The sequence below is a fragment of the Triticum urartu genome, chromosome 2 (assembly GCF_003073215.2).
Source record: "Triticum urartu cultivar G1812 chromosome 2, Tu2.1, whole genome shotgun sequence".
NCBI lineage: Eukaryota > Viridiplantae > Streptophyta > Magnoliopsida > Poales > Poaceae > Triticum > Triticum urartu.
In genome coordinates, this window is record NC_053023.1 from 413,358,762 (window position 1) to 413,430,850 (window position 72,089).

The following is a 72,089-nucleotide window of genomic DNA, read 5'->3' on the forward strand; positions in this document are numbered from 1 at the left end:
GGACCCGATGTGGAACTCATCATCGAAGCTTCTTGAAAATGATAATAATCCCCTTGTTATAAGTTCGTCCTGTATCTATGTTTGGTCCTTTGCAATCAAGGTTCCGACCATATTCTCCCCTTAATACCATTTCTCGGACAAGTTGGAGTACTTGTATTGTGCAGATCATTGCACCTGTCCAACCTTTACTTTGATCTAATGTCGAGTATTACACTATGATATCTTGATAATGTTATGGGACTGCATAACTTATTATGGGTTCTTCATTAACTGTTATTTCTCACCGATTCCAATTTTTTTGGGTTCTGGGTTGTCATCAACCGAGAACACCGATATGTGAACCGATTCCGCATTTCGGTTCGATAACCCTAATTAATTTTTGTTGCTTATGAGTTTAATAATCCTTCAAATCATTCCTAGTCTGATCGGCTATACCATTATTGGGCTAATTTTTAACTGTGCTACCTGGTCCTTCTTCATGGAGCACAAATTTCGACAGTGAGCTAATCTTACGTCGATCTTCCTGGTCGTATCATTTCTCCTTGAATAGCAAACTTGATTTCGAGTTTGTTTCATACCCATGGTTCTGATAACTTTCGCTTCACCCTTCCTTTTGCTTGATGTCATCGATGATTGATTATATCCTTGTGAAACCCCCTCGACAAGTGTATCGTGATCATCATCAACATTTTGACCCTTTCCGGGATATCTATCGAATTCTTGATGAGAAATACCATCCTTGCCCCTCAATGATTTGTGTTATCATCGGCATCTTTATTGCCCTCCCTCCAACACAAACTTGTTCATTTTTCGTGTAGTACCTTGAGTTCCTTGCTATCCAGCTTATGTTATGTTCTACCTTGGAGTATTGCCAACTTTTACGTCAAGGAGATTATGAGAATTGCTCCACCCCTTAAAAATTCTTGAAATAGTGATACTTCTCACCATCACCATTCTTTCTTGGTTCCCGTGTTGATTCTAACCGGGATACCAACAAGTGAACGGTGCTGTTTGGATTCCCTCCTTCTAGCAACCCTATTGCTTTGAAGTTAATGGTTGACATTTCATTCTTAGACCATTGGTTATCGAATCACCATTATAACATCGGTCATGCTACCTACGCCCATGTTTCGGGGGCACCTTTCAAACAATGTTTAATTGTGAATGTTTTCCTCGAGCATAACTCATTATATCATTTGATCTGACAAATGTTATCTCCTTGTTCACATAATTGTGGGAATCCATCTTTTTGGAAATCTTGAGGATTGTCGCTGAAACCCTCAGCCACCCCTCGTTCTCTCCTTGGTTTAATGATGAACTCCTGTTTCGGAACTCTCTTCCATAGTTCGTTCCCCGAGAGTCTTACGATGTCACCTTGTTAATTTGTGTCGCACCTTTTCTTCTCAGGCATCCTGAGCCTGAGGTATCCCAACACCAATCAGATCTGAATCTCAGTCAGAGATAATGGCTGGAACATATTTGCAAGAGTTTTAACATTGGTCTTTAAATGTCCCAGTAAGGTGATGTCATGCCTAGCACCCCTGGCCGGAGGACCTATTGTTATAGTTCTCTCTTTTTAGCAAAGTTAACCATTCTTCTGTGAGGAAATTTTAAGACTTATTCTATAAGTTGTTCCTGATGAATCATTTGTATATCCAAGGTCCGACCTTGCTTGAAGACCATGTTAATGCTATCTCAAAGCATGTCAGTGGTACTCTGATTTTCAATAAAAACATTGGGAGCACAAATGCTAAATTTTCCTTATCAATTATCCAAACACCGTTGTATGGGTAATGTCATGAAATTTCTCTCCCATTCCTAAATGGTTTTCTACTTTATATCCTGACATGGATATCATGCTCTGCATGTCCTTGGGAAGGATATACCCCTGAAATATGTGTTTAAACACATTTTCCTTTCCATTGTTCTGTTTAATCTGATAATCACATTTTCCTTTTCATTGTTTGGTTTAACCTTTCTTGTGATCAATATGATCTAAGCAGTTATAGTCTACTACCTATGTAAACACCTCAGTGTACATTCATGTCGGTAAGACCCTGTTACTATTGTTGATGACATTCCGATAACCACCGATGGACGAGAACTCTACCTATTGGTCCGCCTCGTTCAAACGAGCAGGAGAATAGTTCTCTTCATCCCTCGCCCTTGGTATCGATGTTGCTGCCGACATAACTGACAGGCTACCCTCTGACATGCCTTTCTATCGTGATCGTGCAAGATGTCGGCCCCCTTTCTACTTTAAACCACATGGTGGACCCATAACCCACAGTTCCACAGGATTGAAACCTGACTCTCCTGTTCAACCCTGTTTCTAATGGTTATTCCTCACGCTTGGCTTCGTATTTAATTCACGTGCCACCTTCCTAGTGCTCTTTTCTGGTATCAGACGCCATACATATTCCATTGTTCTGAACCCCTCTCTCACTCCGTTTCAGGCATCAAACGTTTGCCTACCCGCTTGAAAATTCTCATGCCTATTATTATTTCTCACGATGCATTTTCTGAGTTCCAACTCGAGAGATACTAATATGTTCATTCATGGGTTAAGCCCGAATGAATACCCTCTTAGCATTCTATCGTTGCCGAGCTGCCCTTACCTATTCATAAGTACGATGAAGACCCCGAAGAAAGGACGACAACTTCATCATGTTGCATTGATGCATAGGAATGAAGACATTGACGCTATGGGTCGACCTCTTCGAGAAGGGAAACCAAGACCGAGAAGATTCGTTAGAATTTCATAACCAGATCTTTCTCCCTTACTCCACCTCCTAAATCTCGGGACGAGATTTCTTGAAGTGGAGGAGATTTGTAACACCCCGAGAATCATGCTATAGTAATCTCCCCCTAATGGTGGCCATGTCATCGTGATTACTATGCAAATTTCCACTGGTTCAAAAATCAAAGTCAAATTCAAATTTAAATTGCAAGTGAAATTATTATTTCTGGTAACGGTAAAACAAAAATGTTCGATGGGTCGCAAATATTAACCAAGGAATTATCATGTAGAAACGAACATCATTTGACTCACAGATAAATCCCTAGTAATATTTAAGTGGTCCAACATCACTAAAACAAACCTTTTAAATTCAAACACAAACTTAGATAGTTGTTTTTGAGCCCAAACTTTTTGTGTAGTCCAAGAATAACATCTAGTATTTATGTGCCAAGTTTCAACCCTGGCAAAATTTATTTAAGTACACAACTTATATGCAAAACATCTGAGAAAATACAAATCAGAAAAGAAAAGACTCTCTTTCACTTTAGCCCAACCGCTACTATGCACTGGCCCAGCCCAATGGGGGTCATCCATTTTCCCTGTACGAGACAGAGATCGTGGCACACATCCAACTACCATGGCCGCCGCTGGGCATGCGTGTCGGCCATCTTGCGATTCACCTGATGGATAAGACGCCATGGACCCCCTTGCGAACCCTAGCTGCCTCATCCCCCCATGCGTCACCCTCTTCCTCCCCCGCGTGAGACCGCCGCCACCGTCACCATGGTCGTCGTCTACGTGCTCACTGTCGCCCCCGCCGCCTAGGACCGCGTCAGGACCCTCGCCGTCGTCCGCCTCGTCCTCTCCGACCACCACATCGAGCTCGGCGGCACCTCACCGACGGGATCGACGCGTCTTCCTCGCCTACGGCCATCGCTGCCCGGCACCCGATCTACCTCATCGGAGCTCCATCGCCACGCCGGCCACGTCCTCCGCCTCCCCTCGTGAGCACCACTCCCATTCCCCTCGTTCGCCCTCCAATCTGTCGTTGTTTTGCCGTAGCCAAAGGTCGCCGTGGCCGCGCGCGCCCGTGGATGTGCTCCCGTGCACCCTGCTAGTCAGCCGCGTCCCCCCCCCTCCGTGTGCGCCTGCCCCATCCCGTGGCTGCCTTCTGTTGCTGACTGCTGCTTGCTGCGCGCGCCTGGCCGGCTGCTGCCTTGCCGCTACTGCCAGCACTGCTTCTGATGCTAACGCCATCGTCGCTCCTAGCGTTGCTGCTTCTTAGCTTACTGCCACTGCTAGCTTTGGCCGCCGTGGCCTCTGTGCCCGTGCGTGTGTCACAGCCATGGCCTTTGGCTAATGCACGTTGGGGCCGGCCCCTTTGTTTAGATTAGGTGCTAATCCCCTACTAAAACAAGCTCCTGTTAGACTATTTTAGTTTTGTTTTAGTTGTACCCTATGACCTGTGGACCCTGCTGATAATTAGAAGGTTAAATCTAATTGAAAATGGCCAAGCCTATGACATGCGGGACCCACTGTTACTATTCACCTGTTGACCAGTCAATTGTTGACTGGGTCAACTAGGCCCACTGCCCCCACCTGTAAGCCACTGGGACTAGTCCATAACGGGTACCCATAGCAACTTACTGTTGTAATTCAGATTAATAATAAATTCAGAAAATTATTAAAACTTTGAAAATTAATATAAAATAAACCGTAGCTCGGATGGAAAAACTTCATACATGAAAGTTACTCAGAACGACGAGACGAATCCGGATACGCAACCCGTTCGTCCGCCACGCATCCCTAGCATAGCGAACACGCAACTTTCCCTCTCCGGTTCATCTGTCCGATAACGCGAAACACCGGGAATACTTTCCCGGATGTTTTCCCCCTTCACCGGTACCACCTCATACCGCGTTTGGGCACACCTAGCATCACGCTTTGTCTTGTCATGCATCTGTTTTCTTGATATTTATTGTTTCTTCCCCCCTCCTCTCTCGCTAGACACCGAGACCGACGCTGCTGCTACCCAGTACGACTACAGAGTTGACGACCCCTCTCTCTTGCCAGAGCAATCAGGCAAGCCCCCCCTTTGATCACGAGATATCGCCTATTCTTCTCTCTACTACTTGCATTAGAGTAGTGTAGCATGTTACTGCTTTTCGTTAATCCTATTCTGCTGCATAGCCTGTCATTGTTGCTACAGTTGTTAATACCTTACCTGCAATCCTAAATGCTTAGTATAGGATGTTTGTTTATCATCAGTGGCCTTACACACTTGTCCGTCTGCCATGCTATACTACTGGGCCGTGATCACTTCGGGAGGTAATCGCGGGTACAAATACTATATACTTTCACATACTTAGGTTACAGTTCGGAGATGGGGGCTGAAGGGGCAGGTGGTTCCATCCAGGTAGTGGTGGGCCTGAGTTCTCGAAGGCCCCCGACGGTTACTTTGTGGTAGAGCGACAGGGCAGGTTGAGACCACCTAGGAGAGAGGTGGGCCTGGCCTTGGTTGGCATCCGTGGTTATTTCACAATAACACGCTTAACGAGATCTTGGTATTTGATCTGACTCTGGCTACTGTCCTATAAGCACTAACCATCTACGCCGGGACAGTTATGGGGACTCAACGTCGTGGTATCAGCCGAAGCCTTCGTGGCGTCAGCTACTGAGCGGCGCGCGCCGGGTTGGACCGCGTAACGCAACTTCCTTTGTAATGGAGGTTGCTAGGTCTGCTCTCCGGCCGCGTACGCAACGTGCAGGTGTGCAATGGACGATGGGCCCAGACCCCTGCGCCATAGGATTTAGACCGGCGTGCTGACCTCTCTGTTGTGCCTAGGTAGGGCTGCGACGTGTTGATCTTCCGAGGCCGGGCATGACCCAGGAAAGTGTGTCCGGCCAAATGGGATCGAGCGTGTTGGGTTATGTGGTGCACCCCTGCAGGGAAGTTAATCTATTCGAATAGCCATGATCTTCGGTAACAGGACGACTTGGAGTTGTACCTTGACCTTATGACAACTAGAACCGGATACTTAATAAAACACACCCTTCCAAGTGCCAGATACAACCGGTGATCGCTCTCTCACAGGGCGACGAGGGGAGGATCATCGGTTAGGATTATGCTACACGATGCTACTTGGTGAACTTACCATCTACTCTCTTCTACATTCTGCAAGATGGAGGTGGCCAGAAGCGTAGTCTTCGATATGACTAACTATCCCCCTCTTATTTCGGCATTCTGAAGTTCAGTCCACATATGATACCCTTATTCCATTTGATACCAATGCATACATATGTAGTGTAGCTCCATGCTTGCGAGTACTTTGGATGAGTACTCATAGTTGCTTTGCTCCCTCTTTTCCCCCTTTCTATACTCAATTGCTGCGACCAGACGTTGGAGCCCAGGAGCCAGACGCCACTGTCGATGATGACTACTACTACTCGGGAGGTGCCTACTACTACGTGCAGCCCACCGCCGACGACCAGGAGTAGTTTAGGAGGATCCCAGGCAGGAGGCATGCGCCTCTTTCGATCTGTATCCCAGTTGGTGCTAGCCTTCTTAAGGCAAACTTGTTTACTTATGTCTGTACTCAGATATTGTTGCTTCCGTTGACTCGTCTATGATCGAGCTCTTGTATTCGAGCCCTCGAGGCCCCTGGCTTGTAATATGATGCTTGTATGACTTATTTTAATTGTAGAGTTGTGTTGTGATATCTTCCCGTGAGTCCCTGATCTTGATCGTACACGTTTGCATGTATGATTAGTGTACGATTGAATCGGGGGCGCCACAGGTGCAAAGAAGGGGAAGGAGTGGATCTATCACTTGGACGGACAACTTCTCTCAATTGCTCTCAAATCCCTTAGGAATCTAAGATTTGGTGTGGAAGAGTGAGAGAGAGAGAGAGTGAGATGTGTTCTACGGTTTGCTCAAAGTGACTGGTCAACCCTCTCCTGCGGGGGAAGAGTGCTATATATAGCATGGGTGCAAATATGGCCATTGTAGTGTAAGTGACAGGGTAGGCCGGACATCGGGGACAGGGGCCGGACATCCAACCTAGCTTAGTATATGTGAAGTGAAATAGAAAAGAGAGTACAGGACAGAGGGCCGGACATCCGGCGTGATTGTAAGACCCGGACATCTGGCAAGTGACCGGACATCCGGCTAGTTTACAGAATTGAAAACGCTTACTGGATAGCTTGAGCTGGACATCCGGCATGGATGCCCGGAAATCCGGCGAGACTAGAGAGCCCTGACATCTGACATGGAGGGTCGGACATCCGGAAGAAGACACCAGCACATAGTGATCTCTGGATAGCAGGGTCCAGATATCCGGCGTGCGGGCCAGATATCCGTCAGGTGGCCCGGACATCCGGCATGCAGCACGGACATCCGGCAAGGCCAGAGACAGAACAAGCATAAGAATATAGTGATAGATCCAAAGACTTGAGGATGGAGTTTTGTGTCATGAGCAAGTCTTTTACTAACCCTACCGATCCCCTCTTAATAGTGCGGGATCCTATACCCAAGAAAACAAATATGCAATCTTTTGTATACTTCTTCCTTGAGTAAAATCAACTTAGTATGTTCATGATCCGCACACTTTCGATGAACCGGGGACTAACACCTGAGATTCACTTGACAAACATAGTTAGTCCCCTACATGTATATTGTCATCAACATCAAAACTTGATGTAAAGGCATGATTGCACTTTCATCCTCAAACTACGGTCATCACCAGGAAGTGTCCTGACTATTGTCCCTCCGGGCTTGCCGGATCATAACATGTAGTAGGTGACTACAACTTACAATATCAGATCAAGAACACAAATATATTGGGAAAGAACACCGCACGATCAAACCCATCACAAAGCAGCTCTTCCCATGGAAAGTAAATTCGATCTAGTTGGTCTAACTAAACCAAAGATTCGAAGAATAAATACGAGGCTATAAATAATCATGCATATAAGAGATCAAATAAGACTCAAATAATATTCATGGATATAGATCTGATCATAAACTCAAAGTTCATTGGATACCAACAAACACACTACAAAAAGGGTTACATCAAATAGATCTCCAAGATACCATTGTATTGAGAATCAGAAGAGAGAGAGGAAGCCATCTAGCTACTGCCTACAGACCCTTAGGTCTATGATGAACTACTCACACATCATTGGAGACGCGCCAATGAGGATGATGTACCCCTTCGTGATGGTGTCTAGATTGGATCTCGTGGTTCTTGAACTTGCGGCGGCTGGAATTGTGTTTCATCGACTCCCTTAGGGTTTCTAGAATATTTGGGTATTTATAGGGCGAAGAGGCAGTGCGGGAGGCCACCAAGGTGGGCACAACCCACCTGGGCTCGCCCTGGTGGGTTGTGCTCCCCTTGGAGCCCCCCTCTGGTACTTCTTTGGCCCACTAGATGTCTTCTGGTCCAAAAAAATGTCTAAAAAGTTTCGCTGCATTTGGACTCTGTTTGGTGTTGATATTTTGAGAAGTAAAAAACAAGCAAAAAACAACAATTGGCACTGGGCACTATGTCAATAGGTTAGTCCCAAAAATGATATAAAGTTGCTATAAAATGATTGTAAAACATCCACGAATGATAATATAACAGCATGGAACAAGCAAAAATTATAGATACGTTGGAGACGTACGTAACAGCATGGAACAAGCAAAAATTATAGATACGTTGGAGACGTACGTATCAGCATCCCCAAGCTTAATTCCTACTCGTCCTCGAGTAGGTAAATGATAAAAATAGATTTTTTGATGTGGAATGCTGCCTAACACGTTCATCACATATTCTTTTCTTTTGTAGCATGGACATTTGGACTTTTATATGGTTCAAAGCAATTGTCTAGTTTTGATATGAAGATTTCAATACTCAAGCATATCAACAAGCAACCATGTCTTTCAAAATATCAACACTAAAGAAAGTTATACCTAGCCCAACATGCTCAATCATTGATCCATTCATGAATCACACTCGCATATTAGCTACATCCAATGCTCAAGTACGATCATAGTGCCCCTTAGTTGGTGCTTTATAAGAGAAGATGGAGACTCAAATAAAAGAAAAATTGCATAAAGTAAATAGATAGGCCCTTCGCAGAGGGGTGTAGGGATTTGTAGAGGTGCCAGAGCTCAAAGCTTATATTGAGAAATTAAGTTTTTTGAGAGGCATACTTTTCCCGTCAACGAAAATGACCGAATAATACCCAACACTTTCCATGGTAGATATATCTTAGGTGGTTCCCGAAAAGAAAATAAATTTATTCCTTTTCCACCAGTCTTTCACAATCCATGGCTAGCCGTATCCACGGGTGCCTTCCATACCAACACTTTCTAAGAAATTTATTATTTGACAACATAAAGTAAATTTCTTTTTCATTTCGGGACTGGGCATCCCTATTACAGCCGTACTCTCGTGCAATGACAAGTTAATAAACACTCATCTTGAGAATAACACATCTAGGATGGAAAATATTGGCCATCCCCTATCGCTTCATGAGCGGTACGAGCACACAAAAAGAAAATTTATTTTGAAAATTAGAGACGGCACATACAAATTTGCTTAGAACGGCACGGGAAACCGCAAATAGGTAGGTATGGTGGACTCATATGGCAAAACTGGGTTTAAAGATTTTGGATGCACAAGTAGTGTTTCTACTTAGTACAAGTGGAGGCTAGCAAATAGATTGAGAAGCAACCAACCAAGAAACGAAAAATCACATAAGCGAGCATTAAGCATAACTAACACCAAATAATGCACCACAAGTAGGATGTGATTTCATTGCATAACTATTGATTTTTGTGCTTGCATAGGGAATCACAAACCTGAACACCAATATTCTTACTAAAGCATAATTACTCACCAACATGACTCACATATTACTATCATCATATCTCTAAACTATTTCAAAGAATCAAGTTTATTTTGTCCAATGATCTTCATGAAAGCTCTTATTATATCCTTACTGAATATTCATCACTTTGGGACTACTTTCATATACTGCAATTGCTTTTGACAAGCTCAAACAAATCTAAGTGAAGAACATGAGCATAAAATTTTTCGTCTCTCAAAATAATATAAGTGAAGCATGAGAGAATTTATTTAAAAATCTAATAACTCTCAAATAAATATAAGTGAAGAATGAGAGTACTTCTTCAAAATATTAAAGCACACCATGCTAAAAAATATATAAGTGAAGCACTAGTGCAATTCCATAGCTCAAAAAATTTAAGTGAAGCATAAAGAGCAATTCTAACAAATCATAGCATAATTTTGGCTCTCTCAAATAGGTGTGTCCAGAAAAGATACTTGTGACAAACTAAAAAGCAAAACAAGCAAAGAATAGTATAATACAAGATGCTCCAAGAAAAACTCATAATATGTGACGAATAAAAATATGGTTCCAAGTAAAATACCAATGGTCATTAGAAGAAAGAGGGGATGCCACTCAGGGCATCCCCAAGCTTAGTTGCTTGTTTCTCCTTCAATATTATCTTGGGGTGCCATGGGGCATCCCCAAGCTTAGGCTCTTCTTACACCTTATTCCTTCATCCATCATGATCTCACCCAAAACTTGAAAACTTCAATCACACAAAACTTAACAAAACCTTCGTGGGATCCCTTAGTTTAACAAAGCAAATCACCACTCTAAGTACTGTTGCAAACCCATTCATATTTTATTTTTGCATTATATCTACTGTATTCCAACTTTACAATGGCTTATACCCTCCAATACAAACCATAGATTCATCAAAATAAGCACACAACGCAAAGAAAACAGAATCTGTCAAAAACAGAACGGTCTATAGTAATCTAGAAACTTCGTATAGTTATGCAACTCCATAAAATTCTGAAAATTAGGAAAATGTAGCCAATTTTTATATAAATCTTGTTACAAAAATCAGGATTTTATCGTGCTTCTGTGATTTTACAAAATTCTTCTACTGACGCACAAATTTTCTGTTTTTCAACAAGATCAAATCAACTATCACCCAACATGATCCCAAAGGCTTTACTTGGCACAAACACTAACTAAAAAAATAAAAAACACAATCATAACAATAGCATAATTATGAAAACACTCAAGAACAGAAAGAAAAAGGCAAAAATAAAAGTTATTCATTGGGTTGCCTCCCAACACGTGCTATTGTTTTATGCCACTAGCTTGGCATTGGGATTTTATTGATGCTCACATGAAACATAATAACTGAAACATGAAGAGAGCATCATGTAGCATGTTAAAAACACATTTAAGTCTAACATACTTCCCATGAATAGGAATTTTATACGGAAACAAATTATCAAGACAAGAAATATCTAGCATATGCAAGGAAGAAGAAAGAAACAATAACAATCTCAACATAACGAGAGGTAATTTAGTAACATGAAAATTTCTAGAACCATATTTTCCTCTCTCATAGTAATTACACGTAGGATCATAATCAAATTCAACAATATAACTATCGCAGAACATATTCTCTTCATGATCCACATGCATAAAAGTTCTTTAATCTTCCAAGATAGTGGGATTAGCATCAACTAAAGTCATGACCTCTCCAAACCCACTTCTATTAAAAATTTCATAAGATTGAACACTCTCCAAATATGTGGAATTATGTTTACCTAAAGTTGACGCTCTTCCAAACCCGCTTTCAATATTATTGAAAACATTATTATCAATATCATATTCATCATGAGGCTTGAATAAATTTCAAGATCATAAGAAACATTATCACCTCAATCATGATCATTGCAATAAGTAGTAGAAATATCAAAATTAGCATCCCCAAGCATGGGGTTTTGCATATTATTAGCACAATTGACATTGATAGAATTTATAATAACACCACTACAATCATCCTTTTCTTTCAAGGAGTTATCATGAATCACTTTATAAAAAAATCGTTTAACACTTCATCACAAGTTTTAGATTCATGAATCTCAAGCAAAACTTCATAAAGACAATCTAGTGCACTCAAATCACTAGCAATTGGTTCATCATAATTGGATCTTTTAAAAAGATTAGCAAGTGGAGGAGGATCCATAACAATAGATTTTTAGCAAGCGAAGATGCAAGCAAATAGAAGGCACATGGCAACATAAGAAAACATAGCAAACAAGAAAACATGCAAAAAGGCAAACGGAAAAGAAGGCAAATTTTTGTGAAGTGGGGGAGATGAAAACGAGAGGCAAATGGCAAATAATGTAAATTGCAAGGAGATGATATTTGTGATTATGAACCTAATAGATGTTGATGATGTCTCCCTGGCAATGGCGTGAGAAATTCCATTTGATGTCGCTTGAACTACGTGGGTACTTCCCAAAAGAGGAAGGGATGATGCAACACAGCTACGATAGGTATTTCCCTTAGTTATGAAACCAAGGTATCAATCCAGTAGGAAAATCAAGCACCACTATGTAAACGGTACCTGCACATAAAGAACAAATACTTGCAACCCAACGCTTATAAGGGGTTGTCAATCCCTTTTTCGGGTAATGGCACCAGATATTGTCAAGTTGACGGGATAAAATTGTGATAGATTGGATAAATAGATCTCGATAAAACACGAAATAAAATAAATAGCAAAAAAGTGCAGCAAGGTATTTTTGGGTTTTTGGAATAATAGATCTGAAAACAAAATCAAATCAAATAAAAATTGATCTCAAAGCAAATATGATAAAGAATAGACCTGGGGGCTGTAGATTTCACTAGTGGCTTCTCTCGAGAAAATAGCATATGGTGGGTAAACAAATTACTGTTGGGCAATTGATAGAAGATCGAATAATTATGACGATATCCATGGCAATGATCAATATGTATGCATCACATCCAAGATTAGTAGACCGACTCTTACCTGCATCTACTGGTATTACTCCACACATCAAACGCTATCTAGAATGCATCTAGTGTATTAAGTTCATGGAAAAATGGAGTAATGCAATAAGAACGATGACATGGTGTAGACGAGATCTAATCATGTAGGAATAGCCCCCATCTTGTTATCCTTAATAGCAATGAAACATGCGTGTCTTGCTGCCCTTCTGTCACTGGGAAAGAACACCGCGCGATCGAACCCATCAAAAAGCACCTCTTCCCATGGCAAGAAAAATCAATCTAGTTGGCCTAACTAAACCAAAGATTCGAAGAAGAAATACGAGGTTATAAATAAGCATGCATATAAGAGATCAAAGAAGACTCAAATAAAATTCATGGATATAGATCTGATCATAAACTCAAAGTTTATCAGATCCCAACAAACACATTGAAAAAAGAGTTACATCAAATAGATCTCCAAGAGACCATTGTATTGAGAATCAAAAGAGAGAGAGAGGAAGCCATCTAGCTACTGCCTACGCACCCGTAGGTCTATCATGAACTACCCACGCATCATCGGAGAGGCGCCAATGAGGATGAGGAACCCCTCTGTGATGATGTCTAGATTGGATCTCGTGGTTCTGGAACTTGCGGCGGCTGGAATTGTGTTTCGTCGACTCCCCTAGGGTTTCTGGAATATTTGGGTATTTATTGGGCGAAGAGGCGGTGTGGGAGGCCACCGAGGTGGGCACAGCCTACCTGGGCACGCCCTGGTGGGTTGTGCTCCCTCGGAGCCCCCCTTTGGTACTTCTTTGGCCCACTAGATGTCTTCTGGTCCAAAAAAATCTCCAAAAAGTTTCGCTGTGTTTGGACTCCGTTTGCTACTGATATTCCGCGAAGTAAAAAACAAGCAAAAAATAACAACTAGCACTGGGCACTATGTCAATAGGTTAGTCCCAAAAAATGATATAAAGTTGCTATAAAATGATTGTAAAACATCCAAGAATGATAATATAACAGCATGGAACAAGCAAAAATTATAGATATGTTGGAGACGTATCAACTAGCATCTTGAAGTAGTAGAACAGGTAAGAGTAACATATCATAAGTAATAATTATGTTGTAGTATCCACACCCAGAGATCCTTTCTCGACTCCTTGCGAGAAAGTAATCCTGGAGCCATCATATCCATTTCACATCTCCAGTATCCAATTCTAGTTGCATCGATCGGGATACAACTCCGAGCGCCCATTAGCATGGACACGACTATTCGAATAGATTAACTTTCCTGCAGGGGTGCACAAACTTACCCAACACGCTCGATTAACTCTGGCCGAGAACACCATCAGATCATACCTAGCCTCGGCCGATCGACACACTGTAGTCCTACCTAGGCTCAATAGAGAGTCCAGCACGCTGGTCTACATCCTAAATGCGAAGGGGTCATTAGCCAATCATCCTTTGCAATCCTGCGCATTGCGAGGACGACCGGGATCAGTCCTGGCTACCTCTTTATAAAAAGCAGGTGCTTAAGCGGACCACCCATGCACCTGCTACTAAACCGCTCACGTTACTGAGCTTTCGGAAGAAATGTACGACATAGAGTGCCCATACTTATTCCCGCGTGGTGGTTAGTGGGACAAGGCCAGAGGCTTACTCGGATCACATGTCCAAACCATTAGTGTCTTGGGAGTGCGCGGTAATGATAAATGATCCACGATGTGTGGTCTCGTTGCCTCGTCTCACGGACTTACGGCAAGGGCTAAGAGTGCCCGGCCGTGCCGTGTAGTTATCTCGTGGGTACCCTCCAGGTCAACCCGACTTCACATTAATCTCGCGGGTACCCCTCGGGGCCGACCCAATGTCATCATGGTTGTGTGGTATAGTCAAAGTAATCGGGTGTCCAAAACACCAAAGGGAGTCCGAGGAATCACCCTCGATGGGTTCCACTTGATGTAACTATCAAGGTGAACTTGGAGGAATCACCCTCGATGGTTCACTCTTGATGGTTGTACGATAGAGTCATTATTGGATAGTGGCGAAGGTGGAATCACCCTCCGCAGACCACGACCAATTAACTACACTACAGAGGTCTCATCAAAAGTGCTATACGAGGTATCAACCTTGACACTTAATAGTAACCTTCCATTGTCATACAACTAAGGGGGTGTGATGTGCCGTGTCGGGCCCTGGACGTCGATCACGTTGATTGAGTTATCGATCACAATGCGGGGGAAACAGGGACAAGGTGAGCGTTCACTGGTGGATCACTAACCAACCTATACTAAGCATTTAGGATAAGCGGGTAAGGTACAAAAGCAAGCTATACATCAGAATCAGATCATACAACAGCAGTAACAATTCTAATGCAAGCATAAGACATAAGGAATTGGGCGATATCGGAATGATCAAGGGTGTTTGCTTGCCTGGAAGCTCCGTGGAAAGGGGCTGGTCATCAGGAGTGTAGTCGATCCCGGCAGCAACGTCGGTCTCAGAGTCTACCAGAGAGAAGAGGTGGGAGGAACAATAAATATAAAGCAGACAAGTGCATCACGATGCATGACATGGCAATATGTAGTGCTAGGGGTGAACTAACGCAGTGCTAGCAGATACAAACGAAGAGGGAAAACATCTGGGAATATTTTCCTAGCGTTTGGCATTTTCGGAGAGATGAATTGGAGGGGAAGGATCCATGTTCATCATGCCAGAGGCATGTGACAGACGAACAAATAGCATATTCAGATTCGCTATATTTTTGTGAGTAACTTTTATATATAAATTATTTTCATCTGACTTTATAGATTATTTTATATGATTTTTTTAAATATTTAAATATTTTTTGAAATAATTATTATTTAAACTAATTCAAAAATAGAACTATTGCGTTAGCATGATGTCAGCAGTCAACCCAACTGATTCAGGTCAAACCTAACAGGTGGGTCCCACATGTCATTGACAGTGGGACTAACAGCGGGTTAATTTTAACTAAACTAGTTAATTAACTAATATGGCCCACTAGTGAGTGACTATTTAGGTTAATTAAATTGAATTAAGTAACTTAATTAGATAATTTATGGGGGCCATTGGCAGTGACTAGGCACTGCCCAGTCAGCCTGTTGACCGGGGTCAATGGTCGGCTGGGCCCCCTGGGACCCACTAGTCAGTGGCCCATGGGTGGGCCCTAGGTGGTGCCACGTCAGCGCGGCCGGCGTCCTGCCGCCGATGCGAGAAAACATGGTGAAGGTGTTGGTAATCGTTGCACAGAAAACAAAAAAATTCTACGCACACGCAATGATCTATCCATGGAGATGCATAGCAGCGAGGGGGAGAGTGTGTCTACGTTCCCTCGTAGACTGTAAGCGGAAGCGTTTAACAACGCGGTTGATGTAGTTGAACTTCTTCGCGCTCCAACCGATCAAGTACGGTACGCACGGCACCTCCACGTTCTGCACACCTTTAGCTTGGTGACGTCCTCCGCCTTCTTGATCCAACAAGACGGCGAGGTAGTAGATGAGTTCCAGCAGGACAACGACATGGTGACGGTGATGGTGATGCGATCTCTGCAGGGCTTCACCTAAGCAGTACGAAAATATGACTGAGGGAGTAAACGGTGGACGGGGGCGTCACACATGGACAATGTTCTGTTGTGTGCTAGGCGCCCCCCTCCCACATATATATAGGTGGGAGGGAGGGAGGAGCAGCCAAAGGAGGCGCCCAAGTAGGAGGAATCCTACTTGGGGTCCTTCCCAAGCCGCGCCCCCCTTTCCTTATTAGGATTGCGGGGAAAGGCAGGGGAGGGTGGCGCCCCCCCTTTCCTTTCTCCCATGAGAGGGAACGACAGGAGGTGCTAGCCCTCCCCCTTTTCCGTCCCTAGGGCTGGCCAAACAAGGGAGGGGCCACACCAGCCCCCTTGTGGGCTGGCCTGTCCCCTCCTTTGGCCTATAAGGCCCATAACTTGCTGGGGGGCTGCCCGGAACCCCTTCCGGTGACCTGATTCCTTCCCGGTACGTCCCGAAACACTTCCGGTGTCCAAATACCATCGTCCTATATATCAATCTTTACCTCTAGACCATTTCGAGACTCCTCGTCATCTCCATGATCTCATCCGGGACTCCGAATAACATTCGGTCACCAAAACATATAACTCATATAACATTACATCGTCAACGAGCGTTAAGCGTGCAGACCCTACGGGTTCGAGAACTATGTCGACATGACCGAGACACCTCTCTAGTCAATAACCAATAGCGGAACCTGGATGCCCATATCGGCTCCTACATATTGTACGAAGATCTTTATCGGTCGAACTATTATGACAACATACGTAATTCCATTTGTCCATCGGTATGTTACTTGCCCGAGATTCGATCGTCGGTATCTTCGTACCTAGTTCAATCTTGTTACCGGCAAGTCTCTTTACTCGTTCCGTAGTACATCACCTTGTGACTAACTCCTTAGTCATTTTCTTGCAAGCTTATGATGTATATTACCGAGAGGGCCCGGAGATACCTCTCTGATACTTAGAGTGACCAATCCTAATCCCGATCTATGCCAACTCAACAAAGACCTTTGGAGATACTTGTAGAGAATCTTTATGATCACCTAGTTATGTTGTGACGTTTGATAGCACACAAGGTATTCCTCCGGTATCCAGGAGTTGCATAATCTCATAGTCGAAGGAATAAGTATTTGACATGAAGAAAGCAGTAGCAATAAACTGAACGATCATTATGCTAAGCTAACGGATGGGTCTTGTCCATAACATCATTCTCCTAATTATGTCATCCCGTTAGAAAATGACTACACATGTCTATGGTTAGGAAACCTTAACCATCTTTCATCAACGAGCTAGTCTAGTAGAGACTTACTAGGGACACAGTATTTGTTTATGTATTTTCACATGTATTTAAGTTTCTGATCAATACAATTCTAGCATGAATAATAAACCTTTATCATGAATAAGGAAATATAATATTAAATAACAACTTTATTATTGCCTCTAGGGCATATTTCCTTCAGAAGGGCCACGGGAGGCCACGGGTTTTGGCTAGGGGGCGCGGTACCGAGTGTTATTGGGTCTGCTCAAACGACCGCGATGAGGCGCATCGCGTGGTAGTGGTGGCTCACTGGGGGATGGCTGGAAAGGCCGCCAGCGACAAGTGGAGACGGGGTCGTAGTTCAGACAATGGTGGATTCAGTGATGCGGGGCACGACACGGCAAGCGGACGATGACGCTGGGCTGCTAGGACCGTGTTGAGCATGATGCCATGCTCGGATGAGCCCGGCAGCGAGTGTGCCACGACAACGAGCTCATCGGCAGCAACATGTTTGGCCATGGCATCGGGGGCAAGCTACGGGCGCTAATTCGAGCTAGCGAGCGAGGGAAGATCCGCATGCTCACCACGGTCCTAAAGATGTGCATGAGTGGGCTCTGGGGGTGGGAGGGGCTTTGTGGAGCGAGATGACGGCGGCGAGCTCGGCGTCTAGAGGTGGAAGAAGACGATGTCGAGGGCGATGTGGGGACTCCAAGCTCAGACCGGCGGTCGGGGACGATGGGGAAGCTCGTGGACACCTCCTCATGGCGCGGGGCGACGGCGGGCACGCAGGCAAGGGCGGCCATGGCGACGGGCACGTTGGCTGCAGTGGATCTGTAGGAGGGGAGTGCCTGGGGGAAGGAGAGGAGAGATGGGTGAGTGGGAGTGAGGCCCGAGGAGAGGGGCGTGGCACCCTTATCCTCGTCGGAGCGTCGCCGACGAGGCGGGTCCGGCGGGGACGAGCGCCTATAGCGCTTCTGTTCGGTGGAACACGGGGGAGGAGACGACCGGGGGTGTGGGCCACTGGGTTGGGCCGGCTGGTGGGCTAAGGCCCAGGGCAGAGTGGGGGGTTTTCTTTCCTTTTTCTATTTTCTATTTTTTAAATTGTTTTCTGATTTTCTTTTTAAAAGAAAGTATTTTAGTTTTATAAAATATCAAACTTGCACCTTACAGCATAATAAATTAGGCCACTGCCACATTAAGTTTAGCATTTAAATAAATTAGTTTAGTATTTTTATAATTTAGAAAGGAATTAAATTATTGTTTTAGCCCCTGTTTTTTATTTTAGGGCATGTAAACACTTTATAAAAATGTTGGTTCACCACCATAATTAATTATGGATTATTTGCCACATGATGAAAATTTTAGTTTTCATGTTTGTGAATTTATATATTTCACTTATTATTTGAATTTGAATTCAAAGTGGAATGATGAACAGACATATGGAATCAAAGGTGATTAAGCATTGTTTAGCCAAATGATTAGCTTAATCACAGAGGATTACCGTAGCTCATTAACCAGGGGTGTTACAACTCTCCTCATCTAAAATAAATTCTCATCCCGAGAATTAAGAGGTAGAAGGGAAAAGATCGAGGTATTCCGCATGAAGATTATCCTCACGTTCCCAAGTGGCTTCATCTTCATTATGATTTGACCATTGCACCTTGAGGAACTTGGTAACCTTCTGACGGGTTCGACGTTCAGCTTCTTCAAGAATGCGGACCCGATGCTCTTTGTAAGTGAGATCATCTTGCACTTCTATCAATTCTGGATCCACTTCACGGTGTAGGTACTTGAAGTAACGACACAGTTGCGACACATGAAAGACGTCATGGACGTGAGAGAATTGAGGTGGCAATTCCAATTGATATGGCACAAGTCCACGATGGGCAAGAATACGGAAGGGACCGATGTAGCGAGGAGCTAACTTGCCCTTGACACCAAACCGATGAGTGCCTCTTAAAGGGGTGACACGCAGATAAGCTTGTTCACCAGGTTGATAAGTTGAACCCTAGTGTTTACAGTCATAATTGCTCTTCTCGCGGGGCTGGGCCGCCTTGAGATTATCCCGGACAATTTAGACTTTCTCTTTAGCTTGTTGGATAATGTCTGGACCAATGAGCATTTGTTCCCCTGTTTCTGGCCAATTCAAAGGTGTTCTTCACTTACGTCCATATAGCACTTCGAAGGGTGCCATCTTCAAGCTAGCCTGATAGTTGTTGTTATAGGAGAGTTCAACATAAGGGAGAGATTCTTCCCACTTCTTGCCAATGGAGATAACACAAGCCCGAAGCATGTCTTCATGAATTTGATTGACTCACTCGACTTGGCCTTGGGATTGGGGATGATAAGCAGTGCTCCAGGTTATATGAGTTCCCATTGCCTCTTGGAAACTATCCCAGAACTTCGAAGTGAAAATACTAGCCCAGTCTGAACTTATCCTTCGAAATGTCGTGGAGAGTCACAATTCTGGAGATATATAAGTTTGCTAATTGACTAGAAGTGATTATCTCCTTGACTGGCAGAAAGTGTGGAACTTTCAAGAATTGGTCGATGGCGACAAAGATAGCATCGTTACCCTTTTGTGACTTGGGAAGGCCAGTGACGAAGTCCATCTAAATCTTATCCCGTTTCCATTTAGGAATAGGGAGTGGTTGCAGAAGTCCAGCCGGTTTCTAATGCTCTGCTTTGACGTGACGGCAAATGTCACATTCTTCAATATATCAAGCAATGTCTTGCTTCGTCTTAGACCACCAATACTTCTGACGGATGTCTAGATACATCTTGGTACTTCCCAGATGAATAGAGAGAGGGGTGTCATGTGCTTCTTTTGTCACCTTCTCTATCATAAGCTCGACCGAGGAACCACAATGTGATTCCTAAAGTACAAGGTTCCATCTTCATCAAGCGAGAAATCTCTAGATTTCTCTAAGGCAAGATCCCTTTTCATCTGATCAACGTGAGCATCTTTGGCTTGTGCGGACTTAATAGCTTTCAGAAGAGTTGGTTCTAGAACAAGGTTATTTAGAGAACCCTGTGGAACTTTTGAAGGTTCAATTTGCAAAGTTCTTCACGAAGGCATGGTTGATCTTTATGAACCATGTGCTTATTACAATAAGACTTGCGGCGCAGGGCATCGGCCATGACATTACCCTTGCCAGGGGTAAACGATATATGGCATTTGTAGTTAGCAATAGCTTCCATCTATCACTGCTGACGGAGGTTCGGATCTAGCTGAGTAAACAGATATTTCAGACTCTGATGATCCGTGAAGATCTCGCAACGATTACCGAGAAGGTAATGTCGCCATAGCTTCAGTGCATAGATAACCGCAGCAAGCTCGAGGTCATGAACTGGGTAGTTCTCTTCGTGAGGGCACACTTGACGAGAATCATGAGCAATCACCCTACGCTCTTGCATTAGGACGCAACCTAATCCTTGATGAGATGTGTCACAATAGATGATGAAATCCTTTTGGGAATCTAGAGAGTAAGCATCGGGGCAGAAGTCAGCTTGTCCTTGAGTGCCTCGAAACTTTGCTGACACTTCCAGTCCAATCAAACTTAACACCTTTGTGAAACAGATTAGTCAGCGGCTTGGTGATCTTGGAGAAGTACTCGACAAAACGTCCACAATAGCTACCGAGTCCGAGAAAGCTTCTGACTTGCTTGACATTCTTCAGGGGAGTCCAGTCAAGCATGGCCTAAACTCGTTTGGGGTTGATGGCAATACCATCCTTGGAGATTAAATGGCCTAGGTAAGTTACATCGGGTAACCAGAATGCACACTTGGAATACTTGACATAAAGTTGATGCTCTCGAAGCTTTTCCAGAACAAGACAAAGATGTTCAGCATGTTCTTCTTTATTCTTGGAATATACAAGGATATCATCCAGAAAAACCACGATGAACTTGTCGAGGCAATCCATGAATATATAGTTCATCAGACGAGAGAATGTCACTAGAGCACTGGTTAAGACGGAAGACATAACAGTGCACTTAGGGATGGCACCCACAGAGTTTCAGTATGGGTGGAGCTACCCCATACCCTTACCCGTCCCATTTGAGCTTACGCGTCACCCATACCCATACCCGTTAGTGGGTACAATTTTTTTCCATACCCGTCACCCGACAGAGTAAATGGGTACCCACGAATAAAAATACCCACGTTTGAATAACATTAATTTAAGCATCACTTAATTATAAACAACATATAATCATAATTTATAAACAACAACACGTACTTATAAACAACAACACATCCTAAAAAGCAACACATTCCATAAAAATCAAACATTTTCTTTTAAACAAAACATCAACACATAGTCATAAATAGTAGGACATAGTCATACATTTTAAGTTGACAAACTCACGAGAAAGTTTAGAGGTAATTTATCCATGTTTGTTAGATTTTATAAGCGTACATGCGTACGCGGGTATGGGTTATGTGATCCCATACCCGTACCCGCTCTACCTGATGGGTTTGAGATTTACCTATTTATATACCCATGGGTAACATTCTGTCCCATACCCTTACCCTAATAGGTTTTTACCCGCAGGGTACGTGGGTAATGGGTACTCTTTGCCATCCCTAAGTGCACTCATATGAACCATAGCGAGTAAGAAAGGCGGTCTTGGGAGTATCATCTTCACGCATCGGATCTGGTGGTAACCCAACCTCAAGTCGAGTTTAGAGAAGACCAAGGATCCAACAATTTGATCGTAAAGATCATTGATCCAAGGAAGGGGATACTTGTTCTGAATTGTTGCTTGGTTGATAGGACGGTAGTCTTGGACCAAACGGTTCATTCCATCCTTCTTCTTGACAAAGAGAGAAGGTGCTCCCCAAGTAGAGAATTAGGACGAACGAATCCACTGCAAAGAGATTTGTCGATTTCCTCTTTAATCTCAAGTAGTTCATGATGCAGCATCTTGTAGGGTCGTTTAGCAATAGGGATGGTGCATGGTTTCTAGTCGATGATGAACTCGATAGCTCAGACAGGATGTATCCCTGTGAGTTCTTCTAGAAAGACACCTTGGAAGTCGCGAACGACTGGAATGTGTTCAATTCCCTCAAGAGGTGTTGCATTCAATGGATTCAATAGATAAATCCGGGCTTCGACATTTCGAACAAGATGAGCATGGTAGCTTACTATCTCATTAGAAGGATGTAGGAGGTGAAAGGTTTTAGTTGCACAAAGTATTGAAGAAGTATGCGCTTTCAACCAATCCATTCCTAGAATGAGGTCAATATTGGAAGACTTTGGAATAATGGGAGAGGCATGGAATTCTAACCCTTCAATTTCAATGGCAACGTTGTGGATAACCATGGTGGTTCGACATTGGCCTGCGGGGGTGTTTACCACTAATGGAATATGCATCCTTTTGTATTTAATGCCATGCATGAATGCAAAATCTTCTGATATATAGGAAAGAATGTGATGCTCCTGTATCGAATAAAATAGAAGCTGGTATTGAACTAACAAGGAGAGTACCCATCACGGTAGCAGGCTAGTCTTGAGCTTCATTCAGATCAATGTTGTTAGCCTGACCACGACCATAAGGTCTAGCATTGTTATTGCAGGGCTAATTGTTACCATGGCCAGTTGGAGGAAGTGCAAGCTGGTTCTGGTTCTGATAGCATTCCCTGGCACGGTGACCTGGACGGTCACACTTGAAGCACATACCATCATTGGGATTGGGAACAGGAGCTTGGGGTGGTGCAGCTCGAAGAGGCTGCCTCGATGGTGGAGGAGGCAGACGAGGTGTAACATAGGACTGTCTTGGTGCAAGGGCAGCTGGGCGGTACATGCTGTGGGGAATCCATATCCTACACTTCTGTGATGATGGGACCGAAGATGAGCCAGCGTCATGTTTGCGCTTGAGAGATCCTTGGTGTTCCTGCAGACCAGTCTCAACCTGAATGGCCTTGTTCACACTACAAAAAAGACACATCTGTGACATTTTGGGCCGAACGGAATTTTTTTCTGTCATGCTTATGACACTTCTATGACGATAATTGTGACAAAACCCGGTATCATCATAGATGTGGTGGGCTCCTACTTCTATGATAGAAAATGGGCTTTTCGTCCTGGGCGAGCCGGAGATGCAGCTGCATGACATTCTGTGGGCCATCCATGGCAGACAAAACCATGGTAGAAGCGAGGGCGAGGAAAATATCGGGGAGTTTCCAGTTACGGTGGGTGGTCGGGGGCCGAGCGATGCGCGTTTCTCTCGGACACATATGCATGTGTGTGCGAGGCATTGCGCTCTAACTGAACCCGAGCGAGGCGTTGGGCTCTAACTGAACCCGAGCGATTGCACTAGCTACGTTACTGAACCCGAGCAATCGATCCCTTGCTGTTAACTGAACCCGAGTGATTCCTTCGCTACTACTGCTAACTGAAGCCGATCGATGCTGCCTCTGGATGAACACTGAGCGTTGTTGGGGGGGTTGGATGAACAGTTCCCGGTGGGGGGTTGGATGAACAGGACCCTATGGTAGTAGAGGTCGTTGTTGCTGGATGAACAGGACCCCGTGGAGGGCTGGATGAACAGGACCCCAGGGAGGGCTGGTTGAATAGTAGCCGGTGGAGGGCTGGATGAACAGTAGCCTGTGGAGGGGTGGTTGGATAGGACCCCGTGGAGAGGGCTGGTTGAACAGTAGCCGGTTGAGGAGCGGTGGAGGCTGGATGAACAAGAGCCCGTGGATGAACAGTCGCAGGTGGAGGCTGGAGGAGGTCGACGGTGGATGAACAGTAGCCCGTGGAGGCTGGAGGAGGTCGACGGTGGAGATGAACAGTATCCCGTGGAGTCCCGTTTTGCGGTACGCCACACCCCTCCTGATGAACAGGACCCCCATTTCGACCGTAGCACTCCAACACAAGTCTGTTTCCTTCGTTTTGCGATACGCCACACCCCTCCCGATCAACAAGACCCCGTTTCGACCGTAGGAGGTCCAAGAGAAGTCTGTTTCCTCTGTTTTGTGGTACGACAGACCCTTCTCGATGAATAGGATCTCGTTTCGACCATGGCCGGTCGAACACAAGGCCGTTTCCTCCGTTCTGCGGTATGCCAGGCCTCGTTTCGATCGGCTGTTCCGTCCAAGTCGGTTGGCTCCCGATGAACACGACGTATTCCGTTGCCTCCCGATGAACACGATGCATTCCGTTGCCTCCCCATGAACACGAGACGACACAGTTTCTCCGTTCCGACCCAGCCATGTACACGAGCCATGGTCGTACGTATGCGCGAGTAGGCATTCGAGACCCCGCCCATATGTACGTATGTGGCCGTATTTACTTTCTTGCACCCTGGCTATACATTCGTGTACATGATACGTGCGCGCCTCTACTACGACACGTGTGTGCCTATAGTACGACACGTGTGTGCCTATAGTACGACACGTGCCCTTCCTTACACGGCCACGGTTCATCGCTGCAGCCTGCAAACAGACCGATCGTATGTACGTACACGTTCGCGACCAGAATGACAACGCTCCGTACGCTTCGACCAGGTGGGTCCCGACTGTTAGGCACTTCCTTGTGTGTGAAGATATAGCTGGTGGGTCCCAGCAGTCAGGGGCGAATCATTTTTTTGCCCGTAATATGGACGCACTTCCTTGTGTGCGAAGATGTAGCTGGTGGGTCCCAACAGTCAGGGGGAAACATATTTTTTGCGAAATACGATGGCCCGTCTAGTGGGTCCCTGCTGTCAGGTGGAGGAATAATTATTTTCCACGTAATAAGGAGGCACTTCCTTGCTGTTGCCGTGGACCCAGCTGTCAGCCTCTCCACGTATAGTACTCTTCCGATGGAAGTTGTTCCTTGACCACGTTGACCACACTTTGCCGAGAGCACCAGGGTGGTGGACGACGGCGAGGCCTAGGAAGGGGACGACGCGGAGCCGGGGAAGACGCGACAGTGGAAGCCCACGCGGAGAGGAGTACGAGGGTTCACTGGTTCGGCTACTGACGGTGTCCTGGACTAGGGGGTACTCACCACGTTGTCTCCCGGTCAGTTAGATTGGGTTGAGGACCCCCATGGTCGTATACTCATGGGCTAGTTCGAACAGCTACCGCATACATGGAAGATTCCACAAGACTTGGTGATCAAGACAAGGACTCCTCCCCACCGGCGTATTCGGCTAGGACTCTTGTTATCCTAGGTCTCTGGTGCATTATATAAACCGAGGCCAGGCTAGTCGATATATCATATACAACAATCATACCATAGGCTAGCTTCTAGGGTTTAGCCTCTCTGATCTCGTGGTAGATCAACTCTTGTACCACTCATATTATCAAGATTAATCAAGCACGACGTAGGGTTTTACCTCCATCAAGAGGGCCCGAACCTGGGTAAAACATCGTGTCCCTTGCCTCCTGTTACCATACGCCTTAGACGCACAGTTCGGGACCCCCTACCCGAGATCCGCCGGTTTTGACACCGACATTGGTGCTTTCATTGAGAGTTCCGTTGTGTGGTCGGAAAAAGGATCGATGGCTCGTCTGCAGATCAACTGCGACGTCGACATCTTCGTCACCGACTCGACTGGTCACCTTGACTTGACCAAGGACTGTGCCCTGCCTCCGATCATTATGTTCGGATGAGTGCCTTCATCAACATCAACTCCAATCTCTATCAAGATCATGGAGGAATCATCCATGGAGCTTGGGGGCTCAATGTCAACATTGCCCTCGGGCGACCGTGCTGTTATTCCGAACAGCGAACTTGTATCTGCTGCCACCACCTCTTAGAGCGTCACTTTGACGATCCCTTTTGTGGAATTGTGTGGAATTGAGTCTACAACAACCATGCAAAATTTCGTCGAGTTCCAATGGAGGAATCTCCGGCCATCTACGATATACCGGAGCCCTGTCAAATCTGGATGGGAATCTGGACAAGTTTAGGGCGTGGTCTCCAGCACGTAGCTCGGACGTCCTTTGGAAAATCCAACCGTTGATCGGCTGCGGAATTCCTATATCTAACACCCCTCACAATTTCAGCTCGATCCGACCGTCCAAACTCTGGGAACCTTCCGATTAGTGCATCACTTTTCGGGTCTGTTTTCTGCGCGAATTCATGTTTCTTTATGAACATGATATGGGACAATCTTCTTAAAGGAATTTTCTCCTAGGGTATTGTGCGTTGTTTTTAAACACGTGCCCTTAAAACTTTAAGCCTCATCTGAGGTAATCTTCACTATCATTCTGGTATCAAACCAGTCCGGCAATGCTGCTCCACGGCTACTGACCTGCGCTAGACACGTCGTCTCTTTGTTGAGCCAAGCTCAACTTCTTCGGATCATCATCTCGGCAAGCCAAACAAGAGTCCGGCATCGCGAAGGATAAATCATCACCAACATCATCGCCCCATAGATTACACGGAGCGGGCACACCGGCATAGCCGCACGGTCACTTCATCAAGCCGGCATCGACCACGTCACGACCGGCATCGGCAGGGCCACACTATTGCTTCTTCAAGCCGATGTCCATCATGCCGATCTACTTCGACTCATCGGCTGACATCGAGGCTTCGACATCTTGACTAGACCGGGGGCTTCGCCATCTCTTCATCAACCTACTCCGGAGATTTCAGCGTCACTAGCCGACCAGCTTCGTCACGTTAGCTGGACCGAGGGCTTTGCCTCCGCAAGCCAACCTTTGCCTACATCGCCATGCCGTCGCTTTATCGCCCATCAGGCAATGGGTGTGCGGATCGAGTCCCAATTTTGGGAGTCACCTTTCTTCGGATTGCTACAACAAATAAACCAGGTGCTATTAATCCTAGTAATTTTTGCTTGTTGGAGTTTATTTTTCCCAAGAAATTATTACTCTGGTTTGTTCCTGTACATAGGTCTATCGAATGATGTCCGCATTAACGACGGTCGCGTGGTGGTTCGGTCAGTTTCCGTACATAGTCCGGCAAACGCCGCATCCGGAACTCGGACCGACCTGTGAATTCAGGCTTTGCCACACCTTTACCGCATCACGCCGACGCCCTGCATCGACATGGACTTCGGTGCCAGGCCATATTTCTTTTATTACTCACTTCGCATAAATTATTTATTATGCAACATTTTTTATTATTATTATCATTGCTATTATCTCCGCTTTGCACTATTTTTTGTGCACAGGAAAATGATCCAGGTTGGGCAGTATCGTCAACTCAGCGTACTGACATACCACGTCACCTCGGCTGGACGGGGGGCTTCGTCAACACTTCATTACCCCATGCCGGGGACTTCGGCATCACTCTGTCGGCCTGCATTGACCGTGCTATGTCACCACTTCGGAGTGCCGAGCTCTTTGCTCCGCCACCTTGGGGCCGGCTTGGGGGATGGAACCTTGTCCCGCATCAAGCTCGGGCTGCGTCATCAATACCGAACACATTAACCAGCTAAGTTTCCTTCATGCTCCAAGTTTTAAATTTTTAACTTGTGTTCGGTTCGACCAAGAATTATACTTTTTTGGAAAAAAGTTGCTTGTAAAAAATTTCCTTGTCCAAACTTTGTTTGTGATGCACAAATTCAAATACCCCGTTTATTTGGGAGCTTCCTTTATGAAGCTTTTCCTCTTGCATATGATTATACTTGTACGGCTTCGTTCCTTGTTCATGTATTACGCCACAATATGCACCATATTGACTTAAGAGATTTGCAAGCTGGGTTGCCTGGCCCCTGTGCTTACCCCTATGTTCCCGATTGTTCGGCTAGGGAGTAAAGGGTGCACCTCTGCGATTGTCACGACCGGATCCTCCGAGCTCTGACCTCAGACTAGGTGAAGGCGAAAGCTAGCGCTCTTATTTTTTTCAATCATGGTCGGCACACAACAGAACTCATGAGTACAAAAAATCTATTGCACAAGTCTCATAGTAATAATGAGCACCGAAGAAAGGTATCGGTGGGGGTACTATTTTCTTCGAAGATCCTTCTTACACTTCGTCTGTAATATAGCATAAGTTCCCTAAGCGCGCTTTATCTGTTACAACCTTATGGCCCGGTTGCCTGGTTATCGGAAACACTGTCGATATTTCGACAGGTGGAGCACATAACACTTTTCGGTCCTTGACCGAAGGGGGAGAAGCCGACGGTCGGTTAAGACGCGTTTAAAGTTCGGGTGAACAAAGATATGATATTAGTACTTCGGTACATACAATCATTATACATAAAATTCTTTTACCCAAGTCACTTGGGGGCTCTAAAATTTATATGAGCCGTTTTATAATAAGTGTTCTTCTTCTTAATCATTGCAAAGTTTTTATTACTATTATTATTTATCACTCCTTTTTTCGACACGAGCGTGTGGTCACTAGCCGGGGAGCCTAATTTCTCTCTCAAAGCCGCTAGAGTTTAGTTTGCTAAACTGACCTAATGAGAAGTACTCCGCCCTCGGGATAGGAGGTTGAAGCCGTAGGCTGGCCCGCTTGAAGTCTTGAGATAGGATGTGTCATGTTAAAGCATGACAGAAGCATTTTTTTCTAAGGCCAATTTTCGGATTGGCACCGAACACTTGATCTTGTTCGGACGTCATGTTTTTACTGACGTTTTTTTTGTTTTCCAAGCTTATGGCACTTTTAAACTATTTGTGTGTTTTCAGCACAAGTCTCGCAGTGCAACGTCGGACACCTTTAGAGATTCGGCAAAACATTCTCGGATATTGCTATATATGCATCAGTCTCGAATTGTGTCTTCGGTCAATAGTTGGGTCGCCCGGCTCCTGCACTTGCTTCCTACGTTCCGCTTTGTTCGGCTAGGTGTGCAAAGGGAGAACCACTGCGATTGTGCTTCTAGCTCACATGGTTAAGCACCTCCGTGGAGAAAGCCAAAAACTGACTGTCACAATAAGCGTCAACTGGTCAGCGATCCGATGACTGTGTTAAATGATGGGTCATTCATAACAATGGCCGAAGTGTTTACGGCTTGACCTCGACTGTCGCCGAACACTACCGGGGGCTATTAACTGCCTCCCAAACTAAATCCTCGATATTTTGCTCTTACATTAGAGCTGAGGTTTTATGATCATGCTTAGCATGACAACCCAAAAAAGGAACCAATAGCGGGACTATTTTCTTTGGAAGACATTTCTTATGTTAAACTGTAATATAACATATCTCTCTGCGTACCATTGTTTATAAAACCGTATGGCCAGATTGCCTTGTTTGTCTCAAATCTTTGCCCTCATAAAGGCTTTATAAAGTAGGACAAACATTCCTCGGCTACTAGCTGAGGAGGTGGAAGCCGATGGTCGGTCAACAAAGTTTTGTACAATGCGGATCCGAGCATTAATGATGTAAAGTACTTGGATACACAGAGTCATTACACATAAATTGTGATTTTACTATGGATATGAATCCTTAATTCGGCCACGGGGCTACTGGGCTTCGGGCTTATTATTTAAAAATATTAAAGGGACACATCGATCCCCTGATCTGGTGTTGCCACCCGACCAGTGTCTCGGAGGGTATTGCATTGCCTGTTCAATGCAAAAAAAATTAAGTGCAATATAGTTGCCGAGGAGATTTTGATCCTCAGGTTGGTCGGCCGCACCCAACCTAAGTCTCGAGGACTGAGCACGCCGCTTTTTGTGTCCCGAAGTATTCTGCCGAGCTAGGACTTGATCCTTAGGCCGATTTTGCAAATCAACCTAAGTCTCAGTGGCTACTGGGATCAGCGGTCTTGCGTCATCCTTCAGGTGCATCTCGGGTTTTAGACCAATACACACCTTGAGGGCTACTTGTCAGGGTTGGGTGCGACATATGCCAAATGATGGCTTATCATGGTGGGGGCGAGTAGAACGTCGCCGGTGCCTGGAAACGGGATGAGGCGTAGACATGCACGCCGGCGAATCTTACCCAGCTTCAGGGCTCTCCGGGGAGATAATACCCCTACTGCTGCTCTACGGGGTCTCCGCATGATCACTATGGCAAAGGGTTTACACGATTGCTCCTTGAGCTGTTTCCTGGAGGTAGGAGAGGGCAAGGCTAGCTCTGTCCCTGCTATATGATCTGGTCTAGAGATAATGGTTTCCAACCCTTTGCATGGGTGCCCTGGGGGTTTATATAGGCCTACCCCCAGGGGTACAATGGTAATCCGGCTGGACGCGGGCCCAGCCGTCAGTGCCTTCGGCCTCCGTCTTCTCCGCCGACTGCTGGGGCCCGCCGACTGGTGGGCCCCGCCGATTGGCTAGGTACGGAGTCGACAGGCGCTTCCGCTGCGGGCGGGTCTTGCCGGCTGCTGATTACTGTAGCCGTGCTTCTGATGATGCGGCCTTGGTCATGGAGTCGTGGCAACAGCCCCGCCGCCTGGCGGGCGATCACTATTGCCACTCTCCGTCACATCTGATTAATGGCGCGTGGGCCCCGGGGGAGGGTCTGGCCAACTCTCGGGGGCCGACTGGTGGCGCACTTGCCGTCTCCTGGGGTCCCACTAGCTGGTGGGACCCGCCGCCCCAGGGTCGTACATACAAGCTATCGTGGGCGCAGGATTCGGTCCTTCGGCGCTGATGTCGGGGCCGGCACGGCAACAGTGCCACGCCGCACGGAGATCTCCCCGGGTACGACGTGTTGTGGCCATGCCTGCCCCTGGTAAGGGGCGGGAGCAGGCTTTACTGTAGCCACTCCCCGGTCCTGTCCCTCCCGATGAGGATATGGGGTTTGTTGGAATCGCGGTCCGACTCCCCAAGGTCGGCTTCTTGGGAAGTCGGCAGTCAGGAGTCGGCTTATCCTGAAGTCGTTCCTGGGACTCGGCCGCGAGTGGCTAGTCGGTTGCCTTGCCACCGACTTCTCTAAAGGCGGCTCGGTGTCCTGGGATCTTGAGGGGCGCAGCCTGCCCTGATGTCTTGAAAGGTTCTGGGGCTCGGGTTAGCCTACTCGTGGCCCATTACTCCGATAGTAGTCCCCGAAGCTGATGAGGCGCCGCGGATGATCGGCCGAGAAGCCTCAGCAGTTTCTCTTTCCGGGTGCTTGACACATGGTTCTTGCTTGATTTCCACCGGGCCGACTAGAAGGAGTCGGACCCGCCCAACTCTGACTTGCACAGTATTTCGAACGTCATGGCGGGATCCAAGTAGCGTACCGGCTAAGCTTCCAGGCCGCCGCCTGTTGCAGGCCCGTCACATGGCAACGCGCGGCCAGGCCAGTCTGCCAGCCTATGTGCGTGACGGGACAGGCCCGTAGGAGGGGCCCGCCATTACCGCACCTCGGCGCTTGAGCGGATCCGCTGTGGCCCGTTCGGACGGTTGGGATTCTTGTGAAGTTACTGCGCGCAGTAACTTTGTCGCGGAAACGTGGGGGTCGTGGGGTCATGGGCGTAGTAAATCCCACGACCGCCCCCTCGGCTTCGCAGCCCATGAGGCTATAAGTAGGGGGAGGAGGGGGCGCGGCAGAGCACGCGCGCCCCTCCTTCCCACTACTCCTTGCTCTTCTCCTTCTTCTTCTTCCTCGCCCCGCCGTGCGCCCGGTGAGTTCTTCTTCTGCCGCCGCACCTCCCTCGGTGCGTTCCGTCACCTGGGACGGCTCCGAAGTTCACGACGACCACATCGAGTTCCTCCGCAAGACTCCTCGGCTCCCCAGCGAAGATTACGTGCGGGTGCATCTTGCGCCGAGGGTGGAGATTTCCCTAGAGCCGGAGGAGGGCGAGCGGGGCATCTTCCGCTCGCACTGCCTGCACGGATTGGGGCTGCCGGCGAGCAGCTTCTTCCGCTCTTTTCTGGAGTTCTATGGCCTCCAGCCACACCACCTCACGCCCAGCATGGTGGTGCTGCTGTCCGCCTTCGTGGCCTTGTGCGAAGGCTTCCTCGGAGTCCTCCCCACCCTCGAGCTCTGGGGGGAGTTCTTCTACTCCAAGCAAGGCACCCAGGCTGCAGGCGTGTTGGCTCAATGCGGCGCGTTCATCGCCGGACGGAGATCGGGGGCCAACAACCCCTTCCCCACCATCAAGCTAATAAAGTCGGTGAAGATGTGGCAGTGATCGTACTTCTACGTCAAGAGCGTCTTTGCGAGGGGCGATTGGGTCAACCTGCCGGCTTTCAAAGCCGGACCGCCGGCTAGGAGACTGCCCAACTGGTCGTACCGGGCCAAGTCGCTGACGCCTGCGGGAGCCGGTGCCGTCGCGCGACTCCGAGTGCTGGCGCAGTCGGAGGGCTTGACTGGTCCAGACCTGCTGGCCGCCTTCGTGGCGCGCCGAGTTCTCCCGCTCCAAGGTCGCCCCCACATGATATGTCAAATGAGTGGGCACCGTGACCCGAGTCAGATGTGCACCAAGGACATGCCTCACGAGGAGGTGGCCTACATGGTGAACTACCTCTCGGACAGCAAGCTCCTGGAGGACTGGCGGTTTGGCAAGGAGTCGTACTCCCGCGCCAACCCCCCACCCATAGTGAGTTGCCTTTTCTTTCTTTCTTTGGATTGTCTTATTTCTTGCCGGGTTTGTTTTGCGCGGCCTGACCAGTCGGCTTTGGTCAGAAACCCCTCCTCCGTCCACCATCCGGCACCACGGGGCCGGCCCACGAGTTCCTTGCCGACCGGGCAGAGAGCGACGTCTACGACCCCGATCTGGGAGCGGCGGCTTTGGAAGACGACGCGGAGGGAGGAGGCGGCCCGCGGCTCAGGGCCAGCCTAGAGGACTGGCCTGATGATGATGAGGAGGTCGCCCCCCGCCATCGGCCAGGAGCCAGCCACCCCGGCGCGGGCTCTTCTGCCGCGCCGGGTGCTCCAGGCGGCGGGAATAAGCGTAGGGCCGTGCCGACCTTGTTCGGTAGTCGGCCGAAGAAGCCCAAGAGTTCGGCTGCGGCGACCCGGCGAGACGAGACGGCTGCGAAGGCCATCCGCTTCTGTAAGGAAGTGAAGAAGCCGCCACTGGTCTCCGCGTGAGTATTCCGTCTCAACGCTTTATTCTTTCTTTGTGGCTTTGTCTGAGTCTTTTACTTGCTTCCCTTGCTTCAGGGCTCCCCTCACTCTTGAGAGGGTCGTCGCTGCCTCCGTCATGGGGTCAGCGGAGACATCCGCCTCCACTCAGCGGATTGACCCCGCCGCCGACCTCCGGGAGGCGATGGAGCGGAATGCGCAGGAGAAGTGCAACGAGGAAGAGGCCGCCCGCCTGGAGAAGGTGGAGGCCGATAAGGCGGAGGCCTCCACCAAGAAGAAACTGGCCGAGGCCGAAGTCATCGCCGCGACGAAGCGGCAGGCTGAGGAGGCCGCGCACCACCAATCGGCGATGTTTGTCACCCCGCTGAACTCTGCGCCGCCGCCTCCGGAGTTCACGGGGCAGACTGGGGAAGCCGACGGCGAGAACCCCATCCTGGAGAGGGAAGGCGGCGACTCCTCCACGCCGGATGTGATCATTCCGCCGCCACCTCCGCCGCCATCTGGGGGCGCGCAAGGCGAACAACCGGCGGACCCGTCGGTGCCGCCGACTGAAGATGAGGCCGTGGCAAGGCTACTCCTTCAAGTCGGCTCGCCAACGCGTCGCCGTCTTGAGAAGGCGACTTCGGCGCCACGCCCCCTGGAGACCGGCACCGCCAGCTCGGCGATCCCCGACGCCGAAGCGACGAGCGCCGCGCCCATTCGGTGGGTGCGAGGAGGCGGCACAGGGCCGCTGAACCAGGCGCTTCTGGACGTCCAGACGAAGCTACGAGCTGAGGGCGACGCGATCCAGAATTGCACCAAGGCATACCTGGTGTCGCGAGCAGCCGTCCGGGTATGCTTTCTCTTTGGTCCTCTTGTTTTCTTCTTGTTTTTGTTCCTCTCTGTGGGGTGCGCCAGTGCACCCACTGGGTGTAGTCCCCGAGTTACGGGCCGGCTGCTGAGCAGGCGGCCCGGAACTCCAATTGGTGAGTTCCGGGTACTTACTTTTGTCTGAAATATTTTGTCGCAAGACTACCACAACCTCCGTGTTACTGTCTTCAACCGTAACGTTGAAGAGCTGGGCAAGCGGACCGCTGACTTGTCGGAGAGCTGGCGTGAGTCCTTTTTCTTCTTTGCGGGGGCGCGCTGGCGCACCCGCGGGCTGTAGTCCCCGAGATTCGGGCTGACTGCTGAGCAGTCGGGCCGGATCTCCCGGCGACATTCTTTACTGATGACTTAACACCTTCTTTCTTCCTTCTCTTCAGAAGCCAACACTGTTCTTCAACAGCAGCTGAGCGAAGCCAACTCCGCGTTGCGCGCCAAGGGGGAGGAGTGCAGCAAGCTCACCACAGAGCGTGATCTGCTGGCCACTCAATTGGCAGAGCAGAGGGAGCTGCTTGCGAAGACGCAAAAGGAGGCGGAAGAGGCGGAAACCGCCCTCCTGACCGAGTTCGCGAGCGAGCGCTCCTCCTGGACTGACAAAGAGGCAATGCTGGCCTCTGGCTTCCATGAGATTGAAGACATTGTTGATGGTGAGTTTCTTTACTTTCTTTCTTCGAGCTGCCGATTATAAATCATGGCGACTCCCGGTTTTTGACTTGTTTCTTCGTTTCTTCCGTCTTGGCAGACTTCTTCCCTGGGCACTCGCAGGCCGCCATCCAAGCCATCGAGGCTGACCGTGAAGGTCGGAGGGCAGAAGGTGCAGAGATCGCCGCCGACGCCCCCCGAACCCTTGGTGAGCATATCCTGAGCATCGAGGCTCGCCTTCGGCTGACTCATCGGATGCTGCACCGGCTTCAACGTGTCGGCGCCCAGGCGACTGCTGCCCTGTGGCCGGACATGCAGGCTCAACGCACCCCCAGTCAGACTGCCGACTGGCTGGAGGTCGCGGCTGGTCGTCTTGAAGCCTGGAAAGGTTCCTCGGCCTGAGATGGAGCGCGCCGGGCCTTGGAGTTCGTCAAGGCGTGGTCTCCGGGGCTGGACCTAGACCGGCTGGCCACACTTCGGTCAGAGGCCCGGCCGAAGCTGGCAGCTGCGGAAGACGCCCTCGTCAAGCGTGCGGCAGCGATCGCTGAGTACACCGACACCAACATCTTCGTCCCCGAGCGGTCTGAAGATGGCGAGGAGGTACCGCCGGAGTGGTTTGGGATGAACCCAGACTACGGCGAGGACTCGGTGGAGGTGATCGGTTCCAGCGCCGAGGAGGAAGGCGAGGCGGTGGACGGAGGCGAGACGGAAGAACCAGAAGACAGAGCGGACGGCCAGCCTCAGCTCGACCGTGCCTCCAGCAACGAGCCGCGTGCGACCGAGCCGACTGCCGCGGGAGGCGATCGAGTCGAGACTGCCCAGCCGGCCGCCCCAACGCCTGACGCTGCCGTCTCCTCCGACCCTCCGAATCCGTCTGCCGCATCTTAGGCTGCCGCCTTATCTTTATTTTATCTGCTTTAGTAGTCTTTAAAGAACTTGTTAATTTGCACAATTCCACCCACGGGGTGTATTTTGAATTTCTGCTCAAAGATTCGGCCAAGGGCCTATGCTATGTAAATATTTATCTGAATTCTATCTTTTCTTGCTCATTGCTCTTTTGGCTTTTCCTTGCTGCCTTCCCTTAGTTGCCTGTCTTGCCAGTTGGACAACCGCTCTGTGGACTGCCGTTGGATCAAATGCTTGGCTACTTTGGGAAGGCAAGTACTTAGCCGTTTTAGAGTTTTTTAGCAAGTTGAATAGAAGGCGGTGAACCGACTGCTTAATAGTCGGTTTGCGAAAAGAAAAAAGGAAGGCTGGAAGCCGGCTTTAAGCTATGTTTTATGCTTTGAGTCCTTAGCCATTTTTCATGTGAACGCCCATTCTACCTTGCTCCTGCCCACCGTACAGTCGCTCTGCGAGCTGTGGCTTCTGACAGGCGGCTTAGGCGCCACACACTACTTGTCCGGCTACAGGAAGAATTTCATAGTGCAAGGCGGCAAGTCCCCGGGCTGACCTGTCGAGCCCGGTGCCAAGTGACAATCAAAGAGTAACATACTCGTAGGCATAACTTTTATCATATAGACAAAAGAGGGCAGTCCCCGAGCTCGTCTCGGGGGGCCCGAAGTCTTGGTACTTTAATATAAAAGGTAGCGTGGTACATACTGCATCAACTGTAAAATCTTCGGAGGAGATTTGCATTCCATGGCCGCTCTGTCTCTTTGCCGGGGTCGTCCCTCTTGCGTGCTCGGGGCTTTTGAGTGTCAACCAGGTAGTAGAAGTCGTTGCCCAACACTTTGCTGATGATGAAAGGGCCTTCCCAAGGTGCCGACAGCTTGTGCTGGCCGGCTGTTCGCTGGATCAGCCGGAGCACAAGGTCGCCTTCTTGGAAAGATCTTGGCTTGACCTTCCTGTTGTAGTATCGGCACAGGCTCTGCTGGTAGATGCTGGACCGGCTGAGTGCCAACAGTCGGCCCTCTTCCAGCAGATCGACGCCGTCTTGACGTGCTTCTTCTGCTTCCTCCTCGGTGTACATGGTGACTTGCGGGGAGTCGAACTCTATGTCCGTTGGGATGACGGCTTCGGCACCATAGACGAGGAAGAAAGGTGTGAAGCCGGTTGACTTGTTTGGAGTCGTGCGCAGACTCCAGAGGACGGCTGGCAGCTCGTCGAGCCAGCAGCCAGCCGAGCGCTCCTGAGGCTCGACCAGCCGGGGCTTGATGCCGGACATGATGAGGCCGTTTGCTCGCTCCACCTGGTCGTTTGACTGTGGATGGGCGACGGACGCTAGGTCCAGTCGGATGCCCTGTGTTGCGCAAAAATGGGCCAAAGCGCCTTTGGAAAAATTTGTGCCGTTGTCGGTGATGATGCTGTGTGGTATGCCGTACCGAATTGTGATATCGGAGATGAAAGTCGCGGTAGTCGGACCGTTGAGTTTCTTGATTGGCTTTGCTTCTATCCACTTGGTGAACTTGTCCACTGCGACAAGTAAGTGAGTTAAGCCACCTCGTGCCGTCTTGAATGGTCCCACCATGTCTAGACCCCAAACTGCGAAAGGCCAGGCAATGGGGATGGTCTTGAGTGCAGAAGCCGGCTGGTGCGGCTTGGAGCTGAACTTCTAGCACCCTTTGCATTTTTGGACCAATTCCTTGGCCTCTTCTAAGGTAGTCGGCCATAAGAAACCGTGTCGAAAGGCTTTTGCGACGAGTGCTCTTGAAGCCACATGGTGGCCGCACTCGCCTTGATGAATGTCTTTGAGAATTTCTTGGCCTTGCTCTGGCTCTACGCAGCGCTGGTAGACACCAGTGACGCTGCGCCTGACCAGCTCTCTATTGACTATGGTGTAGGCTGCCGCTCGGCGTTGTACTTGCCGAGCTGAGGTCTCATCAGTCGGCAGCTCTTTGCTCACCAGGAATTTGAGGATGGGCTGGGCCCATGAGGGTGCTGCTATTTCTTCGACTGCCAGAACTGCGACTTGGACGAGGGCGGCTGGGCTGGGAGGCGGCGGGTTGGAGTCAACAACCTCTTGCTGGGTTAATTAAGTCCCCAGGCCGACTGGCGCGGCTCTTGGGCCGAGTTCGAGTCTTCGAGCCCGCCGCCGCAGTCCCCGGGCCGGGTACTGCAGTCCCTGGGCCGGCTTCGACTGTGGCGCCTTTGGAGCCATCTGCCAAAATCCTCGTACCGTCTGCTGGGGCTCTGGAGTCGGATCCGACTTATTCGGGGGGAGCTGGCACAAAGATGGAGTCTGATTCTGGTGAAGGCTTGACAGACAGCTTGAGGAGGCGCTGAAGGGCGACGCCGGATTGTATTGCTTGGCGGGTAGAGCCGATTCGTGCCAAGGCATCTGCTTGGTCGTTGTCGTTTCTTGGCACATGGAGGAACTCGCACGCCTCGAAATATCCACTGAGTTGCTGCACGAGGAAACAGTAACTCGCCATGTTTGCATCTTCGGCGTCCCAGTCGCCAGATGACTGTTGGACCACTAAGTCCGAGTCGCCATAAGACAGGATCCGGCGAATGCCGAGTTCTTTGGCAAGCCGGAGCCCGTGAATGAGCGCCTCGTACTCGGCAACGTTGTTGGAGGCGGCGAAATGGATTTGCAGTGCGTAATTGAGCTTGTCGCCTTTAGGGGAAGTGAGGACGACACCGGCTCCCAAGCCGGTGTGCATCTTGGAGCGGTCGAAATGCATCCGCCAATGGGTGGAGTCGGGCGCTGGAGGTAGGTACTGGGTCTCGGCCCAGTCGACGAGAAAGTCGGCCAGTGCTTGTGACTTGATGGCGGTGCGGGGCTGGTAGTGGATGGTGTAGGGAGCCAGCTCTATGGCCCACCTGGCCACTCGGCCAGAAGCTTCTCAGCTCCTGATGATCTCGGCAAGTGGGGCCGTGCAGACCACAGTGATTGGATGCTCTTGAAAGTAAGGCTTCAATTTCTTGGCGGTAAAGTGCACGCCATAGCACATCTTCTGGTAGTGGGGGTAGTTCTTCTTGGAGGCCAACAGTACTTCTCTCAGGTAATATACCGGTCTCTGGACAGGTAGTGCCTTGCCTTCCTCCTTGCGTTCCACTACAATGACCGTGCTGACTACCCGGCTATTGGCGGCGATGTACAAGAGCATAGGTTCCTTAGGAGTCGGAGCCGCCAGAACGGGTGGAGTAGTCAGCATCTTCTTCAACTGGATAAAAGCTTCGTCCGCCTTGTGGTTCCATTCGAAGAAAGTGGTCTTCTTCATGAGAGCTTTCTCGCCCAGTCGACTGATGAACCGACTGATGGACGCCAAGCAGCCGGTGAACTTTTGTACGCCCAGCAGTCGGCCGGGTACCTCCATCCTCTCAATGTCCTTGATCTCTACAGGGTTGCATTCTATGCCGCGTTCGAAGACCAGGAAGCCAAGGAGTTGGCCGGCTGGTACTCCGAAGACGCACTTCTCGGGGTTGAGCTTGAGCTGGAATCGGCGCAGGTTCACAAAAGTCTCCTTGAGGTCTTCCAGCAGTGTTCCATGCTTTTCCGTCTTCACCACCACATCGTCCATGTAGACGTGGGCGTTTCTCCCGAGTTGCTTGAGGAGGCACTTCTGCATGCAACGCTGAAAGGTGGCACCGGCATTCCTCAAGCCAAACGTCATGGTGAGGTAGCAGAAGGCTCCAAACGGCGTGATGAAGGCGGTCTTCAGTCTGTCAGCCGGGTTCAGCTTGATCTGGTGATATCCTGAGTATGCATCCAAAAAGCTCAACAGCTCGCATCCGGCGGTGGAGTCTATCACCTGATCAATTCTTGGTAGAGCATACGGGTCCTTGGGGCAGGCCTTGTTGAGGCTCGTGTAGTCAATACACATTCGCCACTGCTTGTTCTTCTTCAGTACCAGGACCGGATTGGCTAGCCACTCTGGAAAGAATACTTCCATAATGAAGCCGGCTGCTAGGAGCCGGGCTATTTCTTCTCCGGCAACTCTTCTCTTCTCTTCTGATAGGCAGCGCAGGGGCTACCTGACCGGCTTTGCATTAGATCGGACATGTAGCTTGTGCTCGGCGAATTCCGTCGGTGCACCTGGCATGTCTTTGGGGGACCATGTGAAGATGTCCCAATTCTCACGGAGGAAATCGACGAGCTCGCCTTCCTATTTGCTGTCGAGGTTTGCGCCTACGACAACGTACCTCTCTGGGTGCTCCGGATCCAAGGGTATCTTCTTTGTCTCCTTGGCCGGCTTGAACGAACCCTCAGCCTCCGACTCCTTTGGGTTGGGAGATACCTCTGGCTGCTTGCCGGCCATCGCCACAACCCGTTCAAGGAGCCGCTTCTCGGCCATGATTACCAGGGACTCGGCTAGCCGACTGCTCTTAGCCGCACAGGCAGACGACTTCCGGTAGTCGCCGGCTATGGTCAGAATCCCCCTAGAACTGGGCATCTTCATTTTGAGGTAGGCGTAGTGGGGGACTACCATGAACTTGGCCAAGGCGGGTCGGCCGAGTAGTCCATGGTATGGGCTCTCAAGGTCCACCACCTCAAACCAAACTGACTCCCGGCGGAAGTGATCTTTGTCTCCAAAGAGGACGTCCATCAGGATCTTCCCGATTGGTGAGCAAGAAAGCCCAGGAACAATGCCGTGGAACACAGTCCGGCTATTCTGAAGCTGTCTTTGCTTGATTCCTATTTTCTCCATGGTGTCCTTGTACAGGATGTTAATGCTGCTGCCTCCGTCTATGAGAACTCGCGAGAAACGAGCAGCTCGTCTATCCATGGCAAAGGTGGCATCCAGGACCAAGGCATAAGAGCCCGGACTCGACATCACCTCTGGGTGATCAGCCCTGCTCCAGCTGATAGGCTTTTCGGACCAGTGCATGAACTCTGGCGTCTCCGACGCTACTACATTCACCTCTTGTCGCTGCAGCTGCCTGCTGCGTCGATCATCAGCCATACTGGTAAATACCACGTAGGCTCCGTGTTCTTCGGGGTATTCGTCTTGTACTGCGCCGACTGCCTGACAGCCGGCTGCTGGGGCGGAGGCGGAGGCGGCGGCGGCTGCCCAGCAGGCGGGGGAGGTAGGAGGTTGTCTCCTTTGGCGATCCTAGTGAGCCAGTGGCACTTCCGGGTGGTGTGATTCGACGGCTTCGCACCGCTATGGAACTTGCAAGGACCATCCAGGGTTTGCTCGTATGAGAAGGCCGGCAACCAGTTGGGCTTGCCACCTTTCTGTCGCTTGGGTGAAGGCTGCCCATCCGGCTGCTGGGCTTCGACTGTCGCAACCTGCCGGCTGTTGGAAGCCGGCTGCGGGGCCTTGCGCTTGTGGTCGCTCTGATGTTGCCGCCGACTGGCATCTCCCGCTGGAGTTCTTGGAGCTTGAGGGGCCACTTTGCCAGTCGCGCTAACTTGAATCTCCGCCTTCATGGAGGAGTCGGCCGTGGCGTACTTGTCTGCTATGATCAGCAGCTCGTCGAGGGTTTCTGGCTCGTCGCAGAGGACCTTGTGCTTGAGGAGGGTGCCTTCTCTGCACCCGGTGGTGAAGTACTCGATAGCCTGCACCTCGTGCACGCCCTCACAGGAGTTCCGAAGCTCGGCCCAACGCGTGAGGTAGTCGCGAGTCGACTCATCGGGACCTTCCATGCACAAGGAGAGCCAACGAGGCTTGGGAGGACGCTTGTACGTGCTGGTGAAGTTGTGGACGAATGCTTCGGTGAAGTCGACCCAGCTGTTGATGCTGCGGGGCTTCAGGCTGTTCAGCCATGTCCGGGCCGTGCCCTGGAGCATGAGCGGAACGTATTTTACGGCGACACGCTTGTTGCCATTCGCTATGCTGACAGCCTTGGAGTAGTCGACTAGCCAGTTTTCCGGCTTCACGGAGCCGGTGTACTTGGGCGTGTCTCTTGGGAGCGTGAACCCTTTGGGAAAGGGCTCGTCTCGAATGCGGGGCCCGAAACAAGGCGGACCCAACTCGTCTTCTTCTTCCAGCGCCAGGGATCGGTGAAGCCGGTCAATCCAGTGGCGTGCGTCGTTTTCCCCCACTCCCTCTCGGCGGCCAAGGCGATCGCCAAGAGTCGGATGATCAACAGGTGGCAGGGAGACTCGCCTTTCCCTGCGAGGAGGAGGCGGACAGTTGTCCCGTCGTTCTACTACTCTCGGGCGGCCGTCTCAGTCGTGCTCTATGGTAATGTGAGTCCGACTGTGGCTGACAGTCGGATCCTTGTCCTTTCTTCCTTGGGCGCTGCCAGTCGGCGTTCGAGACGTCGCGCCTTGGTCTCGGCGAAGGTCGTTGTTTTGCCGCTGTGGCGCCTCTGTGCGGCAGCCGGCCTCGTTCTGTGCGGCAGCCGCGTCAAGGAGCCGCTGGACTCGCTCCATCATCAGGCGGTGCTCTTCGCCCTCAAAATTGTCCAGCTCATCTGTCGTCGCCTGGGCGGCTCGAATGTTCTCCGCAGGTGTAGTGTACACAGGGCGACTTGCCCCGAACAGGTTGGCGATGGCTACGCCGCGCTGCTGGACCGTGCCAAGGCGGCTGGGCCCAGCTGGGGCTGGCGAGCAACCAACAGCGCGATCCATCTCTCGCTGGTAGGCTTCTGACAAGCGTCTCATGCTAGCCAGCTTCTTCGCACCTTCGATGAGCTGAAGGCGGCGCGCCTCCAACGTCTCTGCGTCAGCGTCTTCCGGAATGGGCGCAGTCAGGTCTTGTAGCACCGCGCCAAGCGGGTCATGCGCTCCTCCGCCGGGGGGCTCATCATGACTGATAACGAGCACCTCGATGACGGTGCTTCCGCCGCTCTCCGCACGAGGGAGAGGCTCGTCGTAGACCACCACACTAGTGGGGAATGCGTCGAGCGACGCGGTGTCGGAGTCGACCAGCATCGGGTCGGTGGAACCTACAGACTCCAAGTCCACGGCAGGCTCGCCGGCGACGTGGAGTTGATCGAGGAGGCCCGTGAGGAGGCTCTCGGAGCCGCCCGTGCCTGCGTCGGATGCAGGTTCGTCGGAGATGCGAACCTTGCCGACAACTTCGGCGAGGCGGCTAGCTGCGCAGGCGATCTCAACGCCGTGTAGCGCGTCGGCGCAAACTCCGTCTGGCGTGCCTGGCTGGCTGCGCTCTCCAGGGAGGAAAAGGGTTCCCGTCCAGAACGGGTCTCCGGATGACGGTGCACCAGGTCCCACGGTGGGCGCCAAATGTCGGGCGTTGGGTGCGACATATGCCAAAGGATGGCTTATCATGGTGGGGGCGAGTAGAACGTCGCCGGTGCCTGGAAACGGGATGAGGCGTAGACATGCACGCCGGCAAATCTTACCCAGCTTCAGGGCTCTCCAGGGAGATAATACCCCTACTGTTGCTCTACGGGGTCTCCGCATGATCACTATGGCAAAGGGTTTACACGATTGCTCCTTGAGTTGTTTCCTGGAGGTAGGAGAGGGCAAGGCTAGCTCTCTCCCTCCTATATGATCTGGTCTAGAGCTAATGGTTTCCAACCCTTTGCATGGGTGCCCTGGGGGGTTTATATAGGCCTACCCCTAGGGGTACAATGGTAATCCAGCTGGACGCGGGCCCAGCCGTCAGTGCCTTCGGCCTCCGTCTTCTCCGCCGACTGCTGGGGCCCGCTGACTGGTGGGCCCCGCCGACTGGCTAGGTACGGAACCGACATGCTGCGTCCGCCGCGGGCAGGTCTTGCCGGCTGCTGATTACTGTAGCCATGCTTCTGATGACGTGGGCTTGGTCATGGAGTCGTGGCAACAGCCCCGCCGCCTGGCGGGCGATCACTATTGCCACTCTCCGTCACATCTGATTAATGGCGCGTGGGCCCCGGGGGAGGGTCTGGCAGACTCTCGGGGGCCGACTGGTGGCACACTTCCGTCTCCTGGGGTCCCACTGGCTGGTGGGACCCGCCGCCCCAGGGTCGTACAGACAAGCCGTTGTGGGCGCAGGATTCGGTCCTTCGGCGCTGATGTCAGGGCCGGCACGGCAACAATGCCACACCGCACGGAGATCTCCCCGGGTACGGCGTGCTGTGGCCATGCCTGCCCCTGGTAAGGGGCAGGAGCGGGCTTTACTGTAGCCACTCCCCGGTCCTGTCCCTCCCGATGAGGATATGGGGTTTGTTGGAATCGCGGTCCGACTCCCCAAGGTCGGCTTCTTGGGAAGTCGGCAGTCAGGAGTCGGCTTATCCTGAAGTCGTTCCTGGGACTCGGCCGTGAGTGGCTAGTCGGTTGCCTTGCCGCCGACTTCTCTAAAGGCGGCTCCATGTCCTGGGATCTTGAGGGGCGCAGCCTTCCCCGATGTCTTGAAAGGTTCTGGGGCTCGGGTTAGCCTACCCGTGGCCCATTACTCCGACACTACTGGCTATGTATCTCGGCAGAGAATTAATTTCACCAATAAAAAATATTGACAAAAAATCGGCCCACAGTCGGGGTGGTGCACCACCTCAGAAGCAGTCTAGCATAAAGCTCGGGCGCTAGTGGCTGGCTCCATAGAGGGCATTCACGGCATTAAGCTCAGCTAAACTCCTTCAACTTTTTTGAACCAAGGTGATTTATGACACCTCGGATACAGTCCAGCATTGGAGATTGGACACAGTCCGGCATTGAAGCTCGGATACATTCCGGCGTTGGAGCCCGGATGCAGTTTGGCGTTGGAGCTTGGCTTTAACAATACTCTTATGCAATCCGGCGTTGGATCTCGGATACATTCCGGCGTTGGAGCTCGGAAGCAGCCTGGCGTTGGATCTCGGTTGCGAAAGATAAATCAGATGCAGTCCGACATTGGAGCTCGGACGCAAGAGGACACTGCCGCCCGGGGACAACTTCAAACCCGAGGTGTGGCGTAAAAATAACAAGGCATTGATAAAGGCCGAAGACGTAAAGGGCTCCTCGGATACCCGACGTGTGAGATCTTCAGGTTTAGCTCCGCAATCCTCGAGATAGAAGATGGGAAGATTTGTTGAACCAGTTTTCAAGACCGACGACCGAAGACAAAGAACAGTTCGGAAGAATCGAGGAGCGCCCCCAACTTGAAGACCGGTTCAGGGGGCTACTGACGGTGTCCTAGACTAGGGGGTACTCACCACGTCGTCTCCCGGTAAGTTAGATTGGGCCGAGGACCCCCATGGCCGTATACTCATGGGCCAGTTCGGACAGCTACCGCATACATGGAAGATTCCACAAGACTTGGTGATCAAGACAAGGACTCCTCCCCACCGGCGTATTCTCCCAGGACTCTTGTTATCCTAGGTCTCTGGTGCATTATATAAACCGAGGCCAGGCTAGTCGATAGATCATATACAACAATCATACCATAGGCTAACTTCTAGGTTTTAGCCTCTCTGATCTCGTGGTAGATCAACTCTTGTACTACTCATATTATCAAGATTAATCAAGCAGGATGTAGGGTTTTACCTCCATCAAGAGGGCCCAAACCTGGGTAAAACATCGTGTCCCCTACCTCCTGTTACCATCCGCCTTAGACGCATAGTTCAGGACCCTCTACCCGAGATCTGCCGGTTTTGACACCGACAGCTGCGGTGTGAGGCTGCCATCGCCGCAGAATAACAGGGGGTGTGGGTGAGTGGATGGCCTGGCCAGCGGTGGGAGTAGTAGGGGTGGTGAGGCCTCCACGGCATCACAGCCATCCACAGGAGGCAGGATCACGCGACACAACCGGTGCTGGTATGGGCGGCTGGAGCAAGAAGACCAGAGGTTGAAGAAGCACTACGGGCGTTGGATGGACATCGTATGGTCACTGGAGCTAGAATCGTTCATATTGACTAAGTTGACAAAGCCCTCCGTCCCCATCAACTTAGTAGGCCCACAAGTCAGCCTCCCACTATGGTGGGTCCCAGCTAGCAGGGGGTATTCAAGTTTTTGTGCATAATAAGGAGGAACTTCCTTGCGTGTGAAGATATAGCTGGTGGGTCCGACCTGTTAGCGGGGGGGAACGTTTTTTCGCGAAATACAGAGGCCCTTTCGGTGGGTCCCAGCTCTGAGGTGGAGGAATCATTATTTTGCGCATAATAAGGAGGCATTTCCTTGCATGCGACCATGGACCCAGCTGTCAGCCTCTCCACGTACATTCCACTTCCGGTGGATTTCATTCGTTGACCCCGTTGACCACGCTACGCCGAGAGCACCAGGGCGGTGGACGACGGCGAGGCCTAGGAAGGGAACGACATGGAGCCAGGGAAGACTCGGCAGTTGTTTCCCATGCGGAGGGGAGTACGAGGGTTTACTGGTTCGTCTGCCCTCGCCGGAGAATAACAGCAGGTGTGGGTGAGTAGAGGGATGGCTAGGCCAGTGATGGGAGTACGGTGGGGTGGTGAGGCTTGCACGACAGCATAGCCGGCCGTGGGAGGAGGGAGTAAGTAGTCCCGCCAATGCTTGTTTGAGTGGCTGGAGCAGGAAGAGCAGAGATTGAATAAGCATGACGGCCGTTGGACGGACATCCAACAGTCATTGCTCTCGTGTGTTGATTAAGTTGACACGGCATTGCGTGTGCGTCAATCTTTTCTTTTTAGGAAAGCATACGCATCAACCTGTAGTAGGCGCACAAGTCAGCCTCAAATCTATGGAAAACAGCATACAACCCATTTGCCATTATTTCTAATAATTTACAACCCATTTGCTAATTCTTAAGAATTTTTTCGGAGCCCATCTTATTTTTGTTAGCATTACACCCCATATTGTGGCCACGGTTAAATATAATATGAAATTTAGCATATTTTGGTGCGGTCAACTATTTTTAATCCCGAAATGTCAAGTCACATTCAAACTATTTTGAAAATAATTTATATAACTATAAAATCCAAATAATTGTCCACGCATAAAAATCAATGGAATTTAAAATCTTGTAATGAAAAAAATTGAAACTAATTCCTGGTTTGATGTGTTTTAAAAATGTATAGCCCATTTCTGGGCAAACCGAATGAAACTCTCCTCGTCTTGAAAGATTTACAGCCCAGCAGGGCTGATAAAGCAAGTAGGCCTCGTTTGGGTATTTCTTTTAAAAAATAGAACTGGGCTATCCATTTTCAGCAAGAAAAATAACACAACTGGGCTCATGATGGGTTAAACATAAATAAACCCTGGCTAGACGGGCCACAGCCCCCGCACAGCCCCGCTGTTACCCTGATTCGTCGCTAAAACTAGTATAAATAACAACTGTGTGTTCCTAAAAAAAGTAAAAAACAACTACGCGACCTGCTGGGTCCCTGGTGTCAGTCGCTCGTTGTGTCATTCTCTCATTTATTGACTACGTTGACAATGGCGTGATCCCCGGATGTCCAACCATTAAGAGGAACCTTTTTTGGGGCTTGTAATAACGAGGCACTTTCTTGCGTACTGCCATGACACTGGTGGGTCCCTACTCTCATCCTCTCCACGTACAATCATCTCCTTGTTCCTCTCGGTTGTTGACGACGTTGACAACGCAAGAAGGCAACGCACCGCGCACGGCGAGCGAACCAAGGCGGAGGACGATCGCGAGGCCTTGGACGGACCGAATAGGAGCCGTGGAAGGTGCGCCGGTCCAGTCGCGGGCGGAGGGGAGTACAAGGGTTGACTGGTTCGGGTGCGGGTGCGTGTTGGGGCTGACGTCGCCGGAGAATAACAGGACATGTGGGGAAATAGAGGGAGGGACTGGCTAACGTTGGAGGGTACGGTAGGGCGGCGGAAGCAGGCAAAGCCAATGAGGTGGTTTTGTTTGGGAAGCTAGAGGAAGAAGACAAGAGATAGAAGATACACGACAGATGTTGGATGTCAATCCAATGGCTGGTAGGCAGAATCGGTTGCTGACTAGCTAGTAAGTCGACACCACCTTGGATAGGCTATTTCCTGATGGGTCCCAAATGCCAGAATCCAAATCTGTCATGGTCATGCAGCCTTTCCTATGAAAATTTAGAGCCCATTTGGTATGCTAGTTCGAAATAAGTTTATGGGTGCTGGTGGGGGCTAATCACTTGGCTTCTACAATGCACAGTGAGCTCAAGCAGCCGACGAGAGTGATGTTATTTCCCTTTGTTGGGATTTGTTACAATATTTCACTCTAAATTAAACGAATGGCAAGCCATTTGCCTTGTTTCAAAGAAAATATGACAGTCATAACTGAGTTGAAAAGGGCAAGAACATCTAACTCCAGCTTACAAACTATACAAAAGCATGAGGGTTAATTGTTCATCAGGTTTAGACAAAACCCAGGTTGAAAAGGGCAATAACATCTAACTCTAGCACTGTTTTTGGTAGTCATAGTCAAATGGATCGGTCAGGTCCGTAGAATGAACATCCTGGGTCATAAAATTTACTGGATTATGACCACAGTATGTTGTAAATAGAAGCCCGGCACATTCAGAAGCTCTTTTGCCCACCTTAAACTCCTTTTTTTTGCTCTTCGACATACCCATTCATCAAAACCATGTTGTTGATAAACTTAAGCCTGATGGACAATAGTAACCTCGCATTCAACAGGAAGAATGTGACAAATGTAGTGTTTGCATGGTTGGCTACATATCGTTCTAGTATTATTGTCTTCAATCGAATGTCATGAGAAGTGAGAAAATCCCGGTGCTTACGAATCCATTGATTGGTTATAACTTTCTTACCCCGTCATGTTGCCTAAATATACATGAAGATTGAAAACAATTAAGGTCTAAAAAAGAGTGTCGAAAGAGCAACAACTAAACGGTTAATTCTAGTACACTATATGCGGGCTTCCAATGTGCATGAAATTATCACCTTTATATACAACTTCTCTAGACATGGAAAGCATTGCAGCAAGCCAATAATCTTGGTCAGATCCAAACTATTCATTTGGATATATAAGATCTTGACAGAATCCAGCATCATCGATAGGCTATCCATGGAGAAACTCTTCATTGAGCATAGAACATACTATTAGTACAAAATGTGTACTCCGAGATGATATATAACTTATGCGTAGAAATTTAAAATGCAGCTTATGGTTACAAGTGCAGATGATAATATAAAGTACCTGAAGAACTGTGGAGCCAAACACCATATTGAAATGAGCACAAAGATCATGTATTACACCCAAGGTCTCCAATTTAGGCGTAGAGAGGACGGTTATTTGTGACGGTGAATAACTAGAATCAAGGATCAACCTTTGAAGTGAAGGGGCATCTTGGATGATGAGCTGCCTTCCGTCAAAAGAAATTCCAATTCTTACAAAGTTAGGTGACTTTATTTGGAGACAACCGATTCTAACTGTGAAAACAAGCACCAAGAACTCCAGGGCAGGGCAACTGGAGTGGATGATGCCGTGCAATGAGGCCTCCGATATATGAACCAGCACAAGTGAAAGTTTCTTAAGAAATGGGATTCGAAGGTTTAGTACCAGATTGTCTGGTAGGTAGCGTAGCACAAAGGTGGCAGTGTGGAGAGAGGAGGAAAACCGCAAGATGGACATCAGTGCTGAGGTCACAAGTACATGGCATTTGGTATCTGGTAGGTGATTTCCAGGGGAATAGTAGAACTCAAGCAGCTGTAGTTCTGTGAATTCAGGGGATTTCAACCAGGCGTCCATCGTGTCGGGCCTGGTATGCTTGCTCGGGTAGCATGACAGGATGCAGAGGCTTTGAACGGAGCCCTTGTGGGAGGAGATGATGGCTCTGGGGATTTCAAAATCATTGAAGAGAGATAGATGACGACAGTCGAGATTAAGGGGCACGGCGCGCCATAGAGGGTGCCACCGAATTGAGAGGACTTGGCTATGGCAGCAATCCTTGGTGGGGAGAAGCGAGATGATCTCCCCATGGACGGCGTCAGGGAGATCGCTGATGCGGTCCACCCGAGATTCTACGGGTTCCTGGGATCCGGTGGGGGCGGGGTCGCGGCTTCTCCCCGCGCTGCAGGGTGCGGGGTCTACAACAAACGTCGCTGCTGGCGGGAGCCTCATCTTCTTGGCGCTAGGGTCAGCCGACTCCATTTTCCTCGTGGACGTCATGTCGCGCTCACGGATTTGAGCAGAGTAACGAATGACGAGCCTAGTTGTAGTGCGAGTGAAGAAGAAGGGGAGCTGGGGTTTTTCTATAGTAGTGAGGAAGAAGGGGGGTTGGGGTTTTCTGTAGGAGTGAGGTGAGGAATTTGGGGGTACGAGTGGAGCAAGCTGACGTGAGGTGGGTGGGAGTGAGGAGGAAGAAGAGCACCCAGGTTTTTTTGGGGAGGCGGTGTGCTGGGTGTGGGTAGCGCCTCTCATTAAGTGAATATATGGGCTTTTGAATTGATTTTATTATTTACTAGGGTGGATGGGCTATTTTGTCTTGGGCCCAGAGAAACAATTACTACTAGTATAGTGGAGACACTCTACAGCTACCCAGAAAAACAATTACTACTAGTACAATGGATACACTACCGCTTCTGGCTCCTCCTAGGTCATCAAAACGTCTCCCTCTACTGAATGTTGTTTTACTTTTGTTCACCGACATGCGGACCATGCCGCGAGCGGGCCCAAATGCCATCCACCAAATTAGAAGGCGGTATGCAGGCGGAGAGTCACCCTGGTCGTAGCGCGGCAGTAACGAGCCATCGTATCACAAAACCCCACCTCCCCGCAGTCTAAGTTTGACGGACGAAGCAACCATCATTTCACTCTTCGCTAAATCCCCTTCTCCCTCACCGTCTTCAAGAAAGCCAACACTTGCATCTGCCACTCTTCTTCTCTGCCAACGAAGGGAAGGTAAGCGGATTTGTGATGTTGGTATATTTTCGTTCAGAGAAAAAAAAACTTTTGCAAAGCAGTAACCGATCCTTACTCTCTTTTTTGTTTCATTGTCATTGTGATTGTGTTTTCCTTTTAGTGGTCTCCTAGTATTCGTCAGTTTCATGATGGACCAAGGAGAACCAGGCAAAGATCTGCCGATATTGGAGCAGACGCGAGAGGCTGATCCCCACGAGACAGAGAGCTCCAAGAAGATGGAGGCAGCCACCAAGCTGACCCCATATACGACGCTCACGGCCACTACTGAGATGGTCAACGCCCTGTTTCAAGTTACAGCCCCCGTGGCACTGCAGGAGCAGTTTTCCCCCTTCGAGGATGTGCCCCCCCCCTGAGCTGCCCAAGGTGATTTTCTTCTTTGCCGATCTCGATTGTGGTTTTTCATCTAAGTATGTGGTGATGAATAATGCAAAATTTTATAAGTTTTGATGCCATGCTATACATAGTGGTTTAAATAACTTGTGTTTCTTATACCGGAAAGTAATTCAGAATTTGTTTCTGTTTCAATTAGACCCCTGATGTAGACAAGGATTATGTGGTTGTACATGTCACTCGCTATGAGGCAGATGACTTGAATATACGCACTGGGAAAATAGAGTTCTTAGGTTGTTGGATCCTGGAAGCCATATGCGCTTATACCGATGTCGAGTTGTATTCTAGCCTCACTATTGTCAGGCGTGTTGTCCAGGGTGTACTGAATCACAAGAAGTTCAAAGCTACTCCTTTTTTTGTGAGGCATACTGCTCTTGTCAAGCTTACGGAGGAAGATGATGTGGCATGCCTCCATAAACAAGTTTATGAGTGGCAAGGCCACAAGGTTATCTTCATGAAGGTTCACAGGATTGAGCTGCTGCCGGCCGTCCTCGATGATGTTCATGGTAAGGTCCATCTTGTGTCCAGCCCAAATTAGATCGAGGCATGAAATAGTTTCCCCAGCTAGTATTTAATAGTAGTTTGGATTGTGTCTAATTATCCAAACCTTGCCTATTATCGAGCCCTCTGGGGCTAGTACTCTATTTGAATCTGTCTATGGGAACTGCTGCTACTTTTGTGTGCCCGTGGATCATGTGAGAACCATCGCAATTGTTGCTGAAATAGATGCATCCTCACTAGTTTTTTCATGAATATGGCATGGTAAGACATAAGTTGTCACGATTTATCATACGAGCAGTGTGTGTTTGATGAAATAGAGTAATCGTTCGAGAACTGTGCGCCGATGTATACATAAGTACTTGTAAACACTGTTGGTGCTACCCCACTTGTAAGCAGTTGTGAAAAACATGGCACATTGGCTCAGCTTACTTCAACACTAGGCTATCGACCAGCTAACAATCAATAATCTGCCGTCTGACATATAAGCAACTACGTATCTTGTTACAGTGGTTCATGCAGTTAATTGAGGCCACAATGTAAATTCCAAACGTTCACACACTAGTCCAGCGTTCATGTCGAACACTCACATTAAACTCGTCTTCATAAAAACATGAAAAGCATAAGTTAAGCAATTTTATACATCTCAATGATTCACAGAACATAACAAACATATACTAGTTCACAACAAACAACAAAGTTGTGAGAAGGTTTACAAATCAGGAAAAAAACAAGCAAGGCTTCTGTGAGCAAAGGGCCTCCCGGCAGGCTTAAATTTCCTGGAGTTCACTCTGGTTTTTTCTTGTTGCCACCATCCAGGGTTAGGTTCTCTCATTCCAGAATAACCAATTATAATTGTGTTCTCAACTAGAATGCTGAACTGAACCATGTAGTGTGCTGACCAGCTAAAATTCTTGTGCATTCCACTAAATTTAAGCACCGCTATTTGCAGAAATAAGCAGACCACAATGCCTCTTGTCCGCGCACCTATCCCAAAAAGCTCCGTGCAGCCGTGCCAGCTAGTCCTCGGTCCATGGATCAACTCGTAGAAAGTGCATTCCGGACTAGGATGCAGTTGTTTTTGCTCGTCCCTGCACTTCAATCAAGAAGTAAAATGTACGAATCAGCTTCTTTTAGATTGTGTTGGTCATTCTACCTAGTTACTACCAATGTAGGAATACCTGGAACACTGATAGTTAGAGGACGGTAGCTAGGAATAGCCCTCTCATTTTGTGCATTTGTACTAAAACTGAGGTGTGTACTTTTGATTGCACAGATAGAAACAATATGGAGACAGACATCCATGTTTGCACAAATACGAAATATGGTTATTTAAATAGTGATAGATATTTGCAGTGGCGTATGATTAACAGCAGCATCTATTGTGTTATAATTGGCACTAGATTGACAATATGAAAGTGCCCTTAAGTAAGTAGCATCACATCACATCAACACCGCCACTAGATTAACATGCAGAACAATAGCATTAGTATTACTGTCATGAGAGTAGCACATGGTCAGTAAATGTGCAATCAAATTTGTGCAGTTCCACTGGGATGAAGCAATGTTAGAAGTGTGAGATTTAAGTGTAGCTGCAAAAACACAGTTCATGGGAAATAAAGAAAGACGGAAGCCCTTCATAAAATGGTGGTGGCATTGCTTCAATTTATCGACGGCACTAGACCATTACTTATAGTGGCATTAGGTGGCATTGCTTAATGCTTAATGTGATTTTACATTAACGGTAGCGATATGGGTGTAGGGACAGCAGGGGCATAAAGTGGTGAGGCAGATGTGGTTGCCGAGAGAGCCAAACACTCAGGCAGCATGTTTGCATTTGTCCCATTTTTTATCTCCTCTGTGACATTTTCCTATGTGAGCACAGGAAATCTAGACCTGCTCATTATCATTTGCGATGTCCCCCAACACCCCTCACTTTCTTTCCTTTTTCAACCAAGATCTAGGTCCACTTCCCCCCATCCTTCGCCATCCACCATGCTTTCTTCGCCTTTTCAACCAAGAGACTAGTTTGGTAGCCAGTATCTACTACTTTCCCCCGTTTCCTCTTAGAACCAAGTCCTAGATTCATGCTATAGATTTCCCACTTTCTTCCATGTTTGAACCAACTCTTAGATTCGACTGTATGAACTAGCTTTACCTCTAATAATAGTAAAAGTCTAGGTGGCTTTGGAATAGCGGAGGGAACTAGAAAAAGATCCAAACGCAGCCACGTGGGGAGCTGGGCAGTAGAGCAAGGCAGGTGTCGGTGTCAAAACCGGCGGATCTCAGGTAGGGGGTCCCGAACTGTGCGTCTAAGGCGGATGGTAACAGGAGGCCGGGGACACGATGTTTACCCAGGTTCGGGCCCTCTTGATGGAGGTAATACCCTACGTCATGCTTGATTGTTCTTGATAATATGAGTAGTACAAGAGTTGATCTACCATGAGATCGAAGAGGCTAAACCCTAGAAGCTAGCCTATGGTATGATTGTTGTTGTTCCTACGGACTAAACCCTCCGGTTTATATAGACACCGGAGGAGGCTAGGGTTATACAGAGTCGGTTACAAGGAAGGAGATCTACATATCCGTATTGCCAAGCTTGCCTTCCACGCCAAGGAGAGTCCCATCCGGACACGAGACAAAGTATTCAATCTTGTATCTTCATAGTCCAACAGTCCGGCCAAAGGATATAATCCGGCTGTCCAGATACCCCCTAATCCAGGACTCCCTCAGTAGCCCCTAAACCAGGCTTCAATGACGATGAGTCCGGCGTGCAGATTGTCTTCGGCGTTGCAAGGCGGGTTCCTCCTTCGAATATTTCATAGAAGATTTTGAACACGAGGATTGTGTCCGGCTCTGAAAAACAAGTTCCACATACAACCATAGAGAGAATAATATTTTCACAAATCTAATCTGCCGACGCATTCCGCAGTGTGACATCACACCACAGCCAGGTCACCATTCGAATCGTTTTTCACAACCAACCTCAGCGTGTTTCGCGAGGCGGTTTCCTTGGCATGTCTTGTCGAAGCAGAGATCGTGTCCCCTTATTACGGGATTCCCATCAATACGGACGTGGGTAACCCAACCGTGCCATCAATTACGGCGCTTGGGGGATAAGCGAGTTTTACCAGGCTGGTGGGGGCGCAAAGTTTAGTCCGCCCTTATAAAGGGATAAGGGTTCACCTTTTTCTACCCACGCCTTCTTCCTCCTTGCTCATCCATCCTCGCGCACTCGAGCTCCAGCGCCCAAGTCCACATCCTTCTCCTCAACCCTCTCCAAACATGTCCGGAGCGGGAGGCAAGTGGATGGTCTCCTCCTTTACAGAGGGAGACATCAAAAAGCTACGCGGGGCCGGATACTTAGCCACGGATATCGTGCACCGGCTGCCAGCCGCGGGGCAGATCGTCCCTACCCTGGAACCTCACGAAAGGGTGGTTTTCCTCACCCACTTCGTCCGTGGACTGGGATTTCCCCTCCATCCATTCGTCTGCGGCCTTATGTTCTATTATGGGCTGGACTTCCATGATCTGGCCCCGAATTTCATCCTCAACATCTCGGCGTTCATCGTCGTGTGTGAGGCTTTCCTCCGCATCCGGCCTCACTTCGGCCTGTGGCTGAAGACCTTCAATGTCAAACCAAAGGTAGTGGGTGGCCAAAAAGCGGAATGTGGCGGAGCCATGGTGGGAAAAATGCCCAATGTTACATGGCTCGAGGGCTCCTACGTGGAGACCATAAAGGGGTGGCAATCGGGGTGGTTCTACATCACCGAGCCGCGCGACACCAACTGGGTGGAGGCCCCCGAGTTTCGATCCGGAATCCCCACACGGCTCACTTTCTGGAAGGAGAAGGGCCTATCCTGGGGCTCATCGGTGGAGCTGGACGGACTCCAGAAGTGTATCCGGAACATGATAGGCAAGAAATCAAGCTTGTCAACATAGTCCAGGTCATGCTCTTCCGCCGGATCCTCCCGTGTCAACAACGGGCTTTCAACTTATGGGAGTTCGACCCGGCCCAGCACCAGACTCTACGCAAGCTCTTCGACACGATGCATAAGGACGTCTCGAAGGTGCTGTTCAAGGGCGCCGAGGTCCCCCCTACCCTTACCGAGATCCGTGGGCTAAGCGCGACGCGCCCTGCGAATCTGGTAAGTTCAGTACATCTCGTAGGGTATTTATTTTCCATGGTTTAACCATGTGCAGGATCTGAGCTCCCATGCCTTTGACAGGACTAGGTGGAGACATCGGAGCAGATTGACTGCCCGACCCCTCTGCCCGAAGACCCTGCAGAGGCTCTCCTGACGGAGATGCGGACCCCGGCTCCTTATGAGGTTCCAGAGAAGAAGATCAAGAAGAAGGCCACGGGAACCCTAAAGAGTTCCCGACGCCAGGTGGTGTCAGACTCATCGTCCGATAACTCTGAGACGCACTCCTCCCGTGAAAACGAGGAGGAGGAAGATGAAGATTCTCCCCCTCCATCTGGGGGAGACAAGAAAAGGAAGGTCGCCCCAACCGGGGAGGCCGGAGGGTCCAAGAAGGGAAGGACTCTCCTTCCGGACTGTTCTACCACCGCCGCCGACGGCGAAGACGAGTGGTTACTCAGGGCCAAGCCCCTGGCGAAGTCGTAAGTATTCGGATACCATAGTAACTCATAGCATACTTTTATTGCACTGCTTCTCCTAACGTCGATTATGATCATGCAGTCCGCCCCGAGCCCCCATCGACGTATCCTCGTCGGACGGTTCCTTGGACTCATCGGATATGAATAGTGAGTCACTTCCGACCGCCTCCTCTCCTCGCCCTACGGACAATGTCGAGGTATTGTCTCAAGGGGCACTGAGCCGGGGGAGATAGTCCTGGAGGCGCCTCAAGGCGACCTTCCGGACTCGATGCGCAAAGGGAGCAAGGCTCCCAAGGGCTCCAAGTTCGGCCCTCAGCCAAACACCACGCCGGAACCTCCAGTGGTTCCAGACTCCGGCAGGCGGCCCCCTTCCAAGAGAGGCAAGCCGCCCGTGCCGGTAACCTCTGTCCATTCAGAGGCACCGGACAACCTGCTGGGAGCGCTTCACGGTGCTTCCATCGACGAAGAGCACCGCACTATTATGAGTGCGGTGATCAAGAAGGTTCAGTCCGCCAAGAGCGGACTGACTGAAGCCTGTGCCAGCCTTCTAACAGGATTTGAGGTAAGTGTTTAAAATATATGAAAATATTACCACATAGACAGTAGCCCCTGATGCTCTGTTTGTTGTCCACAAAGAAAAGCCGAATAGATGATCAAATAATATCTGCAGGAGTCTAATACAAGTATGTCTATATGCGTATGTAGGCTTCGTTGCTGTCCTCTGCCGCACTAACTGCGGAGGTCGCCGCACTGAAGCAGACCTCGAGCGGTCCGAGAAAGAGCTCGACCTTGCCAAGAGGCGGCTCGAGGAGAACAAAGGTAAGTAATACCTTGTCTATATATATATATATATATAAAAGAGAGATGTGGTTGCGAAATGATAGGATCATCATGGATGTGCCAGGGGCCACAACCGAAGTGGCGACCCTGAAGCAAGCATTATCCGAGGCCGAAAACAAAGTGGCCAAGGAGCGCACCGAGCAGGAAAAACAAGAGGCTCGGGTGGGCGAGGTGCAGCAAGAGCTCCAGGCTCTCGTGAAGAAGCACGAGACTTTGGAGCTTGACTCGAAGACGCGAGAGTCCGAGCTTGCCGCGGCCCTCGAGAGCACAAAGAATGCCAAGGCTGAAGCCCAAAATGCCCTCCAGGAAATTGAGGCGATGAGGAAGATAGCGGCAGGTAAGGCATTCATTATGCAAAGCAAGCATGTGAAAGTAAATTACTTGTTACTTACCCGAGTCCGGAGCTCTCCAGGAGCATTCGCAGATCCGCCTCGCAGCGTGTCAGATGCCGCAAAGTAATACCAGGCCGAGGAGGGAAGCTCGACGGAGAAGTTGTTCTGGTCTCAGTATACTGGGACCGAACACCCGATGCCTGTGAGCGACCAGCTGAAGCAACTGGTCGAGCTACACAAGGCGGCCGAACAGGCCATGAGGGGCCTTATATTCCGAATGTGGCCTCGCGACTCCCTTCCCAACAGCTACTTCAGCCTGGTGAGGCGGCTTGTGGATGCCTGCCCATGGCTGGAAGTCATAAAGCGGTCCGTCTGCATCGAAGGTGCACGCCGGGCTTTTGCCCATGCGAAGGTGCACTGGGCCAAGATGGACGCCGAGAAGCTGGTGAAGGAGGGGCCACCGCAGGGCAAGGAGCATCGTCACCCTGAAATGTATTATGAGGGTGTCCTGAAGGGTGCCCGTCTTGTGATGGATGAGTGTGCGAAGGATGTAATTTTTGAATGAACTTGCTCGTGTGATCCTGTATTATGAAAACTTGTTCATGTGCGCTATGCAACGCTTGTTTGAATTTACAATATTACCTTCTGTGCGGTTGTTTATCAAATCTGAGAGATGGCCAGTCGTCGGCTTCCGCCCCCATGCCACAAGTGCTGAGGTGTTCGGGATAAATCTGAGCACTCTTTTTCCCATTGTTGGGTCCTTCGAGGGAGGTGCTCAGCGCAACGAACAAGGCAATCGGACTATAATGCTTTATCACTCTCACTTAGCCATAGAAGTCTACAATTTTAAATTTTGGCGAAGCCCCAGTATTCGGAAGGCCGAATTCGAGGCACTATACATGCCTAAGCCAGACAAAGCCGACTCCTCGCCCTAAGCAGCATAAGTCTTTAGGGACTCGAGACCTCTCGAACAGCGACGAGCTCTCGCCTTATCATGACAGTCAGTTTTAGCTTTCTCTACTGAGATGCTTGCCCAGATGAACTGGGGCACAATCGCAGTAGTTCTCCCAGTGCTACCTTAGCCGATATAGCGAAACGAAAGGTACCAAAACATGGGAGCCGGGCAAACCCAACTATTGAGCCAAGACATGATTCGGAGCTGATGCATATAATGCTATAAGTTCGGGGTACCGCACTGTCAAAAGTGTTCGGACTTCTCACGCCGTATTATGGGGTACGCTTAAGCCCCTGGCGTATTGGCCGTACCAGAGTGTACGGGTGATGAATGTCATGAATGAACATATATATATATATATATAAAGAGAATAGAGAATGCGGTAATAGTCTAGTGCTATGCATTGTTTATTCAAAAAGGTGCGTCAAAGCAGAATGATACAAGTGGTGCGATAAGCAAAAAGGAGAACTATTTGACATGTCCCCTCCAAGGGCAAGCTGAGGAATGGTATTTAATGTAGGTATTTCACTCGTTATCAGAGACCACCTGGGAGTTCCATGGTGCGACGTAGCTTTCTGCCTCCTTTGTTGTTGTATCATGTGTCCGGCAATCGTATTGCCGGACGGGGTTTCCAGAGAGTAAAGTCCTGAAGAGAGAAAAAATAACAAAGCGGGAAGCCCCTAGTGCGGTTGAGCCGTGTTTTGGGGCGTGCCGTAGTCGTGCCCCTCCCCCCACCTATGCCCATGGTATTTTCAATGCGTAATTATGTACGCGTGGCATGGATTTCGCCGTTTGGCTGGGACTGGGGTGGGGGCCGCATTGGTATGCGAGCTCGGAACGTGCCAGGCGGTCTTGTTGTAGATTACTCCGGGTGCGCTTGACGGTGTCCGGGTGTTTAATCACCGAACTAGTGGATTGCCTGAAGAGGCTGCTTTGTGCTTCCGCTGCGAGGGCCACAGTGTGCTCCTCCGTGCAGAGAGAGCGCTTTGTGTTTCCATTGACTGTGATGACCCCCCGAGGTCCTGGCATCTTGAGCTTGAGGTATGCATAATGCGGTACCACATTGAATCTCGCAAATGCGGTTCGCCCGAGCAGTGCATGATAGCCACTGCGGAACAGGACTATATCGAAGATTAACTCCTCGCTTCGGAAGTTATCCGGGGATCCGAAGACCACTTCCAGTGTGACTGAGCCTGTGCAATGGGCCTCTACACCTGGTATGACGCCTTTGAAGGTCGTTTTTGTGGGTTTGATCCTTGAGGGGTCTATACCCATTTTGCACACTTTGTCCTGATAAAGCAGGTTCAGGCTGCTCCGCCATCCATAAGGACTCGAGTGAGGTGAAATCCGTCGATGATTGGGTCTAGGACCAGTGCGGCGAATCCGCCATGACGGATACTAGTGGGGTGGTCCCTGCGATCGAAGGTGATTGGACAGGAAGACCATGGGTTGAACTTTGGGGCGACTGGCTCCAACGCATATACGTCCCTTAGCGCACGCTTCCGCTCCCTCTTGGGGATGTGGGTTGCGTATATCATGTTCACCGTCCGCACTTGTGGGGGGAATCTATTCTGTCCTCCAGTGTTCGGCGGCCGGGGCTCCTCCTCGTCATCGCTATGTAACCCCTTATCTTTGTTTTCGGCATTTAACTTGTCGGCCTGCTTGAAGACCCAACATTCCCTATTGGTGTGGTTGGCTGGCTTGTCGGGGGTGTCGTGTATTTGACACGAGCGATCGAGTATACGGTCCAAACTGGACGGGCCCGGAGTGCTTCTTTTGAATGGCTTTTTCCGCTGACCGGGTTTAGAGCCTCTGAATCTGGCATTGACTGCCGTATCCTTGGTATTGTTGCTGTTGATGTGGCGCTTGTGTTTGTTGTGACGTGACCTGCCATTGCTATCCTTGGTATCGGAAGTACCATGGTTCTTTGATATGTTATTGCTGCGAGCCAGCTAGTTGTCCTCTCCCGCGCAAAAGCGGGTCATGAGTGTCGTGAGGGCTGCCATAGATTTCGGCTTTTCCTGGCCAAGGTGTCGGGCGAGCCACTCGTCGCGGATATTGTGCTTAAAAGCTGCTAGGGCCCCTGCATCCGGACAGTCGACGATTTGATTTTTCTTTGTCGGGAACCGTGTCCAGAATTTCCTGGCCGATTCCTCTGGCTGCTGAATTATGTGGCTCAAGTCATCGGCATCTGGTGGTCGCACATAAGTGCCCTGGAAGTTGTCGAGGAATGCAGCTTCCAAATCTTCCCAACAGCCAATGGATTCTGCTGGCAGGCTGTTGAGCCAATGTTGAGCTGGTCCTTTAAGTTTGAGTGGGAGGTATTTGATGGCGTGTAGATCATCACCGCGGGCCATGTGGATGTGCAGGAGGAAGTCCTCGATCCAATCCGCAGGATCTGTTGTGCCGTCGTATGATTCGATATTTACGGGTTTCAAGCCCTCTGGAATTTGGTGATCCATTACTTCGTCTGTGAAGCATAGGGGGTGTGTGGCGCCTTTGTACTGGGCTATATCGCGACGCAGCTCAAATGAGTCTTGTCCGCTATGTTCGGCCCGGCCGGATTTACTTTTACTGTATCCGGCGTGACGGTTATCGTCTCGCGTAGTGGCGCGCCCTCGTGATCCATAGATCGATCTTGCATGTTTTGCTTTGTCCTTCAATACGTCTCGCAGGTCTAGCGTGTTTCCCCATGCCTTGACATTTTTATTTGAGTGGCGTCGGGGTGCGGGCTGAGCTTTTGGCTGAAATGCCTCTCTGTCGCGGCCACGAGGTGGCCGATCAGCCCCGTCATACGCTAGAGATGTGGGTTTTAATGCTTCCTCCTCTGGTCGGGGTAGCAACCTGCGCTTTGGGTAACTCTTGGAGGGGTGTTCGAGTTCATATTCCTCGGCCGCAAGGACTTCAGTCCATCTGTCAGCTAGCAAATCTTGATCAGCTCGAAGCTGTTGTTGCTTTTTCTTAAGGCTATTTGCCGTGGCTATAAGCCGGCGCTTGAAGCGCTCTTGCTCGACGGGATCCTCCGGCACGACAAATTCGTCATCGTCGAGGCTTGCCTCGTCTTCGGAGGAAGGCATGTAATTATCATCCTCTGCCTCTCCATCTGCCGCTCTCTCGGGAGGGCTGGCTTCTCCATCCTCCTGCTCTAAATCTTGCTGGAGGGGATTGTGATCATCTTCGGCACTGTCCGAACTGCTATTATCTCCTGTGCTAGTATCACCACTTTTGCCTTGGCGAGACTTAGAGCAGCGCCGCTGACGTCGGCGCTTGGGTTGCTTCTTGGAGGGGTCATCCTCCGATGTCCCGTCGCCATTGCCTTCTTTGGGTGTCCACCATATATATATATATCATATGATGAGGTGGCTGTCCAGTGCCCTGTGGGCAGTGGTTCTTGTTCGTCTCCTGCATCGTCGTCCACACCGTCGATGTCTTCGGAGTCAAAGTCGAGAATGTCGGTCAAATTCTCGACAGTGGCTACTAAGTGGGTGGTGGGTGGGCGGCGAATTTCTTCGTCATCCGCATCCCAATCCTGCCGGACATAGTTCGGCCAGGACTCTCCTAACAAGGGGAGAGACCTTAATGAGTTCAGTATGTTGCCAAAGGGCGAGTGCTGAAAGATATCCGCGGAAGTGAACCCCATGATTGGCGCCCAGTCGGATTCGATAGGCACGGGCGCAGGCGGTTCGGAGTCCGTGGCCGGGGAAGAATCTGGCAGTTCGGCGTCACGGCTCCCGTGAAGGGTAAGGTCGGTATTTGGCTCGGTCGCCACTGAAGATGCGGCCTCCATGGCAGGGTCTATCCACCCGTCCTTGGATGGCGCAATTGGCTCCAAATTGAGGGTCGGAGCGGTCGCCGGTGCGATCTCCCGAACACTGTCCGATGGTAGAGCTAAATCATGCTCATCGTGACCATGCGGCGCACTCGGCAAGGGCTCGAATCTGTCGAAGATCCAGTCTCCGTGCATGCCGGCCGTGTAGTTTAAGCTTCCAAACCCGACCTGGTGGCCGGGGGCGTAACTCTCGATCTGCTCCAGATGGCCAAGCGAGTTGGCCCGCAGTGCGAAGCCGCCGAATACAAAGATCTGTCCGGGGAGAAAAGTCTCACCTTGGATTGCATCGCTATCGATGATCGAAAGAGCCATCAAGCCTAACGATGACAACACAGAGGAAATCTCAAAGAAAGCACCAATGTCAGTGTCAAAACCGGCGGATCTCGGGTAGGGGGTCCCGAACTATGCGTCTAAGGCGGATGGTAACAGGAGGTCGGGGACATGATGTTTACCCAGGTTCGGGCCCTCTTGATGGAGGTAATACCCTACGTCCTGCTTGATTTTTCTTGATAATATGAGTAGTACAAGAGTTGATCTACCACGAGATCGAAGAGGCTAAACCCTAGAATCTAGCCTATGGTATGATTGTTGTTGTTCCTCCGGACTAAACCCTCCGGTTTATATAGACAACGGAGGGGGCTAGGGTTATACAGAGTCGGTTACAAGGAAGGAGATCTACATATCCGTATTGCTAAGCTTGCCTTCCATGCCAAGGAGAGTCCCATCCGGACATAGGATGAAGTCTTCAATCTTGTATCTTCATAGTCCAACAGTCCGGCCAACGGATATAATCCGGCTGTCCCGATACCCCCTAATCCAGGACTCCCTCAGCAGGTTTCGAAGGAATATATACCTGAGGGTCGTCGCCATGTGGCAAAGACGGCGTCGGGAGGCCGCATCTTGGCCACAATACCGCAGGGAGGAAGAAGGGGTCGGAGGCCCTCCCGAGCCGGTGCTCTATTGGAGAAAACGGCACGGCCGCCAACCGGGACGCGTGGGCAGCTATTGGTCTCCTCCCTTGCCGTCGACGACAGCATGAACGATGCACCTACACCCGTGCCCCGGCCAAGGTGGTCCGACCGGATTTGTGACCAGCCGTGAGCAGAGAGAGTGTGGCCACCTATGTCTTTCTTAGATCTGGAGAGCATGAGAGAGTGAAAGAGAGGAGCCCTAGTAAAGCAATCGCTAAGGCTCCTGCTTATATATATAGTGGAGTGATTTTGTTGTACCAGCTTCAAAAAAATGCGCTCCTACGTGTACCCACGAGTGGGTGTGAGAGAACTAGTGTGTGCGTGCACCGCTTCTCTTCGTGAGAGTGCAATATACTATGCCTAAAGAACGTTCGCCACAAGAGTAATAGTATAAGTGTGTGACGTGTGAGCTAAAATAAAAGGTGCGTGACGTCTTTTGTTTTTTAGAAGTTCTGGGCGTAGGGTGCAAAGAGCAAATAGTTGTGTGACGTCTACCTGCAGATAGACGGTGGGTGCAAGAGGACTCGGGATAGTCATGACTCATGAGGGTGCGTGTGTGCGTGAGAGAGAGGAGGCATGTATCAATGCAATGCATGTGTCCATAAATCATTATCCGACAAACGTTCGCCACAAGCCGTTTCCTGACGAACGCCGTAAGAACCATTAGATCGGCATCGGACAGTGTCAGTTTTGCCATGTCATTTAATAGAGCAGTCACTCCTCCTACACAAAAATCTTCCACGTGAGTGTTACCAACTATCTTATGTTCCTCCCTCCGTTCCAAAATGCAGTGCATATAGCTTTATTGGAAATTCAAACCTTGCAAACTTTTACTGAGTTTTCGTGTACCAAAATGCACATATAGAATACCCAGTATATATCATTTCATTCATCTTCGAGAGGTAACTATAAAGATGGGGGAGGAGTCTACAAAGAAAGATCGTTGTATCACCTATAGCAATTTCAACCATCCTTTGGTGTGGAGGAATATCATAGGAACTCTATATGATATGATTTTCATAGGATTTTTTCCTTTAGAGCCAATTGGTTCATACTCCACATTTCAAAGGAAATAAACATGATATCATTTTTATAGCTTTAGAGCCACTTGGTTCATATGAATGGATTCCTATACTCCCATAATTTCAAAGGAAAATAAACATTAGCGTATATTCAATAGAAAAGTTCCAATGATGTGAACCAAATAACATCTCTTTTCTAATCCCTCCTCATAGGAATTGAGATGCATGTCATCTCTAGATTCAATAGAAAAGTTCCTATGATGTGAACCAAATGACCTCTCTTTTCCAATCCCTACTCATAGGAATTGAGATACATGTCATCTCTTTCCCTACAACTTCCATGTATACATCTTCTATTCCTAAATAGCTAGTACAACCCACTAGTAGCTTTTTTCCTAGACATGCAACTATGGCACAAGAACACGCCATGCATGCAAGTCATAAATCACATTGTTTTTCTACTCTATGCATGCAAGCACCACATCATCAATTCGTGCATGTTACTCATAAGTTATTTCTTGCATTAAATTTTGTATTGACAATGTATGTGCTGGTCACGTGCACACATATGTAGTTCACATTCACATTTTTGTTAGAAATGTCATTCTTTTAACTACAATTCATTTTTCTCTTTGTACTCCCTCTGTCTAGGTGTGTAAGTCATCTTCCGAAAACCAAATAATCCCAAAACACTTAGGCATGGTACATTAACTCCCTCCTCGTTTCTTGTTTCGTGACATATTAACCAATAAGAGATGTGGGCCGTGCATGCTTTCAATGGCTTGATACTTTCAAATATGACATGCAGTGATTAATTCATTGCATGGAATGCTATTAAATAGCAAAAAACCTAAGATGAGTTATACACCTAGACGGAGGGAGTATTACATTTTTTTCATTTTAAGCATACATTCACTTCCCATTAGTTATAGATGTTTTTGGAGGAACTTTTATGCATTATCTATACCCCTATATAGTGTGTGAATAACTTTGAAAGATGGTCGTTGGATGAAGCTAATCTGACAGTGCAGAGATGGCAAATCCGAGCACTACTGGCCGTTGGATATCATCAACATTCCACCAAATTCTGCCACATGTAGAATCTAGAAGACTCCATGGTTGAACTTAAGCATAATGCACAAACCTCAAAACACAAGCACTTCTCCTATGTTCTAGAATCTCTTGCCCAAACTTTTTTTTCTAAATCAATTGCCATTATTTGTATTTTACTTTATGCTTTACAATGCACAATCCCATGAATCTTAACCTTTTTATAAAACTAATTGATTTTGAATGAGATGAACTATAAGAACTAAACGAACATCTACATCATGCATATATGACTCAAAGCTTTACATGCTATAGTGTGTATTTATTCATAATTTGGTTTCCAAATCTCATGCGTTCAATGCATGTGTACCTTACTAGTTTTGAGTAGAGTAGCAAATTTCACGCGGCTGCGGGTATATCAAAATGCAGGGCCCATGCATCATTGCCTTTCGGTCAAACCTACGTCCACAATTTTTTGTATGTATATCTCCACTGGTCCCCGAACCCAAAATGCTGCCTCATTCCCATAAAACCAAGATGCCCACACATATTAAGGCATCGACTCAAACTCAATCCCTCTCCCATTTACTACGACATGGCCCTGCATGCCGTAGTACTCCAACAAACCCTACCTCTACACGCATCATCGGTTTTCTTCAAGAGGACGAGGGAGAAGCGGATTTGTAGTGGAGGTGATTTCAAATAAAAGGATTTGTAGTGGAGGCCCCTACCCTAGGGTGCCCTAGGTAGCTGCCGCACGCATCATTGGTTTTCTATTTTCTTTATGCTCTTGCACCCTAGAGTGAAATGATGGTTGCTTCATCCGTCCAGCTTAATGCGGGAAAGGTGGGGCTTTGTGATTTGAACCCTCATCGCTCATTTATTACTACTGTGGCACTATGACCGGGGTGCCTCCAAGTCCAACCGCTGATCCGAACTATAATTTGGTGCATCACACGTGGAACAAGATGGTGGATGAGCCACATGTCGGCCAAAGGGCTCCTGTTAAGTGTGTCTCCATTTCATGTGCGGACTGACCCTGCTTGAGTTGCTACGCCAACACGACAGGAGTAGCCTACCACTTGGTTTTTCTCCTTTGTGAATCCCGGCTATATTGATCTAAAAAGATACGTACTGTACTACCCTCTCCGTCTCGGTTTATTGGGCGTGCACGTAGTTCTAGGTCATCCATTTGAATAACTAAATATGATTTACTATATCATTGGATTCTTAAGCGGATGTAGTTTCTAAACATATACTGTTCATCACATATATAGCCAATTAAATTCTCAACCTAGAATGACGTGCATGCTGTGTAAACCAATTCGGAGGAAGTAGTAAAAATGAGGTGATTTTATCGAGCGACGGGCGGGGGAGCATGGCCTGTCATGTAGTCCCACGTGTCATGATGTACCAAGGCGATGCGCGGGTCCCTCTTGAGGCAGAACAATGGCAGAAGCAATACTACGTGGTTTTCTTGAAGGAGATGATGGTGAAGCGAAGTGTGAAATAATGGTTGCTTCGTCCGTCTAGGAAGGTGCGGCATTGTGATTTGACATCTCATTGGTCATTAATACTACTGGGTCGGTACGACTGGGGTGCGTTCACCCTGCTGTTCTGCACTGTTATTTGGTGCATGACACGTCGACCCGGTTGCTATATGTCCCACATGTCGGCGAGAGGAAGTACAGAATTCATGAAAGTGAGCGTCAACGGAGGAGTATAAGACACGGCTTGGTTTTTGCTACTTCGCGCGATCCATCGATACAAACCCGGACTAAAAAAAGGCGAGGGCGGGTCTTTTCCCGCGCGGAAGGCAGGGGAGTTTGGCATAGTCTGTTCGAGGCAAGGAGGCAGGAAGGGAAACAAGCAAATAAAGGTTGAGCGACTTAGTTTTGGTAAAATCTTATTTTACGGAGTACGTACCCACTATGGAGGAGTACTACTTAGTAATCCCTCCTTTCCGGTTTATAGGACTCATCTAAAAAATTTTGTTTTTCCATTTTATAAGTCTCAATTCTACTAGTAGTAGGAGTACCATCACATGTTGGATTTCGAGGTGCGTTAAATCACCCGATGCAAGCAGTGTCAAGAGAAAACTCACCAATGCATGTAGAAGTTCATCAAAATTTAGTGGTCATGCATGCATTCATTCTAATTAATGCCTTGGTAAACATAACTTCTTGAGAAAACGAGCGTACTAATTACTTGTGCAAACTACGAAATTAATTCCACCACTCACTGTCTACCTTGGTTGGAGAGATTTTGAAATTGAGCCATAAACTGGAAAGGAGGGAGCAGTAACATAGCCCAGGGTAGCTTGCTGCACCACGGAGTCCAAGGAAGTTGCTATAGTAGTACTACTAAAAGACATATATTCCAAACAATATGATAATCTCTCTAACCAAGGTAGGGAAAAGGAGTAAACGGAGGGAGTAGTAAAATTTTCTCCTCGTCTTGCGAGCCACCGCGCGCGTGGGCGAGGGAGCGGGTGTAAGGCGTACTAGTAAGCAAGCTTCACCTCGTCCTGTGAGCCACCGCGCCCGTGGGCGGGGGAAACGGCATACTAAGCAAGCTTCTCCTCATTCTGCGAGTTGAGGGGCACATCAAAAGTAATACATACATGGCATCTTGAGTGTATAGAGCCTTGCCTCTAAGGTAGGCCACACATGGTTTGCCTCTTTTTTAACATAACACATCAAGTCGCAATTTGTTTGTTCACCCGTGGTAGACGATCCTCCATCAAGTGGACAACCAGTACATGTGTCAAATTACCACATGGTCTGCCTTTTCATACAGAAATGAGCTCCACCGTATACCCGCGCGGGTGTGGTTGGGAAAGAGACGGGAGTACGTCGCCGTGCGTGCACCTCTTCTCTTCGTGCATGTCCCCCCACATACGTGGGTGTCTGTGAGAGAGATACAAACCTAGACATAATGCGCCGTCCATCCCCATGCCTCCGCCCAGTCCGACCACCAGTCACCACCATGCCCCACTCCTCCTCACCTTATCTCTCATCTTTCTAGATATATCATTTTTCCGATGAAATTCTCGAGATACCATTTTTCTGATAAAATTCTCGAGATATCATTTGTTTTTACACATGAGATTACTCATGCATGGATTAATCACAACAGGTGTTTTGTAAATAAATGCATCTTATGTTTCATGCAATGCACGGGCATCTTGCTATTCCATGAAAACAACACATGGCAAAATTTCACGGCAAACGAGGGATTTGAATCAGCTGGGAGGGGTTGTTTGGATCTTGCTCGGGGTAGCCAAAATATTGGCGACCCTTTTGTCCACCGGTGACTTTGCCACCGATGAACGAGGAATGGATCAGATGCTCATGCATCCTCCAGCGCGCATGTTGGAGACGAGCTCGCATGAGCTATGCTTTTTTGTCCCACCACGCCGCCCGAGCTGGCCGCAGACCGACTGGCGACCCGCATATTATGCCATCCAACCGTAGCTGCACACATTCTGACAGCAACTCAACCAACCGGAACGAAATTCATGCAAACACAATGATATTTCATATAAAAAATGACGGAATTCATATAAAATACTAGATTTTCATACAAACATGATGGATTTCATTACGTTCAAATCAACTAAGTGGTGCTAGTTCTGGACAGCAGATGTATATAATACCTGGCCTAAATGGTCGCCTGTCGATCCATTTGTGTTCCTCATGTCCGGCAGCACGATCATCGGACTGCCGGGAGCCCCGGAGGTATATGCTTTAGCGCAAAGGATGGCTCACTTCCCCACTGCCTAGTTGATATGGTTGGATGATGCCGAAGATGATGGTGGAAGGGGGCTTCTCCTCTTTCGTGGAGCCCATGCAGGGTCAACGAAGGTCCTCACAACAAAAGGATCCGGCAAGACACCTATTGTGTACGTCGTTGTCGCCTCTACGGTGGCCTTCAAGGGACCCAAGCGGCAGCGGCCTCCCGTGTTCTACTTCTCCTCAATGATGGCGGCGGACGCGGAGGTGCTGGCCACCGACTCGTCTCTCTCCGTGCACCCGGCTTTTGTCTCTGCTTGCATGGTGCGGCCGCCGGCATGGGAGTCTCGGCCATAGAAACAAGAGACGCGGTCGTAGACACGGGAGGCGCGGTACGAGGCGGCGGCATGGACGATAGCAACGATGCCCGTGCGTTGCTCCTCGTCGAGCTGGCCTATAGCGGCGAGTTGCTGAACCGTACGCCAGCTTGGGGAGGCAACTGGCTTCGTCGGGCGAGGGGAGGGAGGTGGATCAGCGAGCTGCATTGCTCGTATCTGGCGGGCTCGGCAAGCCACCCAGCCGGCTTGGATGCGGTATAACTACTCTTCGTAAACCATTGTAAGAGTGGACAAAATGGTGAAGGAGGAGATAGGGGAGCGGCGGAGGTGCGATTCTTGGCCGGCGTTTGGCCTTGTTTAAATAGGAGATTAAATAGACGGCCGACAGGAGGAGCTTGGCCGGCGTTGTGTTTAATGTTGGCTCGGTCATGAACGGACGTGTGTCTGGAGTGGGTTTCTCGGCTTCCACACGGGTTTCATGGAGGCGTTTGAATGCCGCAAGGAGGCGTGTTCAGCCGGGTGTGCATCGAGTGGCGCCCTCGACTCTGACGTACGACATCGCGCCGTTCTTCAACTGATGTGTGGGCTCTTTGGGTACATGGCCTGCATGTCAGTGACCCAACGCAGGCAACGCATGGCAGAGGAACTTTTGGTGGGTCAGGGCAATCAGAAGCGGGCATTTCATAAACCGATGATTGTTCATTGAGTGTGACGTCATCTATTTCATCTAGATAAGCCTACTATATAATGTAAGAGAATTTTAAAATTTTCATATATACGTTGATAGCCCATTCAATACGTTGTGATTCATAAAGACCGCCGCAAACATTAATATTCTGCTTATCACATATAAGATTGATTAATACCCGTAACAATCCATGTCCTTAACAAAGGATGCGTGCACGTATAGGTTGAGCGTGTGTATTGTGTCGTGTGTTATGTGCATGCAGGTGTGCGAGTGTTGCGTGTGTGCATGTGTACGTTTCAGTGTTGCATGCATGTGTGTGTACGTACGTGTGTTCGTGAGTGCATGTGTACGTGTCAGTGTTGCACGCCTGCATGCGTGCATCTATTCGTTATGTGTATGTGTCAGTGTTGCACGCCTGCATGCGTGCGTGTGTTCATGCGAGTGTTGCGTGCGTGCATGTGTACATGCAGGGTGAGGCTACATGTCAGTCGACTGACTTTTTCATCTCTAGTCAGTAGGTTTTCCAGCTGTTGGATACGAAATCAAGGGCTTGCAGTTTATCTTTAACCTCCGCCCCCTTGAGCCGCCAGCCACCACCAGCCAAACCGCCGCCCATGGCAGGCCCGCCCCGCACGCCCCGAAACCACTCCCCACCACTGGTCCGCCGCCACCCCGGCCATCACTCTAGCCCCCCCCCCCCCCCCCCCCCCCCCCCCCCCCCCCCCCCCCCCCCCGCACGCCAAGCTTTTTCTCCGGCGATCCCCACGCCACCGCCCAATCACCGCCCCATTCCCCACCGCCGGCGACTGCCAACCAGAGGTCTCATGACTTCGAATCCCCACCGACCACTAATTTATTACCATTTTTGTCCTTCATATACGCGCTGATGGGTGGGCCCTTTGGTAATGTGCGCTGCCGAATGTGGACCGTTTGACTGGTCAATTGATCATGTCATCAACAAATTACGGAGCTGTATGGTGAGCCAGTGACCGTATGATCACCCTAAAATGTATTTTATTAACACAGTACAGACTCAAACTACCATTTCTTTCTTTCATATACGCGCTGACAGGTGGGCCCCATGGTTACGCGCCCCCATGGTGCAACACTAGTTGCGCCACGTGGAACGTTTGATTGGTTAATTGATTGTGTCATCAACAAAATACGGAGTTGTACGGAGTTGACTGGTTAATTGATTGTGTCATCAACAAAATACGGAGTTGAGATTTTACGAAGTCACCATAGGTGCCTCGTAGTCAAGTGGAACGTCTCCTCCCACTGAACGCACATCACTGGAAAATACTGAAATTAACCCAGGATAAATGCGAGCACCAGGACTTTAACCCTGGTGGGCTCGAGAAACCACAGTCCTCCTAACCATCCAACCACAGGTTGGTTAGCACCACAAAATGTATGTGGTGACCGTGATGAGCTTATTCTGAAGTCCAGTGACCATATCATGCTTTTGCTTCAAATACAATGACCGTAAGTGCTGTCAACAAAATACGGAGCACACATCAAATATAATGTCCGTCAGTGTCATCAACAAAATACGGAGACATGTCGTGAGCTAGATACCGTATGATCACCACGAGAATGTATACGGTGACCGCAATGAGCATACTCTGAAGTCCAGTGACCGTATAGTGCTTTCTCTTGAAATATAGTGACCGTCACGCGTGAATTTGTCATGGGCAATCATACTTTTAGAGGGCCGAGAGATAGTTTGTGTGCGTACGTGGAAGTGGTGTAGAAAGAGGGGGTGTTCGGTGGAGACAAGGAGAGATATACCCTTCGTTTCTCTTTCCCGTGACTAATATTTTAGGACAAAATATAAACATTCACAATGCAGAACAAATATTTTTGGATGCACCATGCAATTAACTTTCATGTATAACATTGTACTATTGTATATGCTTATTTTCTTAGTGGCCGATTGCGTGTGTGGTGTGGTGGGCACATCATTTCTAGTTGGGGTGGGCACATCATTTCTAGTTGTGGTGGGTCAACATGAGGACTCATGGGTCGGTTCCTGCTCCACATAGGTTGGACCGAGACGCATTATACCAAGACCCATGTGGACGACTCAGCGTACAACACGAACCTACCAGAGTCGTGGAGGATTCTATCCCCACTGGTGATAAGTTGACTATATATGATTTGTAACCATAGGCCCTGTCGTGGAACTGTCACAGTAGATGTCCTTAGTGTCAGGACTTAGTCGCGAGGCCAACGCATCTATGTGGTAGCTTGAGAGGGGTTGAGTGGGACGAGAGACGCAGGGCGGATCAACACGCAAGACAAGGATTTAGACAGCTTCGGGCCCCGGGAAACATCATCCGGTAATAGCCCTACATGCTGTTTGAGGCTAGGTCTCATTATCATCACGAGGGAGTCGCCGTAAACCGGCTCTCCTCTTTGTGTCTAGCCCTAAGATTCTTGATTGTTGTCTCTCCT